Raw genomic sequence first — 72,089 nt, forward strand, 5'->3', positions numbered from 1 at the left:
CTGGGGGGAAAAAAAACACAGGGTGGGATTTTCCAGGCTTTCCACCGGCACACTCTTCCAGCACCAACCCCCCCCCCCCCCCCCCCCCCCCCCCCCAACGCAGTGGGTTCCCCAGCAGCGGAATGGACAAGCCATGCACAGTGTTGGAGACATTGACAGGACAGGAATATCCCAACGGCGAGCTCCCTCCACCGTCAATAAACATGTCACAGGGGGGGGGGCAGAAAATCCCACGCAGAGGAAAAAGGTTACACTAGTCAAATCCGCGTGTTTAAAGTTAATTTACCTGAAATTATTCATGTTTAATCTCCTGTTTCATCCGGATAGTTTTATTACTCTAATACTGAGATACAATACAACAGCTAAAATACTGCAGATGCTGAAAATCTGATATAAATACAAAAAAATGCTGGAGACACTGAGCAGGTTAGAGAGCATGTGTGGAGAGAAATGGAGGGTGGTATTTTCTCACTCCCCCCCCCCCCCCCCCCCCCCGGCATGTCTTGCAGAGGATGGTGGAAGCGGGGTGTTACCAACAGTGGGGGGTCACAGTCGGTGGGAACGGCTGGGAAAATCCATCCCGGAGTTAATGTTTTTTTAAAATAAGTTTAGAGTACCCAGTTCTTTTTTTCCAATTTAGCGTGGCCAGTCCACCTACCCTGCACATCTTTGAGTTGTGGGGGGGGTGAGACCCACGCAGACACGGGGAGAATGCACAAACTCCACACGGACAGTGACCCGGGGCCGGGATCCAGAGTTTATTTTGTGATAACCTAAAGGAGTCCTAAATTCAGTTATGTATGAGTTAAACTGTTGCAGCTTCCTCTAGTGCTGCACAAGGCAAACTTACATCTGTTTCCTGGAACAGGCGTCTAGCCTGTCCCGCCAGAGGTTGGGAGATTGAGGGCTGACACACCTCAGCAAGCCCGGCAGACCAGGAATCTCATCCCGCTCTTACCGCCAGCCACTGCCGCGGGGTGTCGGAACTATTCAGCAGGTTGATACTCGCATCAGTTTGTTTGGCCACACTTTGGGTATCAGGTCCTGAAGTGGAACTCAAACCAGGTGCTACGGGTTCAGAGGCAGGGATCTACCCATTATGCCACAACGCCTGCTGTTAAACTGTGCAGCACAGCAGTTTAACTAACTGGCGACGAGGATATACTCCACAAATGCTGCCTGTGCGCAACTATTACACATCAAATCAGCGCTAAAATATTGTAAGATCTTTTAATTGCTATTATGCACAGACACCTCAGATAAATCACTTCAATGCTAGTGGCCCTGGACTACCACCTTTAGTGGCAAAAGCCCCTTTGCTCCTGATGTTACCTTCCGAAAAGTTAGTCAACAGAAACTATTTTGTATCACACCTGCAAGATTATTTTTAAATAATTAGTTTTCACTTGGAAGCAGTTTCTGTGACGTTATGAGGCCCTTGGGTAGCCTGAAGTGTCACACGTGTGTTTCTCTTAAAGCACACACACACACGTGTGGTTATGCTCCAGATAAAACAATTCTCAAGCAGCATATTGTCAAAGCATGAAAGCATCTTATTTCACTGTGACAGCACAATCTGCGCTCAATGCCAGTTAATCTCTGCTGGTGTCTATGTTAACTAGGTTCTGCTTCAAAGACGTTATCCATTCTTTCAAAAGCTCTTTACTGTCCATCAGCAGATTGAGGCAAGTCGTCTGACTGACCCTCGTCAAAGTATGTAAGAACAACTTTCTTTTCACTGTGGATCACTTGTGTGATACCTTCAGGCGCAATGATTCTGGACTTTGTCAGGTGATTTGGAGAAGCAGTGTGTTGCATTAATTCCGGATCAGAAGCCTGCAGATTTTCCTCTTCGACTGCATCACTGATCCCAGATTCCCATTCTTCATACCAATACCTATTGCCCTCGGGTCTCCTTCCATCCGTTCTTTCAGGAATTTCCTGATGCTGAGCTACGAGTGTCACACCTTCCTCATGATCACCTCCTGTGGTGCGCACTGTCATAATTCTGTTGATATCCATGCGGAAGGTTTCCGATGGATCAGCCGGATCCGAGGTTCTGCGAAAGAACTCTTCCTCCATCTTACCTGCTGCCTTTTGGAACCAAGTGCTTCGATCAGACGGGTAACCTTCCACTTCGCTTGACTCAGTCATGTCGTGGACAGCTACACCACCTGCAAGATCGTGACAACCTGTATATCCAATGTCTTCCACACCCCTTTCACTGGTTTCTGAGAAAGCCACCAGTGGCTCATTAACACCTCTGACCTTTACATTGATTCCACCTCCGTCGTGCAAAGTGTCAACAGTTTTAAGACCTCTTCCACTCAATAACTCCTGTACTTTTCCCTGAGTACTGAGAAATTTTAGTCCTGAACCTATTTCATCTTTATTCTCCTCGCCTCCAATGTATTCTTCCATTGAATAAAAGTCTTCTGGATCAAGGGTTTGTGACACATTCACCTCGGCCTCTATAGTGACAACGCCACCCTGAGAAGATTGTTGGAAATTTTTTATGTTGATTGACACACTGTCTGATCCCTCTGGGGCATCTCTAGTGAGTATTGAAAGCTCATCCCTCAGACTTTCTGGCACCGCCCCTTTCAGCTGCTGCAAAGTTCCTTTCAGTTTAAGTTGAGGATCCTCAGCTTCCTCATTCAGTAGTTCTACGATGGACGCTTGAACACCTTGAGGGACTTTAACCGATTCTTCTATTAAGCACGGGGCGGAGAGTTCTTTCGACAAGGAATCTAGAAGAGTGACTTTGGTCTGTTGAACATTTTCAGCGTCTCCATCGCCTTGAAAGCGATGTAACGTCATTTTGGTTTCATTTGCTCCAAACCATTCTGCTTCCTCCCTGGCCATTTCAGGTGCCTTTTCGTTTGGAGATGAAGAGCCAAGTGAGCTCTCTGCGACTTTCTGAAGAAACGGTTCTGTATTTGAGAGCATCGTTTTTCTAAACTCCGCAGCAGTCATTGTGATGTTCAAGACTTCTTCGTCTCTGTCATCTTTTCCTTCGTGACCACTCGCCTGCGTTCCCAAAGACAATGGAATCGTGTCTTCTGGCGCGGAGAAATCATCAATTTCACCAAATTGCTCGTCCACCTCAACGCTTACTGATACCTTCCCTGGAGCTTTCCTTCCTTGAATACCGAGGCTGAGCAGCCCGCCTAAGAGACCCTCTGACCCTGACCCCGTTAAATGTTCCAAAGCCCCTTTCAGCTGAAGCTCGGGAGCTTTGCCATCCATGTTCAACATGTCTTCCAGAGTGGACCTGTCCGCCGCGTCGACGGTCTCTTCTCTTCGTGACTGAATGACAATTTCTCTTTTGGTTCTGCCATCATCCAGAATTTCTTTCTCCTCAATTTGATAAGTGATTGGGGGATCTGGCAAAACCTTAATTTTTTCCAAATCAGTGGTGTCCGTGACTGTTTCAATGGTATCTTCAATTCTCATATTATTTGTCAAGATCTCTTCCTTGGAGACAACAGTTCCTTGATGACCGTTTGACTCCCCTGCATTTGCTTTTGCCCATATCTCTTCCACGGTTCCCATTGCTGGTTCCTCTTTGGCCCTTTCTCTGATGTTGTCTGAATTGAAACATTTTGTTAATTCTGCACTTGCCTCAGGATCTGTAGTATAGACGTATCTGTCAGGGCTCATGGGCGGCCCCGTATTGATGAGGTCTACTTTTGAAGCATATTTGACTGTTGTCACATCCTTTGAAGGCTCTCTCTTGTACTCTTCCACATTGGATGCCCCAGTGGACCTCCTGTTAAAATCATAATCTTGCGCCACACCAAAAGGCTGTGCCGATTCATTTGAACTCTGAGATTTAACGCTGCTCTCTTCATGATATGAAACATCCCTTTTCTCCTCACTGTCTGACTCACTGACTACTACTTTGGGTTTACATATGGCCGCCTCCGAAACAAGCTCTGCTCCGGCTAATAACGTTTTACTCTTCCTGCCAATCCTTTCTGGAAACACTTGGTCCTCAGCTGCAGTTTCCTTCATTCTGCTGTCTAGGGCAGACGGTGCTGGTGTGACCCTGGCACCACCTCGGTCGGCCATTATTGACCTTGCTGAAGAAGACACTGTGTCCTCGGTATAAAGCAGATCTTCATCTGACACAGAACCATTCATAGTCTTTCTGGCCAGTATCCTGGATTGGCCAGGTTCTGGTGTTATTCCCTTTTTGGTAATTACTTTCCGGAAGCTTGACGGAACGTTTATGTTGGTTAACTTCCATTTTCTACCCTCTAGAGTGGCAGGAGCTGGTTGAACCGCAATTCTATACGAATGTGATCTTGTTTCCATGCCTGTTGAAAAAACATGTAATTCAATATAAGAGCCAGCTTCTACATCGACCATGTTAAAAAAAAGCATCACTGATTTCAGCACTGAAATAAAACAGGAATCAGCCATTTAGCCTCTTGAACTAATTCGTCAATCAGACCTTGGCTGATCTGTAACCTAACCCCGTACACCCACCTTTGTCCCATATTCCTCAATACCTCTGGTTAACAAAAATCATTCGCAGGAGAGTTTCAATCATAGAATCATAGAATTTACAGTGCAGAAGGAGGCCATTCAGCCCATCGAGTGTGCACCGGCCCTCAGAAAGAGCACCCTCACTTAAGCCCACACCTCCACCCTATCCCAGTAACCCCATCTAACCTAACTAAGGGCAATTTAGCATGGCCAATCCACCTAACCTGCACATCTTTGGACTGTGGGAGGAAACCAGAGCACCTGGTGGAAACCCACACACACACGGGGAGAACGTGCAGACTTTGCACCGACCCAAGCCGGGAATCAAACTTGCGACCCTGGAGCTGTGAAGCAACATTGCTAACCACTGTACTACTGTGCTGCCCTTTCAATCCTCTACCATCATTTGTGTGTGGTAATGGTCCCCAATTTCATTTCTTTTTTTAAAAATTTTAGACTACTCAATAATTTTTTTCCAATTAAGGGGCAATTTAGCGTGGCCAATTCACCTACCCCACACATCTTTGGGTTGTGGGGGCGAAACCCACGCAGACACGGGGAGAATGTGTAAACTCCACACGGACAGTGACCCAGGGCCGGGATTTGAACCTGGGTCCTCAGCGCCGTAGGCAGCAATGCTAACCACTACGCCACCCCAATTTCATTTCTAAAAGATCTGGTTTTCATCCCTTAGCACCAGACTCTGCAAACAGCAGAATTGGTTTCTTTCCACCTGTCCCATCTGTTCCCCTTAATAGCTTGAAAACGGACCAAATCACCCCCTCAACCTTCCGAAATCGAGGAAATCCAATCCTTGGCCGGAATTTTCCTGCCACATTGTGGAAGGCCAGCCAAACATCCATTGATCTTCAGCGGGCATGGAAGATCCTGGTGTTGGGCGGAGCCAGATATGCCCAGTGCTAGTTTGTGTAATCTGTCCTCGTGACTTAACCCTCCGACTCCAAACAGCATTCTGGCAAATCCACTCTGCATTCTGTTGTAGTGATAATGAAACTGGACTAGTAATCCAGTTGGATTACTAAAAATATCCTCAGGAAATGGGGAGAATCAGTCAGTTTGAATAAAAATAAATGGACATTTTCAAAAAACTCCTTTTCTTAGAAAGGCACAGACTCATGTTGGGATGTGGTCAGCGCTCTGGTCAGGATGCAGTGGCGTAGTGACATTTTTTAAAAAAAAAATTTAGAGTACCTAATTCGCTTTTTTCCAATTAAGGGACAATTTAGCGTGGCCAATCCACCTACCCTGCACATCTTTGGGTTGTGGGGGTGAGACCCACGCAGACACGGGGAGAATGTGCAAACTCCACACGGACAGTGACCCAGAGCCGGGATCGAACCTGGGACCTCGGCGCCGTGAGGCAGCAATGCTAACCGCTGCGCCACCGTGCTGCCCCCCGGTGGTATTGTCGCTGGAGTAGTAATCCAGAGATCCAGGGAAATGCTTTGTGGACCTGAGATCGAATCCCACCAAGGCGGATGGTGAAAATTGAATTCCATAAAAATCTAGAAGTTTAATAATAACCATGAAGCCATTGTCGTTTGGTTCACTAATAATAATAATCTTTATTGTCACAAGTAGGCTTACATTAACACTGCAATGAAGTTACTCTGAAAATCCCCTAGTCGCCACATTCCAGCGCCTGTTTGGGTACACAGAGAGAGAATTCAGAATGTCCAATTCACCTAACAGCACGTCTTTCGGGATTTGTGGGAGGAAACCGGAGCACCCGGAGGAAACCCACGCAGACACGGGGAGAACGTGCAGACTCTGCACAGACAGTGACCCAAGCCGGGAATCGAACCTGGGACCCTGGGGCTGTGAAGCAACAGTGTTACCCACTATGCCACCCGTGTCCTTTAGGAAAGGAAATCTGTCATCCTTGCCTGGTCTGGCCTACATGTGACTTCAGACCCACAGCAATGGGGCTGACTCTTAAATATCCTCAAGGATGGACATTAAATGTTGGCCCAGCCCAGCGAGACCCGCATCCCATGAACGAATAAAGAAGATGATACTTCTGTTGTGAGATGACACAATGGGTGCCAGCATCACAAAGGCCTCATCCAATGCACATTCTCCGATAATAATCAATAACAGTGGACTTTTCTCCAATAAAAATAGAAACGATAGGACTAGTTCAACAAATCAGTCGGCATGTGTGCCGAGAGATCTGACCTTCATTCGAACTTCTCCCCAAACTAGCCCAGAGCGGTCGAGGCCAATCAAACGTCTGCTACTTAAACCAACTCAACGTAGACCTGGGTGCGAAATGGGGCTCTGTTGACCGGCCCCACTTAAACTCTACACTTAACCAACTGAGCCAAGTGTCTTCCAGCCAATCTGTCCAGAAAATAGGACATGGGAGAATTGTCGGTCAGATGCAAATCCATCTATAGGAGGACTTTGAAGAATACTTTTCAGAAATTTGCACGTGCTTAACTAACAAGTACAGAGTCTGAGCAATCCAACTACATAGATCCTTTTTAGAAAATAATTTTACCTTGTTTGGGTTTTCGTAGGTTCTGCTGTATCTCCTGATATTTGGCGTGTTCTCCTTCCAATAAGGTCCTGTAAAGACAATGAATCTTATAGTGAAGGCAATCTGTATTACTTATTTCATAGGATCATAGAATCCCAAGAGTGCAGAAGGACCCTATTCGACCCATCAAGTCTGCACCGAGCCTCTGAAAGGGCACCCTACCTGGGCCCACTCCCCCGTCGTATCCCAAATGACCCCTCAACCGAACCCACACATCTATTTTTGGACACTAGCCATTGCCAATCCACCTAACCTGCACATCTTTGGACTGTGGGAGGAAACCAGGGAACCCGGAGGAAACACGGGGAGAATGTGCAAACATCGCCCGGTGATGCACAATCAATGGACACGAAACGTAGGTGAAGTCCGAAACGAAAGGCTTTAATTAGCAAGAAGTGAGCCCGGCAGCAGACGTACAGGAAAATGGCTGGCTGCCGGGGAACACGGGTTCTTATACCCCGCCTTGTAGGCGGAGCTACCTTCCTCTTAGCCAATAGGGATAAGAGGCACACGATACCTGGGCCAATGGGCAGCGAGTCCTCTGCACCAATGGCAGCTCACACTCCCAGGTACCGTAATACCCCTAGTCATACTACCACACCCGGGCCACTGGCACTGTGAGGCAGCAGTGCTAACCACTGTGTCACCGGGCCACCCTATACATTAGATGTGACTCCGCGATAGGGCACTTGTTAAACAATCCTGATTGTGCGCAGAATCACACTGAAAAACAATTTAAGATCATCGGCATGGCTCATTTACACATGGTAGAACCTACCTATGTTGTCACCCGACCCTGTCCTTTGCAGACTGAAAGAATATGTCCACTTGTTACACCTTTTTCAACTAAGCAAACACTTAGGAAATAGCCATTCCCTGGACAATCCCACGGCATTTGTTTGCACATTTATGGCAGATAGGGTAATAGTAAGGTATCTTTGTGTAATATGATTATTGGGAAAGGTCAACAACACATCTACTTCAGGTAAGATGCATAAGAGGTTTTAACAACTGCCTCATACAAAACGGAACACAACAGCTGCCGTTTCATTTTGAATTAGTTGACCTCAGCCTCAATGGGAGGAGGGATGAAAGAGTTAAGCTTAGTAACTCCTGTTCAGGAAGGGGTGTGGAGGGGGATTATGCTCTCATCCGATGTAGTAAATGTGATATTTCCAACGAGTAACGTACAGGGCCTGGAGGCATATTTGTCTTAGTTTCAACTCTTTCCAAATAAGATCATCTAGTTCAGCAAACGCCAGGGAACATGGGATCTCCTGTTTCAAATGACTCAGTATCACACAGCACTGATCCACTAAACTATCATCAAACTTCATATCCTATCTGTTACAATAGACAAATTCATAACTTTCAGGAAGAATGTTGGATTCTCAATGCTATATTTTGATGTTGCAACATTCCTTTTGAAGAAAAAAAATCTTCTTTCACCACCACCCAAGTCTTAGAATTGTAGAATCCCGACAGTGCAGAAGGAGGTCATTCGGCCCATTGAGACTGCACCGACCCTCTGGAAGAGCCACCCCACTTAGGCCCACTCCCCTGCCCTATCCCCGTAATCCCACCTAACCTGCACAACCTTTGGACTGTAAGGGGAAATTTTTTTTAGCATGGTCAATCCACCTAATCTGCACATCTTTGGACTGTGGGAGGAAACCGGAGCACCCGGAGGAAACCCACGCAGACACGGGGAAAATGTGCAAAACAGTGACCTAAGCCAGGAATTCAAAACTGGGACCCTGGAGCTGTGAAGCAACAGTACTAACCATTGTGCCCGCAGTCAAGATACTAACAGCTTGGGCTGAGTTAATGAATATCAGATTACCCAGCGATTCCTGGAACCTGTGTGTGTTAGTGTGCCGGTTGGTGAGATGTGGCCGGGTCGATACTCAGAACAAAGAACAAAGACAAAGAACAAAGAAAATTACAGCACAGGAACAGGCCCTTCGGCCCTCCCAGCCTGCGCCGATCCAGATCCTTTATCTAAACCTGTCTCCTATTTTCCAAGGTCTAAAGAACAAAGAAAATTACAGTACAGAAGGCAGACGGAATGTCAAACGTGGTTGAGAAGCAAAGGGAAAGCGCAGAACACAAACTGCATTTTCTAAAACAATGCTGGAGTGTTTTCAATGCAGGGGAGTCAGGGTGGAACAGTTTGCTAAGAGCTGGCACAGCTCGCTGCAACAGTTGACCCATTTGACGGAGAGGAGTATGAAATCACCAGAAACTAGTTCCAAGAAAAACACTTGATGCAGCATTTTGCAGGATAATGTAGCAATGGGAACAACAACATTTCGACGTCGTCATTTATACTGGATTAGTTTTTGTGGCCGTTTTCCCTTCGCAGCACACGAATAGGCCATTCAGCCCATCCGGTCGATGCTGGTGTTTCAGACGCTCTGGGATTTTCTGGACAGTCTCATCAGCGGGATCATCCGGACCTGCCGACAGTGACCCCCCCCCCCTCGACACGGGTTTCCCGGTGACAGTGGGGGGAGGAAGAGGGCGTACAGAAGACCCCAATGCCGCCCAATGGAGGGTCACCTCCTCCGATATGAAACACACAGTGGTGGGCACGGAAAGTCTCACCCGTTGTTTGTTGGCTTTATTAGTAGTGAGGGGGATGGGGGATGTGGGCTTTAACTGGAGACCCAGGACAATTAATGATTACTCAACGTCCAGGGTATCATGGCTAAAAATAATAATAACCATAATAATCTTTATTAGTGTCACAAGTAGGCTGACATTAACGCTGCAATGAAGTTACTGTGAAAATCGCCACATTCCGGCGCCTGTTCGGGTACACAGAGGGAGAATTCAGAATGTCCAATTCACCCAACAAGCACGTCTTTCGGGACTTGTGGGAGGAAACCGGAGCTCCCGGAGGAAACACACACAGACACTGGGAGAACGTGCGGACTCCGCACAGACAGTGACCCAAGCCGGGAATCGAACCCGGGACCCTGGTGCTGCGCACCACGGTGTTACTATGCTGCCCTATATAAAGTTGGTTCAAGATTTATTCTGGTGGAGTTGGGAGTTTTGTTTCCTTTTTCCTGTGTACCGCCAGCACCAGAGATCAAAACTCTATCTTTCATACCCGATGTCAGCTCAATCGCTCCCAGGTCAGGACCAGGTTCGGCCAGACGTACAGCTTGCTCTCTCTCCATTTGCCCCAGCAACGTGACAAATTAAATCTCTTGCTGCGCCTCCGATAATTTCCATTCCGCCCATGTGTCTCCGCCACATCTCTAAGTGAGATTGGTCTGTTTTATGGACTCATACATGTCCAGTAGGGCTGAAACTTCTCAAGCACATTTCAAATCCGACTCCTACAGTCTGGACTGAACCCAAGACCCGGGAGGAAAGGTCGGATTTGTAAGCCTCCCACAGCAAGCAATCTGTTAATGTGACAATTGCCGACAATGCTATTCTAGTATCTGGTATTTTTGTGAAGGGGTTACTCATATTTAAGAAAATACTTCAGTCTCCACGCTTCCTCCAATTTTTTTAAATTAATTTTTCAACTATTCCTCTGATGGTCAGATGCGGGGGTGGGGGGGGTGGGGGGGTGGGGGGTTGGGATGTGCCCTGCCCGACATGGGTTGGCTTTCTGGGACCTCGAGAATGAAATGAAAATCGCTTATTGTCACGAGTAGGCTTCAATGAAGTTACTGTGAAAAGCCCCTAGTCACCACATTCCGGCGCCTGTTCGGGGAGGCTGGTACGGGAATCGAACCGTGCTGCTGGCCTGCTTGGTCTGCTAAAAGCCCAGTGAGCTAAACCAGCTCCTGGTTGCACACCGTGAATCGTCAGAGCCCCAGAATAACTCCATGTAGCCATTCGTTTCCAATTAGGTTGCTGAGACTCAATGATCTTTGTGTCGGGGTTAAGATTCACCCACCCATCAGGCAATGTTACACTTGAGGATTCAGCGCATGTAAGATGTAGCAAGACCAAATATTTGAACATCTTTGTGTTTTATTGGTTTCGAATGTCACTGACTGGAACGAGGTGATGGTAAGTCTTTAGTTTGCTTTCAACGTTTCCCTTCAAATCCATCGATTTCCTTTATTTCTGTTATGGTCCAGTGAACATTGAATACGCCTGATTCTGGCCTTGTCTGACAAGTATCTGAATCAACTCTCAATAAATCCCAAATAAACAATTGCCTGCTCATAAGAAACTCTTCCAGCACCTCCCCCACCCCACCGCTAACCTGAATAGGAATAAAAGAAAATGTTTGCAATCTGATATTTACCTGGTACCTAAAGTCTTTGCGATCTAGCGTGTCCTTATTTCATTGACACTGCAATTACTATTCCTCCGAACTGTTCACTGATGTCAGAGGTCGGTTCTTTACACAGAGAGTGGTGGGTGCGTGGAATGCACTGCCAGCAGGGGTGGTGGAGTCAGAGTCATTAAGCGACTCTTGGACAGGCACATGGACAGCAGTAAATTGAAGGGGTGTAGGTTAGGTTGATCTTAGATTAGGATAAATGGTCGGCACAACATCGTGGGCCGAAGGGCCTGTACCGTGCTGTACTGTTCTATGTTCTCTTCTTGAAATGTTCATCCTTGTTCCTGATCTGTGAACTATTGTTCACCCTCTACGTTTCACTATCTTCTACTCTAATTTATTCCCCGCAAAACTGCGGAATTTCCTGCCTCCTTGGCTTTTGATCTTGCCCATCACGCATGTTGCTGAGATTCCAATTTTCTGGGACTTTTGTGTGGTTCAGGTGTAATGTTATGCTCGCCCCTGTTAACCAGGATCCAACCCTCCTGCCCAACAGTGTAGGATCGAAACATTACCTGTAGGTGGAAAGCTCAAGGCTGAGCCCCATCTTCACCTGCATCAGCTGCTGCTGCTCTTTGAGATTTAGTGCGATCGTTGAGACGAGATGTTGCTTTTCGTCCTCCAGTAAATCAATCGCCACCTGGACACCACAACCAATACACAATTAGCCTGATGGACCTGTAACAGCTACAGTTCTTCATTCATTGTCTAACCTAACACCAAGGGCTTGAATTGTGGCCTCGCAGGAGGTAGGGAGGCGCTGGCCAACCTGCCATTTCCCCATCCTGCCGCCAAGATATTTTCCTGGGGGAAGAGGCAGGTGGGGGAATGGTGGGGGCGGAGCTATCTGCCCGCAAACAGCAGCTAGCCAATTAGGCTCATTAAGGGCTGCTTAAGGCGTTGCGACCCTCGAACTCAGATGGTTAGAGCGCGGAGCTCATAGCACCAATGCCATGGGGTCAATTCCCCCACCGCTGCGCACGAGCTTTCCTGGCCTCTTGGCGCATCTGGAGCAATACTCCAAGCGGAGGAGGGTGACTGGGATTTCCCAGGTTTCCATAGGCAGCAAAGAAAAGTTTAATGGCCGGAGATGTCCTCCTGGGGGCAGCACTCCATACAGGCCTTGCCACCTGCCATGCTCGTTCTGTGGAGAAGAGACTAAACTGGCTTTCAACAACCATATTTATCTCGTGATTTCATTAGTAAACTCTCCACCAAAGATTCTGACAGAGCAAACCGACTGTGCCACTTATTTCTTCCCGAGCAGATTAAGGATCTCACTGTCAAAAGGGGCCATTGTCAGGCAGCACGGTGGCGCAGTGGGTTAGCACCGCTGCCTCACGGCGCCGAAGTCCCAGGTTCGATCCCGGCTCTGGGTCACTGTCCGTGTGGAGTTTGCACATTCTCCCCGTGTTTGCGTGGGTTTCGCCCCCACAACCCAAAGGTGTGCAGGGTAGGTGGATTGGCCACGCTAAATTGCCCTTAAATGGAAAAGATTAATTGGGTACTCTAAATTTTTTAAAAAAAGAAGGGGCCATTGTCTATCTGGATGGAATTTGAATCCAGTTGTTAAAGAGGTATTAAAAATAGTATTCAAACACAGTGAGCATCGCAGTGTCAGTGTGGGAGATGTCATTCGAACAAACAGGGTTGGATTCAAATGCAGGATGTCAGGATGTCTTTCTCTGAGTTTGAAGCTGATGTCTTTTTGCGTCAATTTACCCTTTCCCAACCAGACAGTCTCTCACATGAAAAAGAAATGAAAATGAAAATCGCTGATTGTCACGAGTGGGCTTCAATGAAGTTACTGTGAAAAGCCCCTAGTCGCCACATTCCGGCGCCTGTTCGGGGAGGCTGGTACGGGAATTGAACCGTGCTGCTGGCCTGCTTGGTCTGCTTTAAAAGCTAGCGATTTAGCCCAGTGAGCTAAACCATCATGCTCTCAGATAGTAACTGCACAGCCTGGGGAAACGCGGGGTGGATCAGATCAGATCCAGCTCCGTTCCCCAGTCTCTGCAGAGATATTCCAGCTGGAGCAGCATCTACAGTTGTCCTTGGTGCCTGTGTTCCTAGCCCTCATCTCCATAAATGGGAGGCAGCTGCAGAAAGCCCGGATCTCGGGTGAGGACAGAATTGGATTGGTTGTTACGAAAGCTCAGGCGTCCCGAGAAGGTAAATCCTAAAACTGCAAACAGGGTGTACAGCACAAAAGCCCAAACCGGGACCACTGATCATGACGGTCCCAATATGGGCCGGCTTTTATGAGGTGATTCTGTGAGTCCCAGCTGATGGGCTTCCGCCCAATAGCGGGGGAGCCCCATGGGGAAATTTAGCAGGTCGTCCCCGTGGGTCTCGGGAGGGCTATGACAGCTGTGAATCATTTCCCCTCTTGTTTTCTCTCCCCACACCTCAGCCACACTCACCAACCGGCCAACGCTCGCTGTCTGTGAGCACTGCTCACGTAAACAAGCTGAAAGAGAGCTACCAGGGCTCAGGGAGCTGGACCCAAACAGGATTGAGCCCTTTCAGGGGAGAAGATGAGAAAATGAAAAACATATTTCTCATCCAGTTTCTACTCCCGAGATGGGCCCCCATAGAAACGTACTTGGCTATGGGGCAAGGTCCAAGCTGCCAGTATCAGGCAGGCTGGCATTAAACTTGGGCCTGCTGGGCAAGGAGCCAACACTTCAGATCCTGCTGGGAATTCACAACAAAGAAAATTTTAAGCCAAATAACATTTCACCCCTTCCATCACTAAGGGCTACTCTAAATATCCCCTGGGTATTCAGAGGCTGAGAAGAGTGATTGCGCTATCACCTCCAAGTGTAAAGTGGAATAGTTAAATAAAAATATGCACAGGCAGGTTTGATTCCTGTCCACTCTGAACCTGGGTGTTTGCGAAACTTTATCACACTGGTAATGACTGCTCTGTTTCCCCCGTATAACAACAATAACTGCACGATTACTGAGAGAGGCGATAAAACTGTCCAGATCCAAATTCTTTTACAGTTCGGGAAGCTCTCTATGAGCAGTTCTCTTCGAGACCCAGTGAGATGTCACACATATTTCACGCCTGTGGAATCTGCCCCAGTGTTTACAGAACAAATTCCCTCACTTCCCAGAGAGACAATACAGGGATTCATAAAGAGCTTCGGTGGAGTACCGGCATCTGTGTGGGTTGGTAACCAGAGGATTGATTTATTTACTCATTCATGTGTCGTCATTTATTACCCATCACTAATTACCCTTGAGGGAGCAGTTAGGAATCAACCACGTTGCTGCTGTGGGTCTGGAGTAAGGACGGCAGATTTCCTTCCCTAAAGGACATTAGTGAACCAGATGGGTTTTCAACAATGATATTTTCATGTCCATCATTAGACTTTTAATTCCAGATATTTATTGAATTCAAATTTCACCCTCTGCCCTGGCAGGATTCGAACCTGGGTCACCAAAGCATTACTCTGGGTCTCTGGATTTCTACTCCAGTGACAATGCCACTACTCCACCGCCTCCCCGTCAGCATGGGTTTGAGATAATTGGCAAAAGAACCAGAAAGGCGATGAGGAGAATTACTGTCTGAAAAGGTGGCGGAAGCAGATTTTATAGTAAATTCAATCGTAAAAGGAATTGTATAAATACTTGAAAAGGGAATGTTTCAGGGGAATGGGGAAAGAGCGCTGTGGTTGGAGGGGGGGGGGGGGGGAGTGGGACTAATTGAATTGCTCTTTCAAAGAGCCAGTGCTTGCCGGATGGGCCCCCCCTCTTTGCTGAGCGATTATATTTTCTCTAATGTTCTATGGTTAAAGAGGGGTGGAATTTTATCCCATTCTGTGCTGAGTTAGATCACCTCGCGTCGCATTTGTCCACAGCATCCTTTGCAGGCTTATGGAAAGGGAAAAAATGGTCAGCCACCACTTCTGATCACTACCGAGTCGTCTCCACATTGGCGAACATGGAGGCTAAGATCTCACTCAGCTTCTCATGTCCCCCCCCCCCACCCCCAAACCCCCCCCCCCCCCCCCCCCCCACCCCCAGTTGGGTAGGCTGCCAACAATCATTGTTCTCGACCCACCCGTCAAAAAGTGTCTTGGACTTGAGACTGAGAACTACAACTGAAACTCTCCTCTCTCTTGCCCAAGGATGCATCAATCTCTGGCACTGACCCGATCAATTAATTTAGCACAGCCCACCGATTGACCTTTAACAACATTCACCCGTGGGTCATTCAACCCTCCCTTCAGAAATGAGACACAGCGAAGACAAGTGTGTAAAATGTGCGGGCGGACCAGCGAACCATGTCCACATGTTCTGGGCGTGTCCAAAACTTAGGGGATATTGGCAGGGGTTTGCGGACATCATGGCCAGAGTATTGAAAATAAGGGTGGCAATAAATCCAGAGGTGGCGATTTTCGGGGTGTCGGAAGACCCGGGAATCCAGGAGGAGAAAGAGGCAGACGTTCTGGCCTTTGCCTCCCTGGTAGCCCGGAGACAGATACTATTAGCTTGGAGGGACTCAAAGCCCCCGAAGTCGGAGTCCTGGTTAACCGACACGGTGAGCTTTCTCGGCCTGGAGAAGATTAAGTTTGCCTTGAGAGGGGTCAGTGTTAGGGTTCGCCCGGGGGTGGCAACCATTCATCGACTTCTTTGCGGAGAATGAATCGTCAGCAGGGGGGAAGGGGGGGGCGGGAGGAGGGGGCTAAGGTAGCGTAGAATAGGGGGTTAAATAGGCGGGTCTTGGAGGGACGGGTGTCGGTGTTTGCACTATGTTTATTGGTCTTTGTACACTGTTTTTATACTGTTGTTGCTTGTAATGCCAAAAAAACCTCATCAAAATTGTTTGTTAAAAAAGAAATGAGACATAGCAGTTTCTGATATTACTATTGGAGCCGTATTTGAAGGTCTGAAGGACCCTCAACTCTCCTTTATGTAATCTAGATGGAAGACCTTGGGGATCATCAATACCCGCACTCACTATCTCACTGTTTGGGTACAGCATGCTGAGAATCCAAAATATCTATCAAGTGTCAATGGATTTTGCGACAGTCGAATGTATTTAATCACAGACTCCTCTTTCCTTCCCAACACCTTTCTGATAAAGGGTATGTGTTTCTCCCCCACCGCCCCAGCCAGTATGCTGAACCAGCATCACTAAAAACAGGAGAAGGGTCATGCGGACACGTAACATTGGGCTGGATTCTTCGGCCCCGCCCGGCGCAAGATCGCCACAGGCGAGTCGCGGACACTGGAGAAATCCATTGACCTCGACCGGGATTCTCTGATCGTCTCCCTACAGACGCTGCCAGACCTGCTGAGATTTTCCAGCATCTTCTGTTCTTGTTTCCGATTTCAGCGTCCGCAGTATTTTGCTCTCTCACTAAAAACAGATTATCTGGTGGTTATCACATTCCTGTTCTTGGGACCTTCCTGCGCACAACTTTACGGCACCGTCTCGAACATCACAAGAGTATTTGCACTTCCAAAAAAAAGTATTTAATTGGTTTGTAAGTGCTTTACAATATCCGTATTATAACCTTAATAAGCAGTTTTCCCTGGAAACAAACAGAGAGCTTAAAAAAATCCCGACCCATTCCCTTGACATGTGCGTTCAGTGTAATGGACAGAGTTTCCAAATGGACTCACCTGGTATTCCTCCATATCCAGATCATGCTTCTGTTGAAATGTTAAAAAAACTTCTTCCAGTTGGTTCTGGAGATTAAACTGATCTTCAAGCTCCTTCTTCAGTGCCTCTATCTCCTTGATCACAAGTACTCGCTCCTCGTTCAATTCTTCGCCTCTCTCTCTGTCCTTCTGGACAGCAGTTTCAAGTTCCTCAATTTTGCTCTTGTAGATCTCGAAGCTTTCCTCCCACAATGCTGAAACGGCGAGGGCGTGGTGCTCGAAATGCTCCTCTGTCAGCGGGGCTGCGTGATAGCCCCGGGCCACAGGGACCTGGGGGGCTTGTCTCAGCTTTTCCCTCAACCCCCTCTTTGCTCGTCCGTGCTGCTCCTCTAAGATTTGACATTCTGCCCGCAGCTCTAAGATGTACCCCTCGAGAGACGCGTTGGTGGTTTCAGTCTCCTGAAGGGCCTTCTCATAGTCATCCAGCTGCTGGCCTATGTTTTTAAGGGCTGCTTGGTCAGTGGTGCGTATCGTCTGAAGCTCTTGAATCTCGTGCCATAGGCTGCGTCGCTGAATTTCGGCTTTTGATTTCTCGAACATCAGTTCCTCCAGTTCCCTTCTCGTTCTATTGATCTCATCCACGTAAACATTCCTGTCTTCCGTCCTCCCCTCACTCCTCAAGTGCTGAATCTCGGTGACCAGGCTCTGGTTCTCCTGCTCCAGGAGCCGGACCCTGGATAAATAAGACTCCAGGCGATGGTTCAGCTCTTGAAGCTGAGATTTCTCCTGCAGGATGGTGGATTTGAACGGAAGCATTATTCCGGGGTGGTATTCCTGCTCCTGCTCCCCAAGCTGGTTCTCTCACTCAAGCGGAATGCACTGTTGAGTTTAAGCTCCTTTATCTTGTGGTTCTCCTGCAGGAAGGAGAGAGACTGCATCTGTGTGTGTGTCTCTCCTTCTCTCCTCAAGCACTGACAGGTGGCACCGGCTATACAGGGGGAGGTACAAACTTTTTTGAGTCATTGGGAACTCTTTCAGCTCACTCTGAACTTCAACATCAGTCTCAACTGTCCCCTGGTGGCCAGAAATGATGATAGCAACAATTCAGTTCAACGAGAGCATGTTTCTCAGATTGCCAGATTGAAATCTTTGACATTCAATATTTTCTTGCCACGGGCCAGTTTTGTAAAGCCATAGGGGGGGGAGCTCCCCCCTACCCCTCGCCTCATTGTACGTCCTCACTAACAGTGACCCCCAGCTCTGCACCAAACTCCTCATAAAGCTCGAGTGAGAGCCCGTTCGACCCAGGGGCCTTCCCTGCCTGCATCACACCCACCCCGCCCATCACCTCCCTCTGCCTGATCAGGGCCCCGAGTCCCTGCACCTTCTCCTCCTCCACCCTGAGGAACTCCAACCCGTCCAGGAACCGTCTCATCCCCTCCTCCCCAGGCAGGGGCTCCGACTCAAAAAGCCTCCTGTAGAAGGCCTGAAATACCCCATTAATCCCCTCTGGGTCCGCCACCACCTTACCCCTCTCGCCCCGTATCCTCCCGATCTCCCTCCTCATGGTCTGGTGGGCTAGCATCCTACTCGCCTTCTCCCTGTACTCATACATTACCCCTCTGGCCCTCCGCAACTGCCCCGTCGCCTTCCTCGTGGACACTAACCCAAACTCCATCTGAAGCCTCTGCCTCTCCTTTAACAAGATCTCCTCTGGCGCCACTGCGTACCTCTGACCCATCCTCAGAATCTCATCGACCAGCCTCGCCCTGTCCTCGCACTCCACCCTCTCCCTATGGGCCCGAAGCAACATAAATTTGCCCTTGACTCCCGCCTTCAGTGCCTTCCACAGTGTGGCAGCCGTGACCTCCTCTGTGTCATTCAGCGCCACATAGCCCCCAAACCTCCCAAACCTCCATGGGTCTGCCCCAGCCCATGCGGTCCATCAACCCCCTCAACTCCCGAGCCTCCGCTGACCTGACACCCTTGACAACTTAGGACTCAACCAGTCCAATCTCGGATCTAGGACCGTATCAAAACCGCCCCCATTATGAGCCTCTGCATGTCCAGGTCCAGGATCCTCTCTAACACCCACCTCATAAAGTCCATGTCATCCCAATTCAGGGCATAAACATTCACCATGGCTACCATGGCTACCATGGCTACCATGGCTACCATGGCTACCATGGCTACCAGTATCCCCTCAAGTTTCCGACTGACCATCACATATTTACCCCTCGGATCAGCCACAATGCTGTCCACCTCAAACGCCACTTTCTTATTAATCAACACCTTTACCCTCCTCGTCTTCATGTCTAACCCCCGATGTCGAACGCCTGCCCCACCCATCCCTTCCTCAGGCTCTTCTGATTCCCCAGCTTCAGGTGCACCTCCTGCAAGAACATGGGGCGCAATTCTCCGCACTCCCGACGGTGCGGAGAATAGCGTGGCTCGTAAAATTTTACGGCCACGCTAGTCCGACGCCCTCCCGCTATTCTCCCCCCCCCCCCCCCCCCCACGCCCGACTCCCGATACGAATCGCTGCCGCCGTTTTTTTACGGCCAGCAGCGATTCTCAGCTGGCCGATGGGCCGAGTTCCCAGCCCTTTACGGCTGTTTTTACGAACGGCAAACACACCTGGTCTGGCCGTTCGTAAAAACGGCCGTAAACACTCGCATTTTATAACCATGGCACCGATTGGCACGGCAGTACCACGGCCGTACCAAGGGTGCCATGGGCCCGCGATCGGTGGGCACCGATCGCGGGCAGCGGGTCCGATGCCCGCGCACTCTTTGTTCCTCCGCCGCCCCGCTGTATCACTTCGCGGGGCGGCTGAGGGGCATCCCGGCCCGCGCATGCGCGGGTTTCGCGCAAATGCGCGATGACGTCATCCGCGCATGCGCGGGTTGGAGTCTTCCAATCCGCGCATGCGCGGCTGACGTCATATGACGCGTCAGCCGGCGCAAACTCTGGCAAGCGGGCTTAACGAAATTCGTTAAGCCCGCGATGCCGGAGTTTACGGCGGCGGCATGCTAGCCCCGACCGGGGACCAGAATCGGTTCCCGGTCGGGGAGGGGGGGGCCGGCGTCAAACCTGCACGAAAACACGCAACCGTTTAACCGGCCCAGTCAGCACGTTCCACGTAACCAGCCTGGTAGGTGGGCTCCTCGCACCCCCCCCCCCTCCTTTTTAGGCCAGCCCCCCTAGCCCACGTCACGCGCCCCTCCAGGCCCGCTCCCAGATGTCTGCCGCCACCTCTCCATTCCCGCATCCACATCAGCAACCCTCCCCCCCCCCCCCCACACATCCAAACAAAGAAGCAACCCATTCCGCTCTCCCCGCACCTTTCTCCTGCAACCCCCCCCCCACTTCATTCCCATTAACTAGCCCACCCAGCTGGCATGGTGGCCCCCGCCCAAGGCCACGGACTTGCCCTCACCCTATCAATCCACCCCTCCCCCAACCCTCCCAACCGCCAACAAACAAAGAAAAATAAAAGACGTCCTCATCGCCACTCCCTCCTCCCCAAAGTTCACACTCCTCTCAGTCCACCGCCTCTCATAAAGTCCTCCTCCGGCGAGTCAAAATAAAATTCCTGCATTTAATGCATCACCCACAACTGGGCGGGGTATAAAACCCGTAAATTCACCCCTTTCTTGTAGGGGGCGGCCTCGAGGAACAGGCCAAATGCCCCTTCCCCCGTCAGCTTCTCCAACATCCTCACCACCGGCCTCACACCTTCGATATTTCCGGGCATCCCCACGATCCGCACATTGTGCCTCCTGGAGCGGTTCTCGAGAGCCATTTCTGGCTACTCATCACCCTCCCCATCTCCATCTCCAGCGAGGTCAGCCGCTCCTCGTACTCCACCACCTACTCCTCCGTCTTCTGGATCGCCAGGGGTATTTGCCCAACACTTCCCATAAGGCCCCAGGCCCCATCTGGAGGATGCGTTGCCAATTTAGTTCTAAATGGCTCAACCAATCATGGCCCAACAAGCTGGGGCCTTGCCCTCTGACCACATTCAGCGGGAGGCGCACCGATGGTGACCATAGACCCCCGGAGTCATGGTGGTACCTGCAAAGTCCAATGGCTCACCAGTATAGGTGGGCAACCTAGCCTTGATATCGGTCAGGCCCAAGTCCTGTATGCCCTGTCTAGTGCGGTCAAACGTCTTCCGTCCTACAACAGAAACCGCCATGCCAATGTCTAGTTCCATGTCCAGCAAATGCCCATTTACCTGCACCGTGATCCTTCTGGGGGCCCCCCAGGGCGCCGCCATGCAAATTGACTGCATGCAGTCATCTTCATCAGGTTCTTCCAAGTGGAAGGTACGGGCTCTAGGCTGATGCCCACCTCTACCAGAGCGCCTGGATCTCAGTTTGGTCTGCGATCTGCGCTCTCGCCTGGGCCAGCGTCCACACACCTCGCATTGTTAACGCCGCTAACTAACCGGTCTCGCAGCATTTCCTGCAGGGCAGTGCCGCCTTCGCAAAACTCTGCAATCTGTCGCGACCGTGAGAAATACTCGGTGACGGATTCACCCGGGGTACAGTCCGCGGTATTAAAACGATACCGCTGCACAATAACGGATGGAGTTGGGTTAAGGGCTGCCCCACTAGAGTTACTAGTTGGTCGAAGGTTTGCATGTCGGCGCCAACGGGTAGGTAAGGCTTTGTATCAGTCCGAACGTATGTGCCCCACAGGCAGTCAACAAGGTGACCGTCTGGCGGTCATTCTCCGTGATATTGTTGGCCCTGAAAAAGCATTCACACCACATACCGATTCCAGTCTTCCAGGTGTCAAAGACATCTAACCGTCCGATCATTATGAAGAGAGAAATCCAACCCTTAGCCAACAGGGACCAAGAGGTGGCTTATCCAGCTATCCAGTTTGACCCTCGTCGCCAGTTTTATAAGACCACAGTAAGTTGGTCAAAGAAACTTAGTTTATTTACAATCACTATGATATACCACACACGAAAGATCCTAACCAGGGCTACCATGCCTGTGCCAGTCTTAACAGGTGAGCTTGTGTACAAATGTACACCCTTAACAGGTGAGCTTGTGTACAAATGTACACCCTTAACAGGTGAGCTTGTGTACAAATGTACACCCTTAACAGGTGAGCTTGTGTACAAATGTACACCCTTAACAGGTGAGCTTGTGTACAAATGTACACCCTTAACAGGTGAGCCTGTGTACAAATGTACACCCTTAACAGGTGAGCCTGTGTACAAATGTACACCCTTAACAGGTGAGCTTGTGTACAAATGTACACCCTTAACAGGTGAGCCTGTGTACAAATGTACACCCTTAACAGGTGAGCTTGTGTACAAATGTACACCCTTAACAGGTGAGCTTGTGTACAAATGTACACCCTTAACAGGTGAGCTTGTGTACAAATGTACACCCTTAACAGGTGAGCTTGTGTACAAATGTACACCCTTAACAAGGTTCGCGGGGAAGTTAATCATTCCCACCCCAGAAGATACATGCGGGTCATAACGGCTGTGCAGCAAAGCTTGAGCCTCAAGATGAAATAGATGCTTAAAGTTTGAGGAGTAATAGGTGCCTTGTTGAATAATACAATTGTGCTTTTAATCGAATGGGAAAGCACACTGTGGGCTGCTTTCCAAACTTTTAAAGCCAGCAGCAAATCAGCCCTGATGCATTCCTACTAAACAGCCTTGTTTCTCAGTGCTGGATCTATCTGCCCTGACTCCCCATCGGAGAGGACGTTGGGACGGGGTGTGGGGCAGGGAAAGGCAATGTCATTCCCGGGTTCACTGCTACGCCCTGGTGCCAATTCGATCACAACGCAGCGTTGATGGAGAATATGCGGAAGTCACAGAGCTTCCCACAGCTTGGGAGGTGAATTTGAGAAATGTTTGGATCTGGGTTATTTTAAATCTTACCAGCAGGCAGCACATACCTTTCCTGCACCTACACCTGGAGACCGTGTTCTTGGTTTCCTCTCTCCTGTCCATTTTGCAAGGACTGCTTACTTTAATTCTTTTTTTTATAAATTACTTTGTTTAATTGTTCAAAATGCAATCTCATCATGGATCTTTCAATCAGAGTCTTTCAACAACTAATTGCATTTTATTATCCTTCCATATATTGGCTTCTAATGCAATTGTGAGGGCTCATTGCTGCGTCCAAATGTAATATCGACTGGTAATTTAATTTTCCTAATCCTCCAGTGAATAAACTGTAACAGTTCAAATTGAGTCGAATGTTCCCGTACTCACTCACTAGTGCTCAGGTCATAATCAGTCTTACACTGCCCCCTCGTGTCCAACTCTTCAATTGTCTGTTATGCTAAAGAACAGCAATGTGAAGAAAGGGTGAGGAAAAGGTTTCGGCAGGTGAATTACTGGTGTTTTGGACTGATGGCATTAATATAGTTTTTTTTTTAATATTGATATTGTGGGTACGCACAGTTGCTTCACAGCGTCAGGGTCCCGGGTTCGATTCCCGGCTTGGGTCACTGTCTGTGCGGAGTCTGCACGTTCTCCCCGTGTCTGCGTGGGTTTCCTCCGGGTGCTCCGGTTTCCTCCCACAAGTCCCGAAGGATGTGCTGTTAGGTGAATTGGACATTCTGAATTCTCCTTCAGTGTTACCGAACAGGCGCCAGAATGTGGCGACTAGGGGCTTTTCACAGTAACTTCATTGCAGTGTTAATGTACGCCTAATCGTGACACTAATAAAGATTATTATTATTATTATTATTATTAAAGTCTAATATTTCCACCACCCCATGTTCATTATTATATCACTAATATTTATTTTAATGTAATGTTCTGTATCAGACCCTGAAGGATTCACCTTAGCACAATTCTCCAAAGTATGTTTAAATAATTTACAGTCTAAAGTTTCAACACATTAATACTATAACACATTGTCTGTGGTACCATAGAGGTTGCTGGCTGGTTGCTGGCAAGGCTACACAGTACATGTGTCATGTGAGAGTGCCTTTAAGAAATGGGTGTTTAAGAAATGTACCTTTAAGAAATGGGTGTTTATCAGTGATGTCAGAGTGTGGGTGGAGCTGGGCTGTCTGTCAGCTTTTTACTTTCATTTTAGGCTGCTTGCTGCCGGGTGTGTTTTAGTTTCGTTTTCAGTGTTGGAGCTGAAGTCAGCCAAAACAGTGACCCAAGCCTCACGGTAGCATGGTGGTTAGCATCAATGCTTCACAGCTCCAGGGTCCCAGGTTCGATTCCCGGCTGGGTCACTGTCTGTGTGGAGTCTGCACGTCCTCCCCGTGTGTGCGTGGGTTTCCTCCGGGTGCTCCGGTTTCCTCCCACAGTCCAAAGATGTGCGGGTTAGGTGGATTGGCCATGCTAAATTGCCCGTAGTGTAAGGTTAATGGGGGGATTGTTGGGTTACGGGTATACGGGTTACGTGGGTTTAAGTGGGGTGATCATTGTTCGGCACAACATCGAGGGCCGAAGGGCCTGTTCTGTGCTGTACTGTTCTATGTCTAAGCCGGGAATCAAACCTGGGACCCTGGAGCTGTGAAGCCATAGTTCTATCCACTGCGCTGCCGTGCTGCCCCAACAATTAAGCAACAGGTACCCTCAGTACTCAGACGTGCTGTTGTTCTCGCTGCCATGAAAAGACTATCTCTTGATCATTTAGTGAATTCAGAATTTTTAATGTTTTCAGTGGTGACTTTAACCTGATGTGCTTCTGTTAAAGGTTATGTTTTTTGTAAGTCTCCTGGATGTTAAAAGGACGGCGTAAGCATGACTTACTGTTGTACTCTTTGGGGGTTGTATTTGAATTAATGGTTGCTAAGATGTTCACTGTATGTTTTAAAAAGGTTAACTTGAGTTCATTGAATAAACATTGTTTTGCTTTATAAAATGCGTTTTCATTTCTGCTGTACCACACCTGTAGAGTGGGCCGTGTGCTCCCCATAGAGAGTGGTGGGCCTGTGGAATTCATTGCCGCGGAGTGCAGTGGAGGCCGGGACGCTAAATGGCTTCAAGGCAGAGATAGATAAATTCTTGATGTCGCGAGGAATTAAGGGCTACGGGGAGAATGCTGGTAGGTGGAGTTGAAATGCCCATCAGCCATGATTGAATGGCGGAGTGGACTCGATGGGCCGAATGGCCTTACTTCCACTCCTATGTCTTATGGTCTTATGGTCTTATACCACAATCTATTCAAAGTTGTGGGTCAGCTAAACTCCATGATACACTTTGGGGTTCTCTAATCCCTGGCCCATAACAACATGTTTAAACAAAGGCATTAATTTTAATAGAAAACGCCTCACACACAATCCAGGTAAACGTCCTTAGTGCGAATGCATTTACTGAACAAATATTTACCATTATTCAGCAGTCAAGGAAATAACACACTCATTGATTAAAAAGACTCTTTTGTCCTCTGCGTTTTGTCTCACATCACCCTCACCCAAAAAAGTTAGAAGTCTTTATGCATTCACTGCAAATATGAGTACTGAGATCACTGAGTACTGAGGGTACCTGTTGCTTAATTGTTGGGGCAGCACGGCAGCGCAGTGGTTAGCACTATGGCTTCACAGCTTCAGGGACCCGGGTTCGATTCCCGGCTTGGGTCACTGTCTGTGCGGAGTCTGCACGTTCTCCCCGTGTCTGCGTGGGTTTCCTCCGGGTGCTCCGGTTTCCTCCCACAAGCCCCGAAAGACGTGCTGTTGGGTGAATTGGACATTCTGAATTCTCCCTCTGTGTACCCGAACAGGCGCCGGAATGTGGCGACTAGGGGCTTTGCACAGTAACTTCATTGCAGTGTTAATGTAAGCCTACTTGTGACAATAATAAAGAATATTTATTTATTTATTTATTTTAAAAAAAAATTTTTTTTAAAATTTTTAAATTTAGATTACCCAATTATTTTTTCCAATTAAGGGGCAATTTAGCGTGGCCAATCCACCTACTCTGCACATTTTTGGGTTGTGGGGGCGAAACCCACGCAGACACGGGGAGAATGTGCAAACTCCACACAGACAGTGACCCAGAGCCGGGATCGAACCTGGGACCTCAGCGCCGTGAGGCGGTTGTGCTAACCACTAGGCCACCGTGCTGCCCTTATTTATTTTTATTAATCAGAAATCCAGATTTCCAGTTAGCCAAATGTAGCTGACGTATTGGGTGACACTGGGTGACATGTGCAGATTAATGTCACCTGTTACGCTGGTTGCTTGCCTAAACTTTGAGTTCAGTCTTACCTTCCTGCGATAATGCTGTTCCCTTTGCCGCGCTATCCACTCGCCCCCCCCTCCCACCCAATGCCGTGCCTTTGGCATCAACATTATATGCCAACGAGAAGGCTTCCGAACCTTCAAATCCATCATGAATCATCCTTGTGGTATTATCCTAAATGTAAGAACTGCAAGGGTCAATTCAATGTCTAGAAAAGCCACTAGAGGGAGCTACAGTTGCAAGTATAAAAGTCATTGATGCTAAACGGGGGGGGGGGGGGGGGGGGTCGTGCTGGAGTTAGCCAGAGACAGACTGAAGTAATGATAGTGTGAGTGAGAGCAGATCATAGTTTATAACAGTATAGAGATTAGTTGTAAATGAGTGTAGTTTATATGTTAACAATCAACTGTGTATTATTTAGGAGTATGTGTCAAATCCAAATTAGTGGTGTTAATAAAGTTATAGCTTTGTTCAAATTCAAGCTATTTTGCATCTTTGTGAACAATACGCCAACCATCCTGAATCTAGCAACAAAGAACACCACAATCCTTGGGGGGGAATGTATTTCTCCTGAATCACTAGCTGCCCGGGCACATTGACAGCAACAACTGCCCATATCTTTTCGATATGGATTTTCCAACATGCACCCAGGAAAGAGAGAATTAATGTGCTTTTCCATCGCATTTTACACAAATCTCGGGATGTCCCAACGTGCTTTACAGACAAGGAAGTGCCTTTGACGTGTAGTCGCTGTTGTAATGTAAGAAACTCAGGAGCCATTTAGTGCACAGCAAGATCTCACAGAGAGCAATATGACGATGAGCCATTGAGGGAAGCCCCGTTCGTGAACCCAGCTGACTCGGAGGGGTGTGTTTAACTTTCTGTGCAGACCCGAAGGTACAAAGGGTAGTTTGGTCTTGCTATCCACACCCTCCCCAGATCCAGGGAGATGGGAAATAAAGTCCTGCCCTTGATCACACGAATGTTTCAATGATGAATGGGCCCTTTGAGACCACTCTGCCATTCAATATGATCATGGCTGATCTGATTGTAACCTCAACGTTGGGGGGAGGTGATGGCGTAGCGGTATTGTCACATGGCTAGTAATCCAGAGCCTTGGGGGACCTGGGTTCGAATCCCAACATGGGAAATTTGAATTTAATGATGACCATGAAACTATTATCGATTATCATAAAAGCCCATCAGATTCATATTGCCCTTCAGGGAAGAAAGTCTGCCATCCTTACCCTATGTGACTCACATGAGGTCCACAACAATATGGTTGACTCTTAAATGATCTGAGGAATGGGCAATAATGCTGACTGAGCCAGCAACACCCAGATCCCATGAACGAATAAAAAAACACACATCCCCACCTACCCCCAATAGAATATATCTCGCTCTGGCTTTAAAATATTCAAATACTCTGCTTCCACTGCCCTTTGAGGAAGAGAGTTCCAGAGACTCATTGCCCTCGAAGAGAGAAAAGATCTTCCCTCATCTCTGTCTTAAATGCGTGCCGGCTTAGTTTTAAACAATGATGGGGCGGCACGGCGGCGCAGTGATTAGCACTGCTGCCTCACAGCTCCAGGGTCCCGGGTTCGATTCCCGGCTTGGGTCGCTGTCTGTGCAGAGTCTGCACGTTCTCCCCGTGTCTGCGTGGGTTACCTCCGGCTGCTCCAGTTTCTACCCACAGTGCAAAGATGTGCAGGTTAGGTGGATCGGCTATGATAAATTGCCCTTAGTGTCCACAAAGGTTGGGTGGGGTTACTGGGTTACGGGGATAGGGTGGAGGCGTGGGCTTAAGTAGGGTGCTCTTTCCAAGGGCCAGTGCAGACTCGATGGGCCAGATGGCCTCCTTCTGCACTGTAAACTCTATGATTCTATGGACAAGAACATTTGAGCAATTTGGACGAGGTTCTCTGCTGTTTCTCAGAGATGGGCGATCGCCTGAAAGGGGAAAAATATGTGTTCCAATCGACCTTGGGTGCGGCTGTATGCCAACTTTGCCGGTCCTTTCCCAGGATCTGTGTTCTTTTTTTTTATCAAACAATTTTATTGAGGTATTTTTCGGCATTCTAAACAGTTACAGATAACAACACAAAAAAACCGCAAAGAAGGCAAAAATGTGCAAACATCAACGTAAAAACAATACTTCAATCAACCATACTGCACAAGCCCGCCCCTCTCCCATCGACACTACCCGCCTATTTATCCCTCCTACTCTACACTACTCTCCCCCCTCCTCCCCCACCCCTGCTGACACTCACTCTCCCGCAAAGAAGTCAATAAATAGTTGCCACCTTCGGGCGAACCCCTGTACAGATCCCCTCAAGGCAAACTTAATCTTTTCCATACCCAGAAAACTCGACATGTCCGAAAGCCATAGGTCGGTCTTCGGGGGCTTTGAGTCCCTCCACGCCAATAATATTCGCCGCTGGGCTATCAGGGAAGCAAAGGCCAAAACATCGGCCTCTTTCTCCCCCTGGACTCCCGGGTCTTCCGAAACCCCAAAAATTGCCACCCCTGGACCCATCGCCACCCTTGTTTTTGGCACCCGGGACATGACGCCCGCAAATCCCTCCCAGTACCCCCTAAGCTTAGGACATGCCCAAAACATGTGTACGTGGTTCGCTGGTCCTCCCGCGCATCTAGCGCATTTGTCCTCTATCCCAAAGAATTTACTCATCCGAGCCACCGTCATGTGGGCCCGGTGAACGACCTTAAATTGAATCAGGCCGAGCCTGGAACATGTTGCAGTTGAATTTACCCTACTCAGGGCTTCTGCCCACAGCCCGTCCTCCATTTCCCGCCAAGCTCCTCCTCCCATTTGAGTTTCAGTTCCTCCGTCTGGGACCCTTCCCCCTTCATGAGCACCTTATAAATATCAGAGACTCTACCCTCCCCTTCTTCCCCTCTAGAGACTATTCTGTCTTGGATCCCTATTGGCGGGAGGCGTGGGAAGGATGGGACCTCTCTGCGTACAAGGTCCCGCATCTGTAAGTACCTGAAATCATTTCCCCTTACCAGCCCAAATTTCTCCTCCAAGCCCCTCAAACTCGCAAAGCTCCCTTCCAGGAACATATCGCCCACCCTTCCCACCCCCGCCCGCCGCCATACTCGAAACCCCCCATCCATACTCCCGGGGGCAAACCGATGGTTATCACATATTGGAGCCCAGACAGACGCACCCACCTCCCCTACATGCCTCCTCCACTGGCCCCATATCCGCAGGGTCGCCACCACTACCGGGCTGGTGGAGTACCTGGCTGGCGACAGCGGTAGAGGAGCCATGACCAGGGCTGCCAAGCTGGTGCCCCTGCACGAAGCCGCCTCCACCCGCTCCCAGATAGACCCCGTACCCACCATCCACTTCCTTATCATAACGATGTTAGCCGCCCAGTAATAGTTAATCAGACTCGGCAATGCCAGCCCTCCCTCACTGCGGTTCCTCTCCAACATCACCTTCTTCACCCGTGGGGATTTTCCCGCCCAGACAAAGCTCATGATCATCTTGTTAACCCTTTTGTAGAAGGACTGTGGGATAAAGACCGGGAGGCACTGAAAAATGAACAGGAATCTAGGGAGAATTGTCATCTTTACAGTCTGCATCTTCCCTGCCAACGACAGCGGGAGTGCATCCCATCTCCGAAACTCTCCCTTCATTTGTTCCACCACCCTGGCCAAATTTAACTTGTGCAGCCTGTCCCAGTCTCGCGCCACCTGGATCCCCAAGTACCGGAAACTTTTCCCAACCAGCTTAAATGGTAGCCCTCCCAGTCTGTTCTCCTGGCCCCTTGCCTGCACCACAACCATCTCACTCTTGGCCATATTTAATTTGTACCCTGAGAACCGGCCGAACTTCCTCAGTGTTTCCAGTATATTTTCCATCCCGGCCAGAGGGTCCGACACGTACAGGAGCAGGTCGTCCACATGGAGAGAAACCCTATGTTCCACCCCGCCCCTGGCCATTCCCTTCCAACCCTCTGCGGCTCTCAGCGCAATCGCCAACGGCTCTATGGCCAGCGCAAACAGCAGCGGGGAGAGCGGACAGCCCTGTCTGGTCCCGCGATGTAGTCTGAAATAATCTAACACTACCCTGTTCGTCCTAAAGCTAGCTTTTGGGGCCTGGTACAGTAGTCTGACCCAATCCACCAGTCCCTCCCCGAACCCAAACCGTCCGAGCACCTCCCACAGATAGTCCCACTCCACCCGGTCGAAGGCCTTCTCAGCGTCCATTGCCACCACTACCTCTACCTCTTTGTCCATCGGGGGCATCATGATAGGATCTGTGTTCTTGATTATAGGAGATGCCAACTCGAAATGGCTAGAGGTCCACCGGATGTCATTGAGTACCTCAAAGGCGACCATTGAGAAATGATGGCTCTCATTCCGCGCGCATCATATCCCAGAGGTGGTGGTCACCGACAATGGGACGCCCTTTACCAGCGAGGAATACATGGGATTTCTGAAGGCAAATGAGGAACGGCACATCCGTCCAGCCCCATCTCACCCGGCTCCCAATGGACTGGCAGAAAGATTGTGCAAACGGTTAAGAGAGGCTGAAAAAGTAAACTTCGGGATCAATGGACAATCGGCTGGCCTGATTCCTGTTCTGTTACTGAACCACACCACATGCTCGAGCGGGGTAGCACCGGCAGAATTGCTGAGGGGTCGGCGACTCAGGACCCGTTCCCACATATTGGAGGCATGATACGCCGCAGCCAAGATCAGCAATGACATTGCACAGAGGGCTGTAAGCGGACCAGGCTGTTGTACCAGTCGACATTAGGGACTTTGCAGTCGGCGCCCAGTGGATCTCAGGAACGGTTCTTTGCCAGACCGGGGCGCTATCGTACCAGGTTCGGACACAGGGATCACGTCATGAAGAAACACGTTGATCGTATCAGGAACAGGGAACCAGCGGGCCACAGAGCACCTCGGGAGAAGCCAATTACTGACCAGCCAACTCCGACTCCTCCCGATTCGGGAATGATGCGGGAGAGGATACAGAGATGAGAGAGGTTGTTGACACAGATTCCGACAGATTCCAGCAGCCTCTATCTGTACCTCCACCGCGGCGTTTAGTGTGACGGGCAGCATAGTGGTTAGCGCAAATGCTTCACAGCTCCAGGGTCCCAGGTTCGAATCCCGGCTTGGGTCACTGTCTGTGCGGAGTCTGCACATCCTCCCCGTGTGTGCGTGGGTTTCCTCCGGGTGCTCCGGTTTCCTCCCACAGTCCAAAGATGTGCAGGTTAGGTGGATTGGCCATGCTAAATTGCCCCTAGTGTTGGGTGGGGTTACTGGGTTATGGGGATAGGGTGGGGGTGCTAACCTTGGGTAGGGCGGTCTTTCCAAGAGCCGGTGCAGACTCGATGGGCCGAATGGCCTCCTTCTGCGTTGTAAATGCCATGAAATCAAATTCTATGAAAACGGCGTTCACCATCCAGGTATACGTTGTCCGGTTCGATATCCTCCTACTCCGCCGCCATCAGTACAGTCTTCGAGCTTCCGGGGGGGGGGGGGGGAATGATGTAACCCACACGGGATCTACGGGGTTGGAGCAATTAGTCTCCCTGTGAGTCTTGTTGAGTCCGAGCTCCCTTTCTGAGGGGCAGAGAGCCCCCTGTCAGGGTCAGACTTGGAACCGCTACCTCAGACCCAGCTGGGATCTGTAGAGCATTGTGCATCTTGTAGTGTCTTTGTGTTGCTAATGGTTACGATGGTTGGCGTAATGTTCACAAAGACCACAAATAGCTATTAAATTGAACAAAGGTATAAATTTGTGAACACTACTTAATTGGATTCGACGCTTACTCCTATATAACAAACAGTTGATAGTAGACTTATAGAGCTGGATTCTCCGATTCTGCGGCCATGTCCCCACGCCGGGGGGGGGGGGGGGGGGGAACTGTGGCATTTTACGCCAGGAAAACTGGGGCAAAACAGCCACTGATTTCCCATTTTGCTGGGGGCCAGCAGGATGGCAGCGTAGAGCACCCGGCTCTAGCTGCTGATACGCCCGGAGAATTGCCTGGTCCGTGGTCGCACATGCAGCAACCGTGCTGTGCTTCATGGCGTACACAGCCCGCGGATGCTGGCCCACGAAACAGTCGGCCGGCTCGCGCGCCCCGGACCGACCCCCCCACAGTGCCCCCAGCCCCGAATAATGTCCCCCCCCCCCCCACCCCTGCCCGCGGATCGGCCCTCCCTGACTGTGGCAACGCTGGACTAAGTCCGTAGCTGCCACGTTGAGTTCCCGACAGGTGAGACCATGAGAGACCCACGCCGTCGGGAACTCGGCTGGTGAGGGACGGAGCATTGTGGAGCGGGCCTCAGGCAATGGCCGGAGGCCGTCGATACATGGCGCGCGTGCTCCTAGAGTCCACCACTTTGGAGGGGGCGGAGCATCGCAAAAGCGGCGGTGCCCCCGATTTGGTTGAAAACTTGGATTCTTCGGCCGTTCACGAAACGTGATTTTGGCGTCAGCGACAGGAGAATCCAGCCCATAATCTACACTCATCTACTACTAATCTCTACGCTATTACATTATCTATGATCTGCTCTCACTCACACTATCTTTCCTTCAGTCTGTCCTCTAGCTTTCTCCTCGGCCTCTCACCCCCAAGGCTTAGCATCAATGTCTTATATAGTTCTACATCTAGCTCCCTCTAGTGGTTGATTTAGATATTTCATTGACTGTAGGGAGACTGAAGCTTGTACAAGTTGGCTGATCACAAACCAGATCCAAAAATGCTCGGGATGACTCATCTGCTCCAGGGCAGTGGAATGGGATGTTAGAATTGCCCTCTCCCCTCAGTCTAATCAACCGAATGGCCTGATCCTAACCAAGATCCAGCGACCCCACCAACTGGAAACTGAGAGGATGCAATTGAGTAAGAACAAGAGCTGTGATTCAGTACCTCCGGGAGGGGATGGGAGAAGAATTCGAAGGAGAAAGGTGAAATCAAACAGGCCAGCATCTTGAGCTGTGCCAGCTTAAAGTCAAAATCGCACAAGCCAGACTCCTGGCCTGAGAATATGTTCATCATTTGTGCCGGTTATATTTGGATCGCTGTTTTTACAGATGGTGTTTGACTCATGCAGAATGACTGTTTGATGTGTCAGTTTTATAATAAGCTAAAGAAGCACAGCTGTCCTTATTTGGTAGAGATTGTAGCACATTAACCCCGTTACTATCGCCCTCCATCCGTTGAGATGAAGATGGGAACCTCGAGGTCCTTCAGCCTTTTCGCCGTCAGTTCCTTCCCCTCTTCTGTTGGTTCGATGGGGCCAGGTGCTCTTCAGTATCTCAGGCCCTGTAACCATGTGTGAGTCCAGGCCAGTGGTGGGCAATCTGAGGCCCATCTGGGTTCGGAGTGCCTGGGTTTACGAGACATTATGTTGACCGTTGCCCACGCGCAGGGTCGCCACATTCCACTGATTCCCGTCCGGGTATTTTTTTTTCCCACCGGTGTGGCTGAGTGGGCGGCAAGGTAGAACAGCGGTTAGCACAGTTGCTTCACAGCTCCAGGGTCGCAGGTTCGATTCCCGGCTTGGGTCACTGTCTGTGCGAGAGTCTGCACGTTCTCCCCGTGTCCGCGTGGGTTTCCTCCGGGTGCTCCGGTTTCCTCCCACAGCCCAAAGATGCACAGGTTGGGTGGATTGGCCACGATAAATTGCCCCTTAGTGTCCAAAAATGTTAGGTGGGGTTACTGGGATGTGGGGATAGGGTGGAGGTGCGTGCTTCAGTGGGATGCTCTTTTCAAGGGCTGTTGCAGACTCGATGGGCCGAATGGCCTCCTTCCGCACTGTAAACTCTATGATTCGATATCTGTGAAGTGAGGAGCTTGCTGATTGCTCACAACATTAACTGTGAGAGCCATGTCCAAAGTGTAAATAATTCTTTTGTTTTTACCACTTGAAGTTGACAGTTCTGTTAATATATACATGATTGAGCATTATCTATAACTCAGTATGAAATATTTGGCGTGTATTGAGTGTATTTAATCTTATTCATGGGGTCACGGTTCGTGAACAATCCTGATTTCAAGCTTGCCACTCACTGAGATGAAGGAGGGTCACTCATGCGGCCCACTCACTGGCCTAGGTTGCCTACCACTGGTCTAAACCATGGGTGCCAACATGCTATTTGGCCATGCGGTGCATCGCAGACGTATGCAACCCTGCCCTCACTCAGCACTGAGGCACAGGTACCTCCATTAGGGACCATTACACAGTGGTCAGACGTGGCCACACTGCTGGGTAAATGGTTTCCACCTCTCACACCAGGGGGCGCCGAGGTCAATTGTGATGCTCCAGGCCACAGCCTAACTCAGCCCCGGTAGAGATTGGACAAAGGGCCTGATAGGGGGGGGGGGGGATTTTCCGGTGCGGCCCCCGCTGCGTGTTTCCCGGTGGAACGCCGTTCGCTGTCGTCGGGATTCTATCTTCCCGGCGATTCCCAGGAAACCTGGGAAAATTGAATCGCAGCGACGCGGAGAATCCCAGCCTCGTTGCGGATGTCCACCTGTTTAACTGGCTCGGGCAGATGAGCTTGTGAGAAAACCATTGGGAAGATTGTGACTGGATGGGGAAGTGTAGTATGGGGGGGGGGGGGGGGGGGGGGGGGGGGGAGGCGGTTCGGAATGGGCCGCGGGGAAAGGTAAGTTGTTCCCAGGAATTACTGAGTCAAACATGATTCACCCGAGTTGGTGAGTCAGTTTTCCTCTGTGGCATCGCTTCACTTGAATTGCGTGCTATTTAGATAATCTCATAAACCCAAGGGGCTCATCTTAACACCTCTGTGCAGGCTGCATGAAGCAGCTTGTCGCCCAGTAGCCTAGCCAGCCGTTCCTGTATCTAGTTAGCCGTGCCCCTTGGCAGCTTTGTGTTTGCTATCAGGCAGCCTGTCCTTCTATAAACTCCTAGCCGGGTGCTGGGGGTGCTGGGAAGGGAGCGTGAGGCGTCAACGTTCGAGAGGGGCAAATGGCCAAGCTATGGAAAACGTTTCCTAGGGAGAAACGTTTCCTTGGGGCAGCACGGTAGCATGGTGGTTAGCATAAATGCTTCACAGCTCCAGGGTCCCAGGTTCGATTCCCGGCTGGGTCACTGTCTGTGTGGAGTCTGCACGTCCTCCCCCTGTGTGCGTGGGTTTCCTCCGGGTGCTCCGGTTTCCTCCCACAGTCCAAAGATGTGCGGGTTAGGTGGATTGGCCATGCTAAATTGCCCGTAGTGTCCTAATAAAAGTAAGGTTAGGGGGGGTTGTTGGGTTACGGGTATAGGGTGGATACGTGGGTTTGAGTAGGGTGATCATGGCTCGGCACAACATTGAGGGCCAAAGGGCCTGTTCTGTGCTGTACTGTTCTATGTTCTATGTAGATGGGGGAGCGGGTGGTAGAGGTTTATTTCAATGTCAATTGGGCGGGTTCCTTGCAGAAAACATGAACATATTTTGGAATGCGAGCAATTGAACGTGAGCAATTTGAGACACACCAGCTGGAATTCTCCCACCGTTGCGATTCGGTTTTCCCGGTGGTGTGGGCGTCGCTCCGATGGTAATTCCCATTGACCAGCGGCAGGAGCAGAGAATCCCGCTGCAGGCGAGTGGCTCGCCGCCGAGAAACACGCAGATGGGGGTCCGGAGAATCCAGCCCCTGATTGGGGGAGTGGAACATGCTCAGAGAGGAACAGGTGGATCTCTGCTTCCCAAATCTCTGTGCCTCAGGAAATTACCCTCACTTCATGTCTGAGTCTGTTGTAGACTCATTGATGAGGGCTAATCAATGTGATTGGTCAATAGCTCCATTAGCATTGCATCATGTGACCACCTGGATGGCGGAAGGAGGCCTGGATGGAATCCAGTCCTTTGTCATCCAGCTGACTCAATGCCTAATAAGCTGGTATAATATTCTGTCCAACATGGATTTGTTTATTGTCACAGAGGGACAGTGAAAAGTATTTTTCTGCGAGCAGCTCAAACAGATCATTTAGTACATGAAGGGAGAAGAAAAAGAAAATTCATAATAGGGCAAAATAAGGTACCCCTTTTCCCAAACAACATCCAATATTTAGTAACTATGAGTTAAACCCAGCAAATATTTACCACACCCAGGTTAAGGCACGGTGGGGCAGCATGGTGGCACAGTGGTTAGCACTGCTGCCTCACAGCACCACGGACCCGGGTTCGATTCCGGCCGTGGCGACTGTCTGTGCCGAGTCTGCACGTTCTCCCCGTGTCTGCGTGCGTTTCCTCCGGGTGCTCCGGTTTCCTCCCAAAGTCCAAAGAAGGACGGGTTAGGTGGATTGGTCATGCTATATTGCCCTTTAGAGTCCAAAAGGTTAGGTGGGGTTATGGGGTTAGGGCGGAGGTGTTGGGTCTAGGTAGGGACTCTTTCCAAGGGTCGGCGTAGACTCGATGGGCCGAAGGACACCCTTCTGCACTGGAATGATTCTAAGATGACCACATCTGGAAAGGTTAACGCTGCCAGCGGTCGGGCCTGGGGAGGGGGCCTTGCTGGGGAGAGGGGAGTGGGCTTCCCCCAGGGGCTTCTCCAAGGTTGGGGGGGGGGTCATAAAAATGGGTGGGGGCCTGAAAGGGAGGGGGCGGGGGCAGCCGGACAAAATGGTGCCCTGATCTGTGAGGAACCTTGAACCTTGCCAGGAGGAAATCCCTCTAAGTACGGCCTTGACAGAATCTCCACAGACAGTGACCCAGTGGGGAATCGAACCTGGGACCCTGGAGCTGTGAAGCCACTTGGCCGACCGTGCTGCCCAAATTAATTTATCTATAATAATTCTACTTGTTTGCCTTTGCCACAGGGGCTGGTTTAGCTCACAAGGCTAAATCGCTGGCTTATAAAGCAGACCAAGCAGGCCAGCAGCACGGTTCAATCCCCGGACAGGCGCCGGAATGTGGCGACTAGGGGCTTTTCACAGTAACTTCATTGAAGCCTACTCGTGACAATAAGTGATTTTCATTTAATTTCATTGATGTTATTTACCCTGTGGAGTTGGCTTTTGGCAGCTACGTGTCCATTTCCTTATCTCACCACTTTGAAGTTACCATCTCCAAAGCTCCATTGTTTCCCCTCATCACATGTGCAAAGTACTTGTTTTCCACTGATAGGCGAATTTGCATCTCATCACTCCTCCAGATGTCTGCCTATAAACAACTCCCTGTTTTACTTTGTTTTTCAATCTTAATTATCTCCAATTCTTAACACATTCCCTCTTTTTAAAAATGAAACAGCTTGATCTGAAAGGCAATTTCGTTTCTCTACCATTTCTTATCGGTTCTACCTGCTCAACCATTACAAAGGTTTCAAAGACTGCACGGACATAAAAGATACCCCAGAGTATTTCCATCCAATGTCCCCAATTGTCTCTTTTACACGCAGGATAAATCATTTGTAATGATGTTTTCTCTCCTGGCCACTTGAATGACTTTTAAATTAAATGGTTGCAGTAACAATCTCTATTGAGGAGAGGTTATGAGGAGAGGTTGAATAAACTCGATTTGTTCTCACTGGAACGACGGAGGTTGAGGGGCGACCTGATAGAGGTCTACAGAATTATGAGGGGCATAGACAGGGTGGATAGTCAGAGGCTTTTCCCCAGGGTAGAGGGGTCAATTACTGGGCGGCATAGGTTTAAGGTGCGAGGGGCAAGGTGCAAGGGCAGCACAGTAGCATAAGTTGGCAGCACAGTAGCACAAATGGATAGCACTGTGCGTGGGTTTCCTCCGGGTGCTCCGGTTTCCTCCCACAGTCCAAAGATGTGCGGGTTAGGTGGATTGGCCATGCTAAATTGCCCGTAGTGTAAGGTTAATGGGGGGATTGTTGGGTTACGGGTATACGGGTTACGTGGGTTTAAGTAGGGTGATCATTGCTCGGCACAACATCGAGGGCCGAAGGGCCTGTTCTGTGCTGTACTGTTCTATGTTCTATGTTTACAGCGCCAGGGTCCCAGAATGTTTCACCATGAATGCTGCTGACCAGAACCTCTTCCTTCAATATTCCTCCTGGGCAACAAATATCCTTATCTTACATCATTAGGGATTGACTCGCTTCTCTATCTCTTAAAAGTTTAATACCTTTCGTCATCCCATTTTGTTCACATGGAAAAACTTCCCATTCATTCACAAAATTTCTAAACACATCAGCTACCTGCTGGTCACTCTGCCCCCTGTACAATTTGTGCACACATTTTCACCCCTATTGTTTGTTCTGTGCGTATAAACTCTATTGGCCTCTTTTGTTCGTGGATCTAATACGTAGTTCCTTTTTTTAAGATTTCTAAATCCAACCAACTTTCCGTTTAAGCCCCAACATAATGATTTGATGTGGCCCGTCTTATTATAATGAAAGCATCTAACTTTCCTCATATCTTTCTTTCGCTCAAAGCCAAGTTTTTTATTTTGAGGTGAAGTCTCCTTTGAATTTTCAACCACTCCCTCTCTTGCCTGATTCTCTTTTCTCGCACTTTCCCATTTTCTATCTTCCTCAGGATTTGAAAGTCTGTCGAAATAAAGGCTTTGACCGATAAACCAATTCATAGTCGTCAGCAAGCTCTGTGGCTTGTTATGCAGTTTTAACTCTTTGTGCCTCCGCATGAGTTCTTATCGCCGCAAATAATTAATCTTTAAATTCGTCCTGCAAAATTACTTTTCGAAGGGCCTCATAAGTTCCTGCTATTTTTAAAGCTCTCACCCACCTATCAAAATTAGTTTTCCTAACCCTTTCAAATTCAATATATAAGCCTGTCCAGACTAGGGTGGCATGGTGGCCCAGTGGTTAGCACTGCTGTCTCAGGGCACAGAGGACCTGGGTTCAATCCTGGTCACTGTCCGTATGGAGTTTGCACATTCTCCCCGTGTCTGAATGGGTCTCACTCCAACACAAATAAAAGTTGTGCAGGGTAGGTGGATTGGCCATGCTAAATTGCCCTATAATTGGGGAAAAAAAGGATTGGGTACTCTAAATTTATATTTTAAAGAAAGTTTGTCCAGACTGTTTTGTTACACTTAAAATCTTTTGTCTGTAAACCTCAGATACTCAGTCATAAATGCCCATTATAACTTTCTTCACTGATGGGCTATCCTTCCAAAATCGGATTCCCAGTGTCCTCAACAATCACCCTTTTCCCATTAACATCCTATTTTTGTTTGTCTGGGAAACCTATCTATGCCAGGTTAAACTTGTTGCTTTGGAGGATACATGTACCACTGAGATGATTTGGCTCAAATGTCAGCAGTCAGCTTGCCCAGACAGGCTCAGATAAGTGCAAAAAAAAGTACTGAAATAAGTCAGGATTAACTGGAATTGTGACTGAGGCTTATCTACCCTCACATAAATAATATCGGCTGACAGGCACTTTTTTTCCTGTAAGACTCCACTCAATTCTTTTCCTTGGCAATATTAGTAAGTCTTTAGGGCTTAATGAGGTAAACGACGAGGATTGTTAAGCATTTGGCTCAGTCTGACCACTGGGATGGCCAAAGGCACAACATTCGGGGCACAAGTGTTTCATTTCAATTGCTTTGCCAAAATGGAAAAATCCCCACTCATAAATTGCAAAAATGGCCAAAGTCTACATCTTCTTATTTGCTCAGTGGTAGCACTCTTCCACTCTGGGTCAGAAGGACTTTGGTTCCAATCCCACTCGAGGAAATTGAGCACATAATCCAGGTTGACATTCCAGTGTAGTGTTGAAGCAGCATTGGGCGGTCAGAGATACCATCTTTTGGGTGCCAGGGAAGGGAGTTGAGCGTTTCATAGAATTTACAGTGCAGAAGGAGGCCATTCGGCCCATCGAGTCTACACTGGCTCTCGGAAAGAGCACCCTACTCAAGCCCACACCTCCACCCTATCCCCATAACCCCTCCCAACACTAAAGGCAATTTTGGACACTAAGGGCAATTTAGCATGGCCAATCCACCTAACCTGCACATCTTTGGACTACATAGAACATAGAACATAGAACAGTACAGCACAGAACAGGCCCTTCAGCCCTCGATGTTGTGCCGAGCAATGATCACCCCACTCAAACCCACGTATCCACCCTATACCGTAACCCAACAACTCCCCCCCCTAACCTTACTTTTTAGGACACTAAGGGCAATTTATCATGGCCAATCCACCTAACCCGCACATCTTTGGACTGTGGGAGGAAACCGGAGCACCCGGAGGAAACCCACGCACACACGGGGAGGACGTGCAGACTCCGCACAGACGGTGACCCAAGCCGGGAATCGAACCTGGGACCCTGGAGCTGTGAAGCAATTGTGCTAACCACTATGCTCCTGCGCTGCCCAGATGTTGTGGACGCCAAGGTGACAGAGTGCAGTTGAGACACAACAGGATCAGCCATGGACTTAATGAATGGTGGAGCAGTCTCAGAGGGCCGAATGGTCCACTCCTGCTCTTAAATCCTCTGAAGCCCCTTCTGCCCTCTCAGACAGGATGCTAGTTGAAGATATTCCTGGAAAACCTTTATTTCCCCAGTCAACACCACTAAAAAACATTGCAGTTTGTGGAAGTGCGTTATCCCCAAATTGCTTGCTGCAATTCCTCCATTGTAACAATAGCTACACTTCAAATGGTTTCCACTGGGTTTGAAGCACACCAGGACACTCTGAGGTTGTGAAAGGTTTTCATTTTTTAATATAAGTGTATGAATGTGGCAATTCTTAACCCCCAGGAAAGGTGAGTTGGACTATGTAATGTGTATCTATTAACTTTACCCATGGGGCTGAAGAACTGCAGTGGCAATGGCCAGGAAGGTAAGAAATAAACAATTGTGTTTGAACTCCTACTGCCCTCTACATCATTCCTTGGTTTATGTCTCCTGAAGGTGCTGGCTCTTGCCGAGGAGGCATGGTAGCGCAGTGGTTAGCACTGTGGCTTCACAGCGCCAGGGACCTGGGTTTGATTCCTGGCTTGAGTCCTTGTCTGTGTGTGGTCTGTACATTCTCCCCGTGTCTGCGTGGGTTTCCTCCGGGTGCTCCAGTTCCTCCCACAAGTCCCGAAAGACGTGCTTGTTAGGTGGATTGGACATTCTGAATTCTCCCTCAGTGTACCCGAACAGGTGCTGGAGTGTGACGACTAGGGGATTTTCACAGTAACTAATGTAAGCCTACTTGTGACAATAATAAAGATTATTATTATTATAAGTTACAGTTCTGCAGGTACTGGCTGTAGCCATCTAAGATGGCCACCTGCAAAGGACCATGGGAATTATGGCCAACCCAGGACTCAGACAGATACACAGTCCATGTGTATCTGAAACGCAGGTAAGCAGACCTGATCGAAACTCCCACTTGTTTACATTTCAATGGCCCATTTTCCCAGGACAATAGAACTCCAATCAAGCAACCGGTACAGCCACAGACTGATCGGCACCACTCCCTTTACTCAGAGAGCCCAACTGCCAAGGTCAATGACCGCTAAGGACACGCCCAGCTCCCAAGGCACCCGCCCCTTTATTGGCCGAAATCGAAGACAGTGACCAGAGCCCTGTCGAACTATTGGTCCAAGGTTAAGGACTGCCCCAAAGAGCGCAAAATCCCAGGGGGATAAAAGAGAGCACAGCCATGTGTTCTGTCTCTTTTGGATCCGGCCTGTGCCAGCCCAACTGTAGCAGGAACGGCCAGCCAAGTTCAAGACCAACGATAGCTACCTGACGGATGAGCCCAGCAGAGACAGAGCCACTTTCTTCAAACCAGGCGAGTGAAATCCAGATAAAGGCCTTATCCATTTGCACAGTGCCGGTCGCCCTGAAGTTAAGTATAGACCATTGTAGCTGATAGGTTTGGTTTAACTCGTAGTAGATATTGTGTTTGCATGTCGAGGTAACTCTTGTGTGTGTAAATAAACCATCTTTTGAACTAACTAACTGGTTTTGTGGTCATTTGATCGATATAAGGGAAGGCTTGTGGTTCACCAACATTATCATTAATATTAGCAACAGTATTGGTGACGTTGTTGGGATCGAAAACGAGCAACATGGCCGCTGATAGTTTAATTTTCTGCGGGGAATCATGTCTGGCAGAGGTCAGAGAGGGTGCAAAGTTCCTTGTGGAAGCATTGAGGGCATCATCAAACCTTCACGCCACTGCAGGGGCAAGAGGATCTTGGGTCTGACTAAGAAAGAGACCTGCTGGGGTTGGAGATTTCCCGGAGAAGGTGATCAGCGATGCAGTAACCCAGAATGAGCTGTGCCGGATGGTCACTACCGGGGGTGAGGCGTACACTCCGAAACGGCCGGGAAAACAGTCCATTTACAAAGAGGATGACTCGCTTGACCCTCACCACAAAGATCCTGTAGCCAATTTTCACATATGCATCTGGACAGCGACTGGTGAGGAGAAAGAGGCATCGGAACCTCGCCAATCCCATCACCGATTGATCAGTCGGCCACATAGGTGCAACTGGCAACAAGGTTTGGTGAATGTTGAGCAGGGATATAGCTCTGTGGTTTGTGTTATTCACTTCTTTGTGTAGGGTGCTGTGAACAGCTCAATAATTGTCACATCCTGTGACCTCGACACACACTGGGACTCAAACCTGGGGCGTGAAAAGAAAGTAAATCAATTAAATGTTTATTTGATCGTTAATAAGAGCACTCACAGGGCAGCACAGTGGGTTTTCACGGCGCCGAGGTCCCAGGTTCAATCCCATTCTGGGTCACTGTCCGTGTGGAACATAGAACATAGAACAGTACAGCACAGAACAGGCCCTTCGGCCCTCAATGTTGTACCGAGCCATGATCACCCTACTCAAACCCACGTATCCACCCTATACCCGCAACCCAACAACCTCCCCCTTAACCTTTTATTAGGACACTACGGGCAATTTAGCATGGCCAATCCACCTAACCCGCACATCTTTGGACTGTGGGAGGAAACCGGAGCACCCGGAGGAAACCCCGGCACACAGGGGGAGGACGTGCAGACTCCACACAGACAGTGACCCAAGCCGGGAATCGAACCTGGGACCCTGGAGCTGTGAAGCATTTATGCTAACCACCATGCTACCCTGCTGGAGTTTGCACATTCTCCCCGTGTCTGCGTGGGTTTCGCCCCCCACAGCCCAAAGATGTGCAGGGTAGGTGGATTGGCCACGTCAATTGGGAATTGGGAAAAATTGGGAAAAAAATGAATTGCGAACTCTAAATTTAGAGAACAAACATAAGAGCACTCATGTAAAAAAATAGCACAGCTAAATTATCTGTCTGCAAATTAAGTAACCGTTTTTAACTTTGAGAAACTTGCTAAACTGATCACGTTTTTGTAAGATTGGGTTAGTTTTTGAAAATGTACGAGTCACTTGTTTTTAGAGTTTCAAACTTTTGTGCAACTAAATTTGCAAATTAAACCCTGTTTATTTTTTTAATTAAACAAATGCAATAAAACTTCTATCAAAGAGGTTACTTTTGATTTAAGAGATTATGAAATAAATTTTTGCAACTAAATTACAAATTATTAAACAATGTTTTATTCTTTAATAAATGGATGCGATAAAATTTATTTTGTTAATGGGTTACTTTTGATTTAAAATTTGAGCCAAGAAGCTTTTACAAAAAAAAATGTGGGATACTTCCTTTTATTAGCTGAGGCAGAGAGTATAAAAGCAGGGGACGTTATGATGGACCTGTATAAAATGCTTGTTAGGCCACAGCTAAAGTATTTTGTGCAGTTCTTTTTTTTTAACAGACAATTTTATTGAGGTATTTTTGGCATTGTAAACAGTAACAATATACATTAGTGTGCAGATACCAATTACAAAAAACATAGTGCAAATAACAGTACCACTCTCGCAGATAGACCCGCCTATTCTTCCTCCCTACTCTACACTATTCTACCCCCCACCCCCCGCTGACGATTAGTTCCCCGTGAAGAAGTCGATGAATGGTTGCCACCTCCGGGCGAACCCCGATAGTAATCCTCGTAAGGCGAACTTGATTTTTTCCAAGCCGAGAAAGCTTGCCATGTCCGACAGCCATACTTCGGTCTTTGGGGGCTTTGAGTCCCTCCAAGCCAACAGTATTCGTCGCCGGGCTATCAGGGAAGCAAAGGCCACAACGTCGGCCTCTATCCTCTCCTGGACTCCCGGGTCTTCCGACACCCCAAAAATCGCCATCTCTGGGCTCATCGCCACCCTTGTTTTCAGGACCCGGGATAGGACGTCCGCAAATCCCTGCCAGTATCCCCTGAGTTTTGGACACGCCCAGAACATGTGGACATGGTTCGCTGGTCCTCCCCCACATCTAGCACACTTGTCCTCCAGCCCAAAGAATTTGCTCATCCGGGCCACCGTCATGTGGGCCCGGTGAACCACCTTGAACTGAATCAGGCCGAGCCTGGCACATGTTGCGGTTGCATTTACCTATTTTGTGCAGTTCTGATCGCCACACTGTAGGAAGGACGTGATTGTACTGGAGAAGTTGCAGAGGAGATTCACCAGGATGTGGCCTGGGATTACAATTCAAGATCCCAACAGTTGCTGGGATACCGGACAGAACCCCCAATGTTTTATTTAATTTGTAAGACTGCCAGGAAAGGACACTTTGCTCCACGAGTGACCCCATGCACACGTAGGCATATTAAAACAAACTTTATTATTAACACAATGTTAAACCGACTTTGACAGCATACAAGAAATAGCTTATAATTACCAGTTAAACAATGCTTAACAATAAAATGAAACACTTTAGCTCCTAACTGCTAGCTTTTCTTTAATCTCCAATCAAGAAAAAAAATCTCAAGTCAAAATCCACTTTTAAATACAGCTAGCAAGCCTAGGGATACTTGCTGTATCGAGATGTCTTGGAAAAACTGCTTGAGAGAGATCTTTCAGGAGTCAGCCTGCAGATTCTTGCCTGTGTCAAACTACTATTTAACTTCCAATCATTTGGCAGACAGCTTCTGTTCTGTTCACAGCAAAATCTAAACTGGAACTCAAAACCTGACTGCTACAGCCCCTGGCTCCTCCCACCAATCACGTCATCTCTATCCCACTAACTGGGTTATGAACATCTTACTACGACTAACTACAACCCCTCAATTATCTAAACCCCAGGGATCTTCTTTCTATAAACAAAATTCTATCAGCCCTGTTCAGGTAAACACTATACATGGTTGGAATGAACGATGATCTTACTTTTACAATGCTTTAATTACCCTCCTGTAGCCCTAGTCTCTGCCTGTCTTTTAAACCAGGATTTTAAAAAAGAATTGCTGCAGTAGATACATACAGACACTAACCAGGCGTTTAACCATTACTGTACCAGATACATATACTACAAAATGTATATGAAATGCCCACTGGGCTAGATTTGAGGATAAACCTCTTCACCCAGAGTGTGGCGGGGGAGCCTGAAAGGGGAACCCTCACAATGTTTATGACGCATTTAGACGAGCACTGGAAACGCCGCGGCTACGGCGGATGGACGAAGCGCTGGAAAGCGGGATGAGAATAGGTGGGGGCTCGACGGCCGTCGCACGTACGACGGGCCGAAAGGCCTCTTTCCTGTGCTGTAAAAGCCCACCGCGGCGAGCAAATCAAACGATGGGTGCTTCCACCGCGCTCAAATTTTATCCTTCAATGCAATGAGGGCAAAAAATGTTTTTGGGGGAAATGTGGGCAATTTTGGGGCAATTAAACGTGGAGAGAAAAATAGTGTTTCCGCCCGGGGTCGAACCGGGGACCTTTCGCGTGTGAGGCGAACGTGATAACCACTACACTACGGAAACCTGGCTGTCCAACAACACCCGAACTACCGCCTTTCAAGCTGGAGAGGGAGCTGCAGCCGCTCAGCTTCGCCGCCATTTTGTTCTGGCTGTCAGTCCACCGGCGGTGAAGCGGGAGGGGGAGACCGGCAGGGGGAGACCGGCAGGGCGGAACAATCCCAAATCCACCCCGCTGCCCGCCCGGCGCGCTCACAGGGCCCCGCGACTGAGGTAAAGGCCCGTTTGAAATTAACTCGCAATGAATCCCCCTTTTATTGATGCCGAGCCGCCGCTGCGGAATGGGTCGGACGGGACGTTATTGTGTGTTATCCGCATTTGCTTTTAAATCTGATTTTTAGTGCAAAGTAGGAAGGAGGGGGGGGGGGGCTTCGTCAGGCCCCGCCTTCCCGGCCTAACTGACAGCGCTCTCGGCCAATCGGGCCCTCGGACTGTTTGACGGGCGACCCGACCAACAGGGAGAGGGGAGGTGGGCGGATCCGTCCGGGTCCCCCGCGCGCACGCGCGAGCTTCCAGCTGACGGTTGGGGTTGGGGTTGACCTCCCCGCTGCGGTGGCGTTGCTCACCGATGAAGAGCTCTGCATTCCCTCCCTCTCCTACGCCCCTCCCCCACACCCCCTCCCCCACGCCCCCACTCCCCTACACCCCCTCCCCCACTCCCCTACACCCCCACCGCCCACGCTCCCCTATGCCCCCTGCCCTACACCCCCTCCCCCCACTCCCCTACACCCCCACTCCCCCTCCCCCCACTCCCCTACACCCCCACTCCCCTACACCCCCTCCCCCTATGCCCCCTGCCCTATGCCCCCTCCCCACGCCTGTCTCAGAACTTCACCCTCCCCCAAAATTCTCAAACCGCCCGCCCCCCCGCCCCCCCCCCCCCCCCCGCAAATTCTCACTTCGGCGCCATCCGGCAACAGTGGATTGAATTTATATAGCACCCATAACATAGGCCGCCCCACCATTCCACAAAATCATGGTTGGCCTGATTCGCTGCCAGTATCCTGCCTCTGTTTTTTTGTGGGGGGTTTCCGCTATCCGTAAGGTGCACTGCCTGGGCAGCCAGGCGGGTAAAGGTTATTTAGAAGTCTTTATTGTCATTAGTCCAAAGACGTGCAAGTTAGGTGGATTGGCCATGCTATATCGCCCTCAGTGACCGAAAAGGTTAGGAGGGGTTATTGGGTTACGGGGATAGGGTGGAAGTGGGGATAGACTAAATGGGCTGAATGGCCTCCTTCCGCACTGTATATGTTCTTATGGAACTATATTTGCAGTGGAGTCACTGGCCGTGTGGAGTTTGCACATTCTCCCTGTGTTTGCGTGGGTTTCGCCCCCACACCCCAAAGATGTGCAGGGCAGGTGGATTGGCCATGCTAAATTGCCTCTTAATTTGAAAAAAAGGAATCGGGTACTCTAAAAAAATTTTGTTTTTAATATTTGCATTAGAGGATACAGGTGTGGGGAGTGTGTTTCTACCTGTCTCTATCCTGCTCACTTAAGCACTAGTTCAGGTGCCTTCTTGCATCATTGAGTTAACTCTTAATATTTCCAACCTTCTGCTACACCTTCCCCCCCCCCCCACCCCCCCGCCCAAGTCTTCATTCATAGATATGGAATGACAATAGTTACAGTTTGATTCCAGCCATGTGTTAACTTCAGTGTTGCAATTTTCACTACTTTAACTCTGAACTACTTTAAGATTAACATTACATTAACAGCATGCATTAATAGAGTTGATTTTACCCCATTTTGCCCCCCCCCCCCACCCCACCCCTTTCTAGTCTTTGAAATCAGGGTTTGCGGCGGACTTGTACCTCTGCCGTATCTCATTTGCCACCACGATCCAGAGGCTGTTGATCTTGGTGGATGGTTGGTTGGCGCTGGGTGCAGGCATGGCTTCATGCGCTTTTTCCATTGGTGAATGTTGCACCACGCCTTGGCGGTCAGGTTCCTGTGGTGGTAGTTTAGTACTGTGAGTGGTGGTTGTTTCTTTCCTGGAGGGTAGAAGTATTATCTGTAAAGCTGTCGGTTGAGTCCCCTTTTCTACCTTCTCCGGCATTTGGAAGTTTTCTTGCGTTGCGGAGGAGCCGTCTTCTATATGGAAGACCAGTCCAGGGGCGGCTCACCTTTGTCGGGTAGTGTTTCTGCCTGGCAGTTACCTGTTTCGGGTGAACTCTTTGGTTTCATCATACTGGCTGGTAGTTGCTTGGGCCAGATGCCGGTCATTATCTCAACCGATTGCACCGTGGTCACTGGTGGAGGCAAAGGCTCTGCTGAAAGATGTCCTGGCCTGGCCTCACCTCCGCTCTGATAAACTCCCAGGTCTGGCCCTTGGTTTGGTTCGGTGACCCGAAAAGGAGGACAGGCGCTCCGCGCAGAGGAAAGAGAGGTGATAAACAGAGTCAACCTTTGAATGTGGTTTTGTGGTTGAGCCTTTGCGAGGAAGCCGTTCCGGCTGGATTGTGGCCGAGGTCTGGTTTCTGTCCAGTGATCAGTTCTGCCTCGGTGGTGTATAATTCCTCGTGCAACCTTCCATGGGCACAGTCTCTGATTGCTCTTCTGCCAATTTCCCAAATTGTGGCCAAATTCCCCTCCAACTCGATTTTCAAATTTGCTGATGACACCACCGTAGTGGGTCGGATTTCAAACAATGACGAGACAGAGTATAGGAATGAGATAGAGAATCTGGTGAACTGGTGCGACGACAATAATCTCTCCCTCAATGTCAACAAAACGAAGGAGATTGTCATCGACTTCAGGAAGCGTAGTGGAGAACGTGCCCCTGTCTACATCAATGGGAACAAAGTAGAAAGGGTCGAGAGCTTCAAGTTTTTAGGTGTACAGATCATCAACAGCCTGTCCTGGTCCCCCCATGCCAACACTATAGTTAAGAAAGCCCACCAATGACTCTACTTTCTCAGAAGACTGAGGAAATTTGGCATGTCAGCTACGAACTGACCAACTTCTACAGATGCACCATAGAAAGCATTCTTTCTGGTTGTATGACGGCCAGGTATGGAGCCTGCTCTGTCCAAGACCGCAGGAAACTACAAAAGGTCGTTAAAGTAGCCCAGTCCATCACGCAAACCCAGCCTCTGATCCATTGCCTCTCTCTATAATTCCCGCTGCCTCAGAAAGGCAGCCAGCTTAATTAAGGACCCCACGCACCCCGGACATGCTCTCTTCCACCTCCTTCTGTCATGTGTTTCCCAACATTCCTTGCGTATGTACAACTGTTTCCTTCAGCGCTGCAGAATCATTGTTGTACCTCTCTGCTTCTTCCCAGACCAGTGAATATTCCTGAATCTTCTGTGAAAACTCAGTTGTCGGTGTATTCTGGGTGGCAGAAAATCCATCTTGTCTGGCTTTGTAACGTTCCTATGGGACAAACCGGACCATAAACGGTTTTTGCTTTGCGCTGCGGAGCTTGGGTACTTCATTTTGAGTTCTTTTGTAATTTAGCGGAGCCTCGTCGAGCCTGTCCTGCCGTTCTGTTGCCCGTGGTGTCCTGCATTTTGTCACCTTGCCGAAGGGTAATGGACTGTGGCTGAATCTGCCCGTGTCCTCCAATGACAAGCAGCGGCTCTTCCATATCTTTATTTTCTTGTTCCGCTCTTGCCTTCTCGAACTGTGTATCAGCCAGTAAGTTTTGACGTTGCTGACCGCTCCAATGCAGCTTTCTCTGAAGTAGACTTCAAGGTCCACACCAACTCCTTGTGTTTTTCAAGGGATTCGGATCAGTTTGTCAAACAGTCTTTCAAGGCAACGGGTTTGGTGCACGCCTTTCTTGTCTGCTGTGATGCCTGGCTGTACTTATTATAGAGTTTACAGTGCAGAAAGAGGCCATTCGGCCCATCGGATCTGCACTGGCCCTTGGAAAGAGCACCCCTCTTAAACCCACACCTCCACTTCAAGTTGATGTCTTCCAACTCGTCTTTGAGGCAAACATTTCAGGTTGTGTCTGTGCTGTGGTTGGATGTAGTGGACCGAGATATGGCTTCACATCTTTTACTGGTTGAAGCAGATCGAAAGCTATGCAGGCGTCTCTACAAAGGAATGAAAATGGCTGATATTGCACAACGTACATAACTTCTGTGATCTGTTTGTTGCCGTACCTTAATGGCTCTGGAATCGTTCCACTGACTGGGAGTTGGACTTCCCCTGCACCGCAGAGTGGGTTGTCTGTGCTTCAAACCCAGTGGTCTCCGAGCCACAATTCTTTGTCTGTTATGATGGTCTCTCTGGCGCCGGAACCTAATCGGAAATTAGTTAGATGGACGTTTCCTGAGCTGTCTTTTTTTTCAAGCTCTGCATTCTTCTCACCTTGGAGATTAAAATGTCCATCAAAGGTTGTTAACAGTTCCCTGAGACTGGTATCGGATTCATCATCGTCCTGCGTCACTACGTGATTTATTAGATCACCAATCATCTTCAAAAAGCATTGATCTTGTGTTGCTCTGGATGTTTGCTGATGCCTGACGCGATCAAGTAATGTGAGAAATCACTTCTCAAGGATGCCAAATGGATTTGGCGTCGTGGAATTTTGGCGCATGTTTTAAATAATCTAAAGCATGGGTGTCTCTTTAAGTGACCAAAGGATTTGAAAATGGCACCATTGGTATTGCCCAGAAGAAGACTTCCATGAACTTGCTTCGGACTTTTAAAAAAAATTCAATGAAGGGGCAATTTAGCGTGACCAATCCACCTACTCTGCACATCTTTGGGTTGTGGGAGGTGAGACCCACGCAGACATGGGGAGAATGCGATAACTCCACACAGACAGTGACCTGGGGCCGGAATTGAACCCAGGGCCTCAGCGTCATGAGGCAGCAGTGCTCGCCACCGTGCCGCCATGCTTCGGATGTTTGCAACTTTAAAATGCAGTGACGAGCTGGGAGGAGGAGGAGGAAGCTGCAAGTTGGCCACAGGTTTGGTCGCGACTGCGGGTCAGTCGAATCGCATTAGCCTGTCATGGGTCGGGTGCGGGCTGGGAGGACAGAAGTCTCGCTGCCCAGCAAGGCAGCCCAGTCCAAAGATGTGCGGGTTAGGTGGATTGGCCATGCTAAATTGCCCGTAGTGTAAGGTTAATGGGGGGATTGTTGGGTTACGGGTATCCAGGTTACGTGGGTTTGAGTAGGGTGATCATTGCTCGGCACAACATCGAGGGCCGAAGGGCCTGTTCTGTGCTGTACTGTTCTATGTTCTATGTTCTATGTTCTAAGACGCTTGGGATTTTGTTTAAACGTAGGTTTCTGCATGTTTGATGGCTTATTTTTCCCTTGTTGTTCTGTGGACCCAGAGGTCACTTGGGCGGGGGGGGGGGGGGGGGGGGGGGGGGCGTCGAGTTAGAAGTCGGGCTAGCGACAAACATGCAACTGAGTTTTCTACCTGACTTGATATATAAACAAAATAGTTCACAGGACTGGCCTCCCTGGAACTTTAAAAAGGTTAGATCTTACCGTGCACGCTGTTGGCTTGCTAGCTCTGCTTTTTTGAAGTTAGTTCCACAGTGATCCAGTGAGAATTTAACTTGAGCTTAACGCCCGTCTTTTTTCTGCTGCCAAGATCTTCTGTCTCTGGAGCTTTTTGAGTGGGTTTTCTCAACGTCTTGACTGCGGTTTTACAGAGCGGCAATCCATTGCTGGTGTACTTTCCTTGATTTCTCCAGTCTTTTTATGGTGGTTGTGGATTTTGATCTCCAGCTGCCACCATCTTTTGTTGGCTTGTCGCTATGCACTGCTTTGACACCATTAAGCAGTCTTATAGAAGTTACCAACAAGTCTTTATTAACATTATTGAACTGTGTACATATTTACAATAGAGGGTCTAGATATAGAGAGGATACCATGGCGTGCATCTCCTTAAATGCTGCTGCTTAACTCTACACTGCAGACCTGAGCTCTCGGCCAGGGACCTTCTCAGATCACCAGTGGGAAGTAATGTACTCAGCCTGAGCTTAATCCTTAACGTAACAGACCCTGCTACTACACCTCCAATACCCTTTCATCCCCTTGTTAGTCAATAATTTATCCACCACTGCCGTAAAAAAATATTCAATGGCTCTGCATTTAAACGCTCTCCAGAACAGAGTTCCACAGACTCATGATACTCAGAGGGGGAGGGGGGGGGGGGGGGGGGGGGGGAATCTCCTCCCCTCACCTCTGCCCCTTATTTTTAAACTGTTGTAAATGGTCAGAGGAGAATTATGAAGGGGGATTTTGACATCAAGGCAATATTAGATCAGGAGGTCAAATTCTTGGTCAAAGAGGAACGAGTGTCTTAACTTGCATTTGTCTGGTACCTTTACAGTGGCAAAATGGCTCTGCTCCATGTGAGCAGTATCAAGCTCGATTTGTTTTATTTTGTGGCATACTGCTGCCTCTGTACTCACAAATAATAAAAATAAAGTGCCACTTTCCAAGTGCTTGTGGTAAGTGTAATGAATATTCGATGTTCCCTTTGTTCCCTTCCACTGGTTTCCCTTGTAATGAAGATCACATGTTCCTCTAATGGCTTCTGGCTGCTATCGGCAACCATGCTGATGCCTAAAGCATTACGTGCTGTTGGAAGTTTGAAAACCGAAGACATTACCGTGCAGCAGACTGAAATTCATAACACATTCCAGCTCTGGAAAAGTCATGTTAAACTCAAAACGGTAGCTCTGTTTTTCCTCCCTCCACAGATGCTGTTAGACCTGCTGAGCTTTCTCCAGCATTCTCTGTTTTTACTTCGGATTTCCAGCATCTGCAGTATTTTGCTTTTATTTCAAAATTCGTAACAATTGGGATATAGAGAATATGGATCTAATCAAAAGCTGGATGGAATCAACAACATGGATTATGGTAGTGGTTGATAAGGAAAACTCAAAGCCCAAGGCAATCAGTCTCTCAAACGTCTCTGGTATCAGGTGGCTGAGTATAACATTCGGCCCATTGAGTCTGCACCAACCCATTTAAGCCCTCACTTCAACCCTATCCCCATAACCCAATAACCCCTCCTAACCTTTTTGGACACTAAGGGCAATTGATCATGGCCAATCCACCTAACCTGCACGTCTTTGGACTGTGGGAGGAAACCGGGTACCCGGGGTAAACCCACGCAGACCTGGGCAGAACGCACAGACTCCGCACAGTGTCCCAGCAGGGAATCCAACCTGGGACCCTGGCGCCGTGAAGCCACAGTGCTAACCACTGTGCTACCATGCTGCCCACTGAAAGGTAACTTGGACCCTTTAGCCTGTGAAGGATTCAAATTAGAGGGAACATATCAGAGATAGAGAAAGTGGACTAGAAAAGGTAAATCCGCGCATTGTCAAAATTAAACTGCAACAAGAGGACAAGACAACGGTGGTGCAAACTGGTCAATGCAATTTAAGATCATAAGAAATAGGAACAGGAGTAGTCCGTTCAGCTGCTCGTGACTGTTGCGCCATCCAACAAAATCCTGACTGATGTGATAGTAGCTTTAACTCCAGGATTGATGCCAAAAAGCACTTCTCGCAGTGAATGACTCAGTCTCAAGGATAGGACAATTTAAGCAAAAGTTCTGGAGTCATTCACGAGGCAACCGAATGCCGTGATGTAGGAACGCATGACTCCAAAAGGAGCCAATTGAGTTCCCCTATCTGTACTCATCTTTGTGATTCTTCCGTTCTCCAGTCTTATCACAGGAAACCACTGACCGTCAAAAGCAAAATACGGCGGATGCTGAAAATCTGTAATAAAGGAGTCCGTTCTGCAGCAGGGTCGTTTGCACCTGAAACATTAACTCTTGTCTCTCTCCACAGACGCTGCCAGACCTGCTGAGTTTATACATTTTCTGTTTTTATTACCGCTTATCATTAATTGCCCTCTCTCGCCAGTTTCAATGCCAAAATGCTCCTTTGTACATTTGGTGAACATAGAACATACAGTGCAGAAGGAGGCCATTCGGCCCATTGAGTCTGCACCGACCCACTTAAGCCCTCACTACCACCCTATCCCCCATCAGTGTATTGATTTAGTATTTCACTATTTTCTGCTTTTCTTGATATAATTTCGGATCAGCAAACTCCTCACTGAAATTTTCATTCTACCCATCCTGTAGCGGAAGCAATTGATGACAAGATCTGTGCTTTAAGCCCACAATTCGACCGCTGTGCCCACCCCAATTAATTTTTATTTAAATAAAACACACTTTTTCCTTCTTCTTTCCATTCCCAAATAACATCTTAAGAAAATGATTAAATGACATCAATGAAGGTCTAAATGAGGATGGAGGAGTACAGTGCATTCTGGGAGAGATGAAAAACCATTTTAATTTCTTCCGACTGTTTTTTTCTCTATTTATCCTCAGCTCTGATACGTTGGCATCCATCTATGTAAGGTGATCAGCATGCAGAAAGTCAAATGCATTTGGGGATGAGTTAGCTTCACGTGGTGCCGTTTCCCTGATGCTGAACAGACCAGTCTGTGAGAGACAGGTTCTGCCAAACTGCTGCAGCTGAAACAGTTATCAGGCGTCGTCATTGGTCGTTGAAATTGAGAAAAATGGAACATCGCTTATTGTCACGAGTAGGCTTCAATGAAGTTACTGTGAAAAGCCCCTAGTCGCCACATTCCGGCGCCTGTCCGGGGAGGCTGGTACGGGAATTGAATCGTGCTACTGGCCTGCCTTGGTCTGCTTTAAAAGCCAGCGATTTAGCCCAGTGAGCTAAACCAGCCCCTTGTCAGTGTTGGCACCCGTAACCGCTAATTGTCATGGTGGCACACATTGGCCCACATTTGAGGTTGCCATTTTCCTCTGTCGTCAACAGTTGTGTCCCAGGTGTGAAGACAAGGTTTAGGGCCTTCATGTCATGCACACTGGTCCTCTGCTCTGGTCACCTTGCCGTAGAGAAAATCCTTGGGAATGTAAACGTCTTGCGTCCTATGAAGGAGACTTTGTCCCCCCCAAGCCTGTAACTTCTTCTCCCTTACCGTAAGCATGAAGAAAACCATGGTGATGGGGCAGGGTGTCACATCTCCATCCTCAATTACACTGAATAATATCCTGCCGGAAGTGCTTAGCAAATTCTGGCACCTTGGGTTCTTGGTGACAGACGATGCACAGCTCAATACACGTGTGATGAACGGTATTTACCTTTAATACCTTGCCCCTTTAAGAGGCTTGGAACCTGGGGGACTCCGCCTCTGGCTACGCCCCCAGGAAACAGTATATAAGATAAGGCTCCATGTGGCGAGCACACTTCTCTCGAATGCTGTCCTGTTCTCTGTATATTAAAGCCTTTGATTACCGACCTCGCTCTCGCGTCATAATTGAGAGTGCCTCAACACGCATAGGAAAAGCAGGCACTACTTTTGGCCTACTCAAGAAATATGCGTGGAATAACATAAAGCTGGCACTTTGAACCAATCACCTGGTTTATGAGGCCTGTGTTCTCAGCACCTTGTTGTATGGCTGTGCAACACCGACAGCTATCAAGAAAGGAAGCTCAATATCTTACAACTTCACCGTTTGCGGCGAATTCTGGGAATCGCATGGAAGAAGAGAATCTCGAACTCGCCGGTCCTCTCAAGAGGACAATCTCCCAAGTGTGCTGGCACTCACCGATAGACCGCTTCCAATACTCACAGCACCAGCCTGATTTTCTCCAAAACTAATATTGCAATGGATTAGTTTGGTAACAGTGCACATTCCTGTAGTAGTAGTTCCAAGTCCAACTGCGGTGGCCCAGCAATGGCCAGACTGCCAATAGAGTGAGGTGAAGTTTGGTTTGAGTTTTTAAAAAAATAGTTCAGGGGAAGTTCAGGTTTAAGATCCCACTTGCGGCTTTGCGCTCAAACCAGGGCTGAGGCCTGCTTATTACAAGTACACTTTAAGCCGCCTGCTGGCTTATTATGAGGTGAAAACACACAAACCACATATATCAGTCAATATTTTCAAATTGGCCTGAAGCAAAATATTGCAATCATTCTATTAACTTGCAACTTATTTGCCTTGATCCCGCGATGGTTCCTTGCTCACCCCAGGTGTGCTGGGGGCAAGTGCGGCTGAAGCAGACTCAATGGCTCAGGTTTCAGTCAGCGGTGAAATAACGCCGCCCGCTGCTGTCTCGAAGAAAGCTGCCCACAAAGACCTATCCATCGGTGAGGTGTCCATTTCTCCTTTCCCAACGTCAGTTTAAACCTGATGCCGAGCCCAGGTGTCGAGCAGCAGTGATGTCATCAGGCAGGGCAGGCGGCCAATCAGATTGAAGTATTTTCACAGGCAGCAAATCGGGAAGTAAGACGTACTGAATTTTTCACTTTTGTTTAATATTTAATAAATGATTGGGGCATACACATCGCATTGAGGTTGAAACTGAAAGCTCAAAGAAACTGCAAAATTATTTTAAAGATGTGAATTTTTTGACATATTGGAGAAATTTGATATACCACAATCATAACAATTGTTTATTGTGGACGGTAAAGCTTTTTCAGCAATAATTACAACCTTAGCACACCGATAACTCAGTTATAAATCATTCTGCTAGGTGTAACTTTTTAAAAGGGATTTTATAGCAAGACTAAAAGGGAAAGTTCTTGTCAGTTCAACCATTTCTATTTGATTGCAGTCTGGGGAGCCTCAACTGTGTGGCAAACTTAGAATTGCTGACTTTGACCTCTACATTTAATCACTGTGTGACTCCAAAAGATACTGTGAGTATTCAGAGAAGCAATGATGGGTGAATGTTGATAGCTTCACTTTCACGACTACCACAAATTCCATACCGATAGTAACTTTCAAAAGGAATTAGAGACATACTTGAAAAGGGGAGAAAAACTAACTTGACAGGGGGTTGGGATTCTGAGAGAAGGTTAAATTAAAATGAGAAGAGACAGAGTGTGTCAGAAAGGCATAGACGTTATAGGCCAGCTACGTCACAAGGGAGTTTGGCAAGACTGGATGGAATTTATTTTAATGAAATGAATCTGGCAAACAAGGCAGATGAGTTGAGGGCACAATTTAAAACATGGGGGCTAAGATGCCATTGCTGTCGCTGAGACATGATTGAGAGAGGGGCAGGATTAGCAGCTCAATATTCCAGGATACAGGATCTTCGATGAGTCAAGGAAGAAGGTAAAAGAGGAGTGGGTGTCGAAATTTTGATCAGGAAATCAATTACAGCAGTAAGGAGAGGTAGTATTTTAGAAGGCTCTTCAAATGAAGCCATATGGGTAGAACTTAAAACCCAAAAAGGAACGCTCACATTGCTGGGCTGTTCTATCGACCCCTTAAAAGTCCGAGAGAAATATAAGTGCAGATTGTGTAGGCAAATTTCAGAGAAGTGTAACATTAATGGGGTAGTGATAATGAGGGATTTCAACTTCCCCAATATTAAGTGGGTTAGTCATAGTGTAAAAGATATAGAAGGAGCGGAATTCTTAAAATGCGTTCAGGAGAACTTTTTAAGTCAGTAAGACGGTCCTACAAGAGGGGAAAGGGATCCTGGACTTAATTTTAGGTAAGAAAGCTAGGCAAGTGGGGGAAGCATGGGGCAACACGGTGGTGCAGTAGTTAGCACTGTTGCCTCATGGCGCCAAGGACATAGCTCCAGAGGCGTAGAGAATGTGCAAGAGAGAGCATAAAACGGAAATTAGGAGAGCAAAAAGGGAACATGACAGTAAACTGGCAGACTTCGGGATTCGACAGGAGGATGGCAGAGGATGCTGCGTATCAGTGAGGATTAAGGCCAAGTGCGGGGAGGAGTTGTGGGTGGCATTAGAGGAGGGGGTATGGTGTTGAGGCCTTGCGTAGGGTGAAAGCCACTTTATCGTGTGCGTGACGGGGGTTGATATAGTTGAAGGTGTTACATTGGGCACGCTTAACTCGGACTAGGTTGAGTCGGTTGTTTGAGGGGGGTGGAAGACAAGTCCGCCCCCAGAGGGGCCTGGGAAACCATGTGCATATGTTCTGGGCACGTCCTGAGCTGGTGAGATTTTGCGTCTCTTTCTTCAGCACAACAGATGGATTTGGAGTGCTGTCACCTAGTGACTATATTTGGGGTGTCAGAGTTGCAGACAAGTGCGGAGGCGGATGTCTTAGCCCGCCTTTGCCTCGTCGATCGCTCACAGGCGGGTTCTGTTGGAGTGGAGGTCGGTGTGGCGGGGGAGATCTCATGGAGACTTTGCATCTTGAGAAAGTTAAATACACGTTAAGGGGTGCAACTGAGGGATTCTACAAAAGATGGCAGCCTTTTATTGTGTTCTTTAAAGAGCTAGTCACCGTCAGCTGTGAAGGGGAGAGCGTTGTTGCTGGTTGTTTATTTGTTTTTATGGCTCACAGTGGTAATTTGCATGTGCCGCCGGAGGACGTGGGTAGGGTTCTATATGAATGCTGGGTTGGTGTTCACTAGTGAGAGGGACGATGTGGGTTTAGAAATCAGGGAGAGGGACTGTGATAAAATTAAAGAGATTAACATAGACTGTGAGTTCTCAGTGGCCTGGCAGATTTAAAAGTAGACAAACCTCCAGGACCAGATGAAATATATCCCAGGCTGTTGAGTGAGGCAAGGGAGGAAATAGCGGGGGCACTGGCAATGATTTTCAATTCCTCTCTGGCCACAGGAATGATGGCGGCGGACTGGAGGATAGTCAATGTGGTGCCATTATTCAAGAAGGGAGGAAGGGATAAACCAGGAAACTACAGACCAATCAGTCTAACCTCATGATGGGGAAACTATTGGGAGAAATTTCAAGAGACAGAATTAATCTGCATTTGGAGATCAAGAACAGTCAGCACGGTTTTGTGAAGGGAAGGTCATGTTTGACCAACTTGTTTGAATTTTTCGAAGAGGTGACCAGCTGTGTAGATGAGGGCAGTGCATTTGACGTAGTCTACATGGACTTCAGCAAGGATTCTCATCAGGTCCCATATGGGAGACTGATAGCAACGGTAAGAGCCCATGGGGTCAAAGAAAATTTGGCAAATTGGATCCAGAATTGGCTGGGTGGCAGGAAGCAGAGCGTGATGGTCGAGGGATGTTTTTCCGACTGGAAGCCTGTGCCCAGTGGGATCCCGCACGGATCAGTGTTTGTGCACTTGCTGTTTGTGGTTTATATAAATGATCTAGATTCGAATGTAGGAGGGTTGACCAGCAAGTTTGGGATGATACAAAAATTGGTGGGGTGGTAAATAGTGAGAAGTATAGTCTTCGATTACAGGAGGATATAGACGGGCTGGTCAGATGGGCTGATCAGTGGCAAATGGAATTCAATCCGGATAAGCATTTGGACTGGATAAACAAGGCAAGGGAATATATGATAAACAGCAGGAGCCTGGGAAGCACCGAGGATCAGAGGGACCTTGGTGTGCATGTACACCCGTCCCTTAAGGTAGCAGAGCAGGTGGGTACAGAGGTTAAGATGGCAAATGGTATACTTGCCTTTATTAGCTGAGGCATAGAGTTTAAGAGCAGGGAGGTTATGCTGGAACTGTATAAAGTGTTGGTCAGGCCACAGCTAGAGTATTATGTGCAGTTCTGGAATCCACATTATAGGAGGGATGTGATAGCCACTGGGAAGGGAGCAGAGGAGATTTACCAGGATGTTGCCTGGTCTGGAGAGTTTTAGTTATATAGAGAGATTGGATAGACTGGGGTTGTTTTCCTTGGAGCAGAGGAGACTGAGGGGGAACGTGATTGAGATGTATAAAAGTATGAGGGTCGAGCGAAGACTCCTCGTGCGAGGTGACCTTGACCAGATCGGAGAAGTGAATACCAGACCAAATCTCGACCAGACCAGAAGGAAAGTAGAGACCACCAGTGAGATCCATAGCCTACCAAGCCATCTTTACAGGTAGTATACACTGACCTTGGGTATCTCGAGTATTTTGTCAGTAATATGTGGGTTAATTGTGTTAATAAATATTGTTGAATTTTGGAAAAAAAAAATTCTGAGGGTCATAGAGTAGACAGGAAGAAACGTTTCCCCTTGATGGAGGGATCAATGACCAGGGGCATGGATTTAAGGTAAGGGGCAGGAGGTTTAGAGGGGATGTGAGGGGAAACCTTTTCACCCAGAGGGTGGTGGGGGCCTGGAACTCGCTGCCTGAAAGGGTGGTAGATCCCAAGACCCTAATTACATTTAAGAAGTATTTAGATGTGCACTTGTGATGCCAAGCCATACAAGGATGGCACGGTAGCACAGGGGTTAGCACGTTGCTTCACAGCGCCAGGGTCCCAGGTTCGATTCCCGGCTTGGTTCACTGTCTGTGCAGAGTCTACACGTTCTCCCCGTGTCTGCGTGGGTTTCCTCCGGCTGCTCCGGTTTCCTCCCACAAGTCCCGAAAGACGTGCTGTTAGGTGAATTCTCCCTCTGTGTACTCGAACAGGCGCCGGAATGTAGCGACTAGGGGCTTTTCACGGTAACTTCATTGCAGTGTTAATGTAAGCCGACTTGTGACAATAAAAAATATTATTCAGGTTATGGGCCAAGTGCTGCAAAATGAGATTAGAATATTTAGGTGATTGTTTTGGACTGGTGCAGTCGCACTGGGCTGAAGGGCCATTTCTGTGCTGTAGACCTCTCTGATTCTATAAATACAGGGCTGTGAGCAAAGGGACTCTGCTTAGATTATATCCACACAAAAGGGTAAATGGGATCTCCGTTTAATGTCTCGTTTGCAAAATAGCATCTCCAAGAGTGTGGTATTGCATCAATACTGCACTGGAATGTGAGCCCGAGTTCTAGCTCACGTCTCTGGGCATGGACTTGATTACATAACTTTCTAACCAGAGGCAAGAATGCTACCCAGTGAGCCTTTTGATGAATCATAGGTGCTTGGGCGCAGAAACAGAGTTCTGAGGACATATTGCATCATACGTCGACACAGATCAGCTCCTTCAGCAGGCAAGGGGGTAAACTGGAAGACGAATGTGTTTTAAATGTAAACATGAAGACCAAGCAGGTTCCAAGTTTGCTTCCCAGACTGTATGGCTCCTGATGGAACATGCTCAGCGGTGGACATTAAGTGAGTGAATGATCTAATTTGGCTGTGATAGCTCTGCAGTCAGATTGTCAATTGGCACTTTGCGTCTCAGCCCACACATGGAGAATAGCAACTTGGGTGAGGCACAGGACAACAGCCAGCATCTGTGGTACAGTATCCCAACATGAGTCAGTGCCTTCAGGGAAGTAACTTGAAGAGTGGAAATAGGTAAAAGTAACATAGACTTCCTGTGGGCTTTTAATGTAGCAATTTCTTTATCCAATTAAAATAGATCTACACTGTATATTCCAGCTATACCTGAAAGCTTATTTGTGACGTGTTCTTGCCTGAGGGCTGCTTACAGACTTAACAGAGGCGTGTAGGAGACACTCTGAATCCATCGCAAGTCATAGGAATCGAGGGCAGCACGGTGGCGCAGTGGGTTAGCACTGCAGCCTCACGGCGCCGAGGTCCCAGGTTCAATCCCGGCCCTGGGTCACTGCCCGTGTGGAGTTTGCACATTCTCCCCGTGTCTGTGTGGGCTTCACCCCCACAACCCAAAAGATGTGGATGGGCCAAGCTAAATTGCCCCTTGATTGAAAAAAATGAATTGGGTACTCTAAATTTATAAAAAAAAGTCATAGCAATTGAAGTGTCTGACAATTGAATACACTTCTGTTATTCTCGTAATGAAGTTTCTTTCCATCGTTGTCTGGTTTGCACCTTTCCTCTGCTGAAGGCAATGAAGGGATAGAATCAATAGGCGGGGGGGAATGGCACTTAGTCATGATGCTCATTCGGAGAGCAGACACGTGGGCCGAATGGCCGCCTTCTGCAACGTAACAATTTGCTGATTTTCTTGGTGAATGTGCATGTTCCCTGTGCATGACTGGTGAATCTTGCTGTGTAACTGCCTGCAGGGGCATCATGGACATTCCCAGTCCATAGCGGACCTGCAGGGGTCACTGGAATAGCAATAGGGAGCATCATACCTGCTTGATTTACCCTGCCCAGCAACAGAAATACGAATGTCAGGTGAGATCAGCCACCTCAACACAGAAGAGCATCAAACTCAGGAACCTACTGGCAGGTTAACATTCACTTAGAGGGCAGCACGGTGGGTCAGTGGTTAGCCCTGCTGCCTCACGGCGCCGAGGTCCCAGGTTCGATCCCGGCTCTGGGTCACTGTCCGTGTGGAGTTTGCACATTCTCCCCGTGTTTGCGTGAGTTTCGTCCCCACAACCCAAAGACATGCAGGGTAGATGGATTGGCCACGCTAAATTGCCCCTAAATTTAATAAAAATGAATTGGGTACTCTAAATAAAAAAAACATTCATTTAGAGAGGGCTAGAATACAAGAGCAGGGATGTATTGCTGAGGCTGTATAAGGCTCTGGTCAGACCCCATTTGGAGTATTGTGAGCAGTTTTGGGCCCCGTATCTAAAAGAGGATGTGCTGGCCTTGGAAAGGGTCAAGAGGAGGTTCACAAGAATGATCCCTGGAATGAAGAACTTGCCGTATGAGGAACGGTTGAGGAGTCTGGGTCTGTACTAGATGGAGCTTAGAAGGAAGAGGGGGAATCGTATTGAAACTTACAGAATATCGAGAGGCCTGGATAGAGTGGACGTGGAGAGGATGTTTCCACTTGTAGGAGAGACTAGAACCAGAGGGCACAGCCTCAGACTAAAGGGACGATCCTTTAAAACAGAGATGAGGAGGAATTTCTTCAGCCAGAGGGTGGTGAATCTGTGGAACTCTTTGCCGCAGAAGGCTGGGGAGGCCAAATCACTGAGTGTCTTTAAGACAGAGATAGATAGGTTCTTGATTAATAAGGGGATCAGGGGTTATGGGGAGGAGGCAGGGGAATGGGGATGAGAGCCATGATTGAATGGCGGAGCAGACTCGATTGGCCGAGAGGCCTAATTCTGTTCCGATATCTTATGGCCTTATACCTTGTTACGAGGTAGGGCAGCTTCCTATAATAAAGACTAATTCTTTGTTTAGGATTTGTGTGTGTTAAGCAGTTACAGTGGAAATCCCTAATGTTCTTAGTCTAGTCAAAAAACAGCAGTATGAGCATACTGAGGGATTTTGAAAGGTGCTGAACCATGCTTTTAAAAAGGGCATGTAACACATTTTTATAATACTTTTATTCTACCTGTTTGTTTGTTTTTCCTTAGTCTGCTTTTTTGACTTTTGTTCTGGTAGCTCCCCTGATCCCTCAGTTGGTTGAGACACTTTCTGATGTGTGCTGAGTGATAACTGTTTCCCAGTTTTCTTAGTGTTAGCTAATCTTGGCCTCTGTTTGTACTCCTGAATTAGCTTGGGGAAATTCAGCCAAGGTTCCCTCTCCTGCTGGCCTGCTGGCTGTCTGCATGTACATGTGTGCGTGTGTATATGTGTGTTGGATGAAAGATGCATGTGTGTGTATACCCGTTCAGTTGAAAATCAGGCTTGGCACACCCAGGGTCACATCTTTGCAAGCTCAATTATGTACAGTGGCCACTTGGGCAACCTTGGACCAGCAGCTACCGAATTTCCTTCCAGCTCTCAGCTCAGTTAGGAAGAAGGCTGGCGGACAACGATAATGGATTCTCCTGTTGCTTCAATGATGAGTGTCCAGCGAGGTGTCTAATTGTTCACTGTAAATATATAAAGGACAAAAATTGGGAAGATTCTGGGCGGGAATGTTTGTGGTCTTAGCCAGGATAGTGGAGGAGGAGGTGGACCCTTCGGTGGCGATATTTGGGGTTTCAGAGAAGCCGGAGCTCATGGAGAGGAGGAAGGCCGATGTCTTGGCCTTCGCCTCTCTGATTGCACAGCGGCGAATTTTGCTGGAGTGGCGGTCGGCATCGCCACCGGGGGGGTAGCGGCACAGTTGGGTGATCTGTACAACTTCCTGCGATTAGAGAAGATAAAGTATGAGTTAAAGGGCTCTTCAGGGGGGTTTGAGGAAAGGTGGGGGATGTTTGTGATTGTGTTTGAGGGGCTGTTCGTCACGGGGGAAGAAGAGGAAAAATCTGTGCAGACTGTATAGCTGATTGCTGGGAAATATGTTTCCCAGGGTGTTTGTTCGCTGTATCATGTTTTGATACATGTTTGTAATAAAATACATTTTTAAAAAATGTATATATATAATGTACATAAATACAAATAGTCACTTGGTAGTATAGAACTAGGGCGGCACAGTGGTTAGCACTGCTGCCTCACAGCGCAGGGACCCAGGTTCAATTCCAGCCTTGAGTGACAGTCTGTGTGGAGTTTGCATGTTATCCCTGTATCTGTGTATGTTTCCTCCGGGTGCTCCTGTTTCCTCCCACATTCCAAAGATGTGCAGGTTAGGTGGATTGGCCATGATAAATTGCCCTTAGTGTCCAAAGGTGTGTAGATTAGGTTACGGGGTTGGGGGGATAGGGAGGGAGGGTTGGTTATAGGGGGTGCCCTCTCGGAGGGTTGGTGCAGATCTGAATGGCCGACCTCTGCACTCTATGAACTTAAATATTGCTGAAAAGCGAGACATGTTGCCAACGATTTTCCCCGTTGCTTTCCCACTTCGGCCAATCAGAGTCGACTTGCCAACCTATCAGCGCCCTTTTCTCCTGCAGTACAAGTTGTTGTAATGATTTGAAATTTGGTATTCTTGCATTTGTCCTGATGAATGCAAGACAAAAAGCTTCGACAACATGGGCGGGATTCTCCCGCAATCGGCGGGATGGCCCGACGCCGGCGGGAAGAATGGCGCGAACCACTCCGGTGTCGGGCCACCCGGAAGTTGCGGAATCCTCCGTACTTTCGGGGGCTAGGTCGGCGCCGGCATGTTCTGGCGCATGCGCAGCGTGTGTCTGCGCCCGGGCCATGGTGGAGCCCTACAGAGGCCGGCGCGGAAGGAAGGAGTGCCTCCACGGCACAGGCCCACCTGCAGATCGCGGGCCGGACCACCGTGGGGGGGGGGGGGGGCGGATCCCCCCAGGCCCCCCCCCCTCCCCCCCCCGAGGACCACACCAGCCGGCCGAGCAGCCAGGTCCCGCCGTGTGGGACCATGTCCATTTCACACCGACAGCACTGGCCGAAAACAGGCGGCTGCTCGACCCATCGGGGCCCGGAGAATTGCCGGGGGGGGGGGGGGGGGGGGGGTGTGTGCTGCCAACGCCCCCCCGACCGGCACGGCGTGATCTCCGCCCCCGCCCGCAAACTGGCGCCGGGGAATACCAGCGCCGCCCCCCAGGGATTCTCCGACCCAGTGGGAGGTCAGAGAATCCCGCCGCATGTCTCTCATTTCAGCAATGTAATTACAAATATGTATTCTGGATATTTAACTGGCCGGTAACTCAGGAGAATCCAGAGCTGAAATTCCCTCACTTAACAGAATATGCATTAGCTTTGTGGTCCAGCAGATGCCGTTCATCATTCCTGAATTAAGGATCGTTCGGAATTATATTAAACATTTTCATTTCTAGGCAGTAGATGGCGCAATATATTGCCAGTCGCTTCTATGGCCCTATATGTACAAAGGGATTCATTGAGTTCCACTTTTTTGTTGTCAGAACCTTTAGGCTTGCAAACCTAAATTCCTGGCTTAACCAAAACACCTACTCAGGTTATTACTAATGGCAGTAGACCGTGAATGTCTTTCAATACTGATATTTGTGAAGATTTTAAACAGCACAGACTCCTCACTAAATTTTAAAGTCGGAACGTCTTGGAAATGATGGCAGAGAATGTCGACCCCCTGCAAAGCACTGGCATAAAGCTGGTGGTCGGGAATTCGGGCAGTATCTGACGCTGACCCATCTGGGCATGTTGGGGTGGGCGGTGGGGGGGGGGGGGGGGGGGGGGGGGGTGGTGAGCTCGAGGTGGGATGGGGGGGGAGGGGTGGTGCGCCTCAACAATTGTGCGAAGTGTCTGCAATGGACAGGCTCAGAATGGACAGAGTATTTTATGGGCCCAAGAGGAATACCCCCCAAGGCCAGAAAAACAAAAGCCGAAAATTAATCTTTTGCATCACAGAGGACAACAGTGCCGAGTGCCTGGTGCAGCTGGATGGAGCGCGTGTGGCGTAAAGCGCCTTTCTTTTAGAGTTGAGTTATGCATGTGCAGCCCTGGAGCAGCGTAGAATCCCAACCTTCGTCCCTTGCCCGGGTGACAGCTGGCTCAGTTTGGCTGTAGCCGTTTGCAATACAAAATTCAATGGTCCTATCCTGACGTTACACCAGGAAATCAGTAGACTGGGAGTTTAGTTTATAGATCATAGAATTTACAGTGCAGAAGGAGGCCATTCGGCCCATCGAGTCTGCACCAGCTCTTGGAAAGAGCACCCTACCCAAGGTCAACACCTCCACCCTATCCCCATAACCCAGTAACCCCACCCAACACTAAGGGCAATTTTGGACACTAAGGGCAATTTATCATGGCCAACCCACCTAACCTGCACATCTTTGGACTGTGGGAGGAAACCGGAGCACCCGGAGGAAACCCACGCACACACGGGGAGGATGTGCAGACTCCGCACAGACAGTGACCCAAACCGGAATCGAACCTGGGACCCTGGAGCTGTGAAGCCATTGTGCTATCCACAATGCTACCGTGCTGCCCTAAAGTAGTACCCCTTTAGTAGTACCCTAGTTGTACCCCAGCATTTAAAATCATCATGATTTCCCCGCTGGGTGGCTGGTAAATGCACCACGCTACGTGAGAATCGACGGCGTACAACCCAAACATTTCGGGTCAATTTCTGCTCATGAGGTGATCTTTGATCCCAGGAGGAATTGTGGAGGATTTGGCCTTTAGGGCTTTGACCGAGAGGGGAGAAATTTGCTCCTCGTAATCTTTTTCCTGCAGGAGTGTGCATTTGTGTGAATGCTGGGGTTGGACTGGATCATTGTGCAAAGGTCACTAGTATATAAGTGAATGTTAAAGTCAGCTGACCTCAGACTGGCTAGAGGAAGTATAAGAGAGAGGTTGTTTGTTCAAGGTTTTACTGTTTTTCATCTGTTCTCTTGTATATTGTCTACCCACAGCTAGTGATAAATTGTTTATAGCTTTAACTACCAGTGTTCTTGTAATAAATAAGGCCATCCAACAAGAACATTGCACTGGCCAATAATTTTGGAATATCGCCAAAATTATAAGGTAAAAGGATCTTCCCTGCTACATAGGAAGTAGAGACAAGAGTGGGCCTCAATCCCCTTGTGCCTGCTCTGCCATTTGGTACGCTCGATCATGACCTTTCTCCAACCTCAGCTCCCCTTTCCTGTCTTCTTCCCAAATCCTTTGATTCCGCTACAGACAGAAATTCTGTATTTACTCATCGGCTGAGCAGTCACAGGTCTCTGCTGGCCTGAGTGAGTTTGGGCAGTCTCAATCCAGTTCCAAGTGGACATATGTCGACAGGGTAAGTTAACCAAAATGCAGCACATTGGAAACATCTTTCATATTTCATTTATTATACAGAAAAAGTGAGTGTCTTTGCCAGCGGAACGCGTGTGATCTTTTACGACCAAAAACTCCGCGTGAAACCCTCACTGATTCCGGGACCGGTGAGGGGCTAGCACCGGCGCCGGGTGAAACCCCCCGGCTCCCGCGCCGAAAATGGCCGGAGAATGGCTGGGTCCCTGGCCGTGCATGCGCACAGCGGTGACCTGTAGCGGTCGTGCCATACAACACGGCATCGGCCATGCGTGGATCCGACCCGCGAGCCCACTGGCCACCCACTACCAGTCCCCACCACCCTTGCAGAAGCCCCCCCGGCCAGCGGCGCAGATCCCGGCCGAGTGTGACGGTGCTGGACGCCGAGTGTGACAGCCGCCAGGCCAGGTTCCCGCATGGCTGGGACCACACGTGTCCCCGCGCCGTTGAGAACGTGGCCCATCGGGGGCAGAGCATCGTGGGAGGGCTGGCTGGTGATGCACCAACGTCGCTGCAATGACGGGCGACGCGATGATGCCATTTCGGATGGGACGGAGCATGACTGACCAGCGTCAAATCGGCGCCGGCCCTGATTTGGAGTCGCTTCTCCGCCCGATTCCGATATCAGTGTCGGACAACAGAGAATCACGCCATAGATCATTCACACAGAAAGGGGAGTGCTATGGAGAAAATCTTTGGCCAGTTGTTAAGATCCGGAGTGTGCTGCCTGGAAGGGCGGTGAAAGCAGATTGAATAGCAACTTTCAAAAGGGAACTGGCTAAGTACTGGAAAAGGAAAATAATTGCAGGGATGTGGGTAAAGAGCGGGGGGCAGTGGGACAAATTAAACAGCTCTTTCAAAGAACTGACACGGGCGCAATAGGCCGACTGGTTCCCTTCTATGGTTCCTGAAGAGTCAGCAGCAAGGCAACGTTTTTAATTTATTTCTACAGACAGGGAATTAAAGAAGGCACGAAGGTGATATAATATGCAAATAGTGAAAACTCATACTGGCATACTGGGTATGCCCCATCGAGACAGCGAGGTAAGGCTTGTGACTCGAGTAAAGTAGCAAGTTCCATTTGCCCAGCACAAAACATTTATCACTTTGAATGCCAAAAAAATAAAATTAAACGATATGCATTTTTAAACCTATGTTTATGGATGAGGTATTCTGCCTTGAATTAGTTCAGCTGTCTGAACATTGAATTTAATTTGTATGTACATGCATAACTACCTTCATCTGTGAAACTGAAGGAAATGACACTCACTTAAATTCCTTTGCAAGAATAGACTTTGGAAATCATTCAAAGTGCAACAGTGTAATGAGGACTACACCCTGACATGTAAATGATGGAGAAAATTGAAAATGCCTCAGTATGGTGTTCATTTAAAGCTACCTGTTAGCTCAGGTATGATTGACTTCCTGTCGGATGTCAGGCTGAAGTCTTTCAATCTTTGTTTTAAATCTGTCTTTCCCCTCCTCTCCTGGGGGCACAGCTTGTTAACCAGTATCCTGACTTTAAAATTCTCACCCTTCTTTTTAAATCCATCCATAAACTCTGCCCCCCACCCGCCCATTTTTGTAATCTCCTCCAACCCCACAATCCTCCAAGACTTCTACGTTCCCAATTACAGTCGCTCCACCATGGGCTGCCCAGCCTGCAGCTACCTGGGCCCCACCCTCTGGAATTCCTTCCCTACCCCTCTCCACACCTCACTGTTCTCCTTTCAGATCCTGCCTCCCTGACCAAGCTTTTGATCATCTGACCTAATCATCTGACCTCATAACTCCTGATGTGCCTGGGTGCGATACTCTGTCCAGTCATGCTGCTGTGTGGAGCACCTTGGGATGTTTCATTACCTTAAAGGCGCTGGATAGGTGCAAGTTGTTGTTGTTGTGATCCAGTTCAACAAGCTGTGGAATCTCTCCTGGAATCACCGCTGTCTCACAGCCCCAGGGACCCGGGTTCAATTCCAGCCTTGGGTCACTGTCTGTGCGGGGTCTGCACGTTCTCCCCGTGTCTGCGTGGGTTTCCTCCGGGTGCTCCGGTTTCCTCCCACAGTCCAAAGATGTGCAGGTTGGGTGGATTGGCCATGCTAAATTGTCCCTTAGTGTCCAGGGACATGCAAGTTGGGTCGGATTGCGGGTATAGGATGGAGGTGGGATGCTCTTTCAGAGGGTCGGTGCAGACCCGATGGGCCGAATAGCCTCCTTCTGCACAGTAGGGATCCTATGATTCCAGGAGGTCGAGGCTCTATGTAAAGTGTGAGCCAAAATAGAGTCCACAATTTGTTTATTCGTCAAGGTCCACTGCTGCAGTGGAGGATCACCTAACATCCCTCTCCCCCACCACACACACACACACACACACACACACAAAACCCCGCCCCTGCACACACACACAAAACCCCCCCCCCCACACACACACACAGACACACACACAAACCCCCCCCCCCTCCCCCATACACACACACACACAAACCACCCCCCTCCCCCATACACACACGCACACACACACACACAAACCACCCCCCCACACACACACACACAAACCCCCCCCGCCCCCATACACACACACACACAGACACACACACAAACCCCCCCTCCCCCATACACACACGCACACACACACACACACAAACCCCCCCCCCCCCCCCCCGCCCCCATACACACACACACACACACACACACACACAAAACGACTGTGAGCAGATCACAGCTCATTTTCTTCCCACTGTTTATCTCGGGGGCACTGTGATTTGACCCATACAAATGTCCTGGGACATCCCACACCTGCGCAGTTCAGTGCCACTTTGAGCTGCTGGAGGAGCCGGCTTTACAAAGCTGTGTTGGTAGCCCTTGGATGGAACAGCACATAAACTGCACGCCACGCTGCTGGAGCAGTAGCTAGTTGAGTTATAACACTAATGCAAACTGCTATTGCTATCTGTTGTAGAATATTAACCATATAACCAGCTTGTGATTCTGTACAAATGAAAAGAGTGAACTTACTTCAAATGATCATGTGCCTTTTTAAAGTTTAGCACTTTTGCACAGTGCACCGTATATTTACCTCCTGTTGTCGCTGATTTTATGATGATTTGAGGTTAGAGAAATTTCACTTAATACCTTTAATAACTAATTGTAATCTTGTTATCGTTTTCTTTCTGTTCATTTTTTTTTCTTACGGTCCTGAAAGAATTCGCTCCAGGGAAGCGGGTATCTGGATATGATAAACAAGACCTTTTTCATGATGTTACATCACAACACCGCAACAAAACTGGGCCGATCAAAAGAGCTGAAATGAATTTTTCTACATTAGCAACATTTCAAAAAACTCAAACCAGTAATTTACTGGCAATAACAAGCTGAAATGTGTGTGTTTATCTGGGTTTAAACACGTCTCTGTGCCCCGTGCCAAAATAGTCAATAATGTGTTACTGTCACGTTTGTTGTGGAACCAGATTTTGCTGTGTATCCGAAGTCAGGGGCTGTGGGGATCGGTTCTTCTCGACCAGGGTTCCTGCACCTGGTTGATATCCAGTAACCGCTGCCACTTGCGTGCATCCAATGGGGACTTGATGGCGTCCGGTTTTGATGCCTTCAGATATTCATAGTCTAAATGAGGCACGGTGTCACTGCTACCTCACAGCGTCAGGAACCCGGGTTCAATTCCGACCTTGGCCTGTCTGGAGTTTGCACGCCCTCCACGTGTCTGCGTGGCTTTCCTCCGGGCGCTCCGCTTTCCTCCCACAGTCCAAGGATGTGCAGGTTAGCTGGATTGACCACTTTTGTGTCCAAAGGTGAGGAGTTATGGGGATAGGGCAGGGGAGTGGGCCTCGGTAGGGTGCTCTGTCGGAGGGTCGCTGCAGACTCGATGGGCTGAATGGCCTCCTTCTGCGCTGCAGGGATTCTATAATTCTGTGGAATAAAGAAAGACTTGCCAGACGTTCCACAGCACTCGACAGCCAATGAATTAAAATCTTTTTTTAAAGTGTGGTCACTGTTGTAAACACAGCAGCTAATTTGCACCCAGCACACAGCAGTGTGGCAATAACCAGAGAGTCTGTTTTGTTGTCACATCGATTGAGGGATCCGTATTGGCCAGGACAACCATTGCTCTTCTTCAAACCAATGTCATGGGATCTTTCACATCTACCCGAGCAGGCAAATGCGGCTTTTGGTTTCACATCTCCTCTGAGAGACAGCACCTCCGACAGCACGGTGCTCCCTCAGTACCGCACTGGAACATCAGCCTTGCATTTTTGTTCTTAAGCCCTGGAGAGGAACTTGAACCCAGAACTTTATGATTTTGAGTACAAGCAACTCAGCCACAGATGACACACTCAGGAGAGCGACTGGCTGGGTGGGGATTAACCCCACCAGTTTAAACAAAAACGGGGGTGAAGCTTGAAAATGGCCGAAAAGAAATTGATTCCCCTGCTAGCCACTAAGTGCGGAGAGCTGTCGATTTTGGGCATGGGCCTTCTGTCTGACATTTCCATCGTCGGCTTTATTTCGACCGACTGCGTTGGGAATGCACAACCAACTGAGTAACATGTTATCACAACAGTGCGCATAGACGAACTCAGCCTCATATGTTTGTACGTTGTATTGTTTTGTACACAAAACAGCACAGGGATGTTGTAATTATACCCAGTGGAAAACTTTAATTAAAAATAAAGTCAGCCAAAAAAACACAGCACTAATTATTCCTCATTGCTTAATTACTCATCTCAGTCATTTTGCTAACTTTACCTGAGTTCCGTTCAGCGGATTACACACCCAATTCTCTCTGCAC

The 72,089-nt window shown here is 48.8% G+C and overlaps 1 protein-coding gene, 1 long non-coding RNA gene and 1 other non-coding gene across 3 annotated transcripts; 1 reads left to right on the forward strand and 2 right to left on the reverse strand.

Moving 5' to 3' along the window:
- Positions 1–624: 624 nt before the first annotated feature.
- Positions 625–17,975, reverse strand: synm (synemin, intermediate filament protein). Its single transcript, XM_038784217.1, has 4 exons — positions 17,016–17,975; positions 11,891–12,015; positions 7,019–7,086; positions 625–4,322 (listed from the first exon to the last, which is right to left on the reverse strand). Exons 1-4 carry the CDS (start codon positions 17,808–17,810, stop codon positions 1,663–1,665), a joined length of 3,648 nt encoding a protein of 1,215 aa, XP_038640145.1. The 5' UTR covers positions 17,811–17,975; the 3' UTR covers positions 625–1,662.
- A 27,889-nt stretch (positions 17,976–45,864) lies between these two features.
- On the reverse strand, positions 45,865–45,937 carry trnav-cac. Its single transcript has one exon. It is a non-coding gene; the product is annotated as a tRNA-Val (tRNA).
- An 87-nt stretch (positions 45,938–46,024) lies between these two features.
- LOC119956910 lies at positions 46,025–71,986 on the forward strand. The gene is made up of 2 exons (XR_005458706.1): positions 46,025–46,144; positions 70,488–71,986. It is a non-coding gene; the product is annotated as an uncharacterized LOC119956910 (long non-coding RNA).
- Positions 71,987–72,089: the final 103 nt, after the last annotated feature.

This window comes from Scyliorhinus canicula, chromosome 24, assembly GCF_902713615.1.
Source record: "Scyliorhinus canicula chromosome 24, sScyCan1.1, whole genome shotgun sequence".
In the NCBI taxonomy this organism is placed as follows: Eukaryota; Metazoa; Chordata; class Chondrichthyes; order Carcharhiniformes; family Scyliorhinidae; genus Scyliorhinus; species Scyliorhinus canicula.

What these genes read in the sequence shown, in the direction of transcription:
- synm (XM_038784217.1), bottom strand. Translation starts at nt 17,810, where the DNA reads ATGCTTCCGTTCAAATCCACCATCCTGCAGGAGAAATCTCAGCTTCAA. An exon ending in CTTGAGCTTTCCACCTACAG is followed by an intron (nt 7,087 to 11,890) that starts GTAATGTTTCGA and finishes TTGTCTTTACAG; the next exon opens with GACCTTATTGGAAGGAGAAC. An exon ending in CCTACGAAAACCCAAACAAG is followed by an intron (nt 4,323 to 7,018) that starts GTAAAATTATTT and finishes TTTTTTCAACAG; the next exon opens with GCATGGAAACAAGATCACAT.